This window comes from Actinia tenebrosa, unplaced genomic scaffold (genome assembly GCF_029948245.1).
Source record: "Actinia tenebrosa isolate PJP-AT-01 unplaced genomic scaffold, QUT_ActTen_1.0 PGA_scaffold1__47_contigs__length_23844297, whole genome shotgun sequence".
Lineage (NCBI taxonomy): Eukaryota > Metazoa > Cnidaria > Anthozoa > Actiniaria > Actiniidae > Actinia > Actinia tenebrosa.
In genome coordinates this window covers 1,068,552-1,138,081 of record NW_028292578.1, presented here as the reverse complement: position 1 = coordinate 1,138,081, position 69,530 = coordinate 1,068,552, and the positions used below count along the sequence as shown (strand labels likewise).

At 38.8% G+C, this 69,530-nt stretch overlaps 10 protein-coding genes, 1 long non-coding RNA gene, 1 other non-coding gene and 1 pseudogene across 19 annotated transcripts in view; 8 read left to right on the top strand and 5 right to left on the bottom strand.

The window, feature by feature from the left end:
* The window catches only part of LOC148909657 (D-aspartate oxidase-like), a 10,128-nt gene extending 5,626 nt beyond the window's left edge, over positions 1–4,502 (top strand). Inside the window, exons 6-10 of the mRNA XM_089032246.1 lie at positions 37–135; positions 956–1,041; positions 2,086–2,203; positions 2,620–2,733; positions 4,036–4,502. Coding sequence (XP_088888372.1) covers positions 37–135; positions 956–1,041; positions 2,086–2,203; positions 2,620–2,733; positions 4,036–4,152 — 534 coding nt within the window. The 3' untranslated portion in view covers positions 4,153–4,502. The remainder of the gene's footprint in view (positions 1–36; positions 136–955; positions 1,042–2,085; positions 2,204–2,619; positions 2,734–4,035) is intronic.
* Positions 4,012–7,181, bottom strand: LOC116294600 (dimethylaniline monooxygenase [N-oxide-forming] 2). Its single transcript, XM_031702232.2, has 3 exons — positions 6,355–7,181; positions 4,909–5,612; positions 4,012–4,471 (listed from the first exon to the last, which is right to left on the bottom strand). The coding sequence occupies exons 1-3, from the start codon at positions 6,908–6,910 to the stop codon at positions 4,202–4,204; spliced, it is 1,530 nt and encodes a 509-aa protein (XP_031558092.2). The 5' UTR covers positions 6,911–7,181; the 3' UTR covers positions 4,012–4,201.
* Positions 7,182–12,695: 5,514 nt separating this feature from the next.
* On the top strand, positions 12,696–13,601 carry LOC116291487 (somatostatin receptor type 5-like). Its single transcript, XM_031698661.2, has one exon. The coding sequence runs from the start codon at positions 12,696–12,698 to the stop codon at positions 13,599–13,601; it is 906 nt and encodes a 301-aa protein (XP_031554521.2).
* A 1,036-nt stretch (positions 13,602–14,637) lies between these two features.
* LOC148909655 (uncharacterized) lies at positions 14,638–21,244 on the bottom strand. Its single transcript, XM_089032245.1, has 4 exons — positions 21,057–21,244; positions 16,999–17,060; positions 15,969–16,380; positions 14,638–15,542 (listed from the first exon to the last, which is right to left on the bottom strand). The coding sequence occupies exons 1-4, from the start codon at positions 21,211–21,213 to the stop codon at positions 15,325–15,327; spliced, it is 849 nt and encodes a 282-aa protein (XP_088888371.1). The 5' UTR covers positions 21,214–21,244; the 3' UTR covers positions 14,638–15,324.
* On the top strand, positions 18,925–20,868 carry LOC148909656 (uncharacterized). The gene has a single exon (XM_089032243.1). The coding sequence runs from the start codon at positions 19,183–19,185 to the stop codon at positions 20,641–20,643; it is 1,461 nt and encodes a 486-aa protein (XP_088888369.1). The 5' UTR covers positions 18,925–19,182; the 3' UTR covers positions 20,644–20,868.
* A 1,799-nt stretch (positions 21,245–23,043) lies between the features above and the next one.
* Positions 23,044–28,410, bottom strand: LOC116291525 (large ribosomal subunit protein mL44). Its single transcript, XM_089032242.1, has 10 exons — positions 28,272–28,410; positions 27,858–27,957; positions 26,807–26,985; positions 26,617–26,692; positions 26,351–26,435; positions 25,931–26,035; positions 25,431–25,579; positions 24,617–24,699; positions 23,774–23,808; positions 23,044–23,192 (listed from the first exon to the last, which is right to left on the bottom strand). Exons 1-10 carry the CDS (start codon positions 28,381–28,383, stop codon positions 23,085–23,087), a joined length of 1,032 nt encoding a protein of 343 aa, XP_088888368.1. The 5' UTR covers positions 28,384–28,410; the 3' UTR covers positions 23,044–23,084.
* LOC116291531 (uncharacterized) lies at positions 28,401–30,067 on the top strand. Its single transcript, XM_031698717.2, has 3 exons — positions 28,401–28,567; positions 28,702–28,813; positions 29,824–30,067. Exons 1-3 carry the CDS (start codon positions 28,401–28,403, stop codon positions 29,983–29,985), a joined length of 441 nt encoding a protein of 146 aa, XP_031554577.1. The 3' UTR covers positions 29,986–30,067.
* Positions 30,068–30,740: 673 nt separating this feature from the next.
* Trnap-agg (transfer RNA proline (anticodon AGG)) lies at positions 30,741–30,812 on the top strand. The gene has a single exon. It is a non-coding gene; the product is annotated as a tRNA-Pro (tRNA).
* Positions 30,813–34,675: 3,863 nt separating this feature from the next.
* LOC116293279 (uncharacterized) lies at positions 34,676–53,528 on the bottom strand. 7 transcript variants are annotated; one of them, XR_016120317.1, is made up of 9 exons: positions 53,491–53,528; positions 46,864–46,953; positions 46,570–46,742; positions 46,332–46,421; positions 45,670–45,906; positions 38,373–38,450; positions 38,220–38,288; positions 38,072–38,140; positions 34,676–36,956 (listed from the first exon to the last, which is right to left on the bottom strand). It is a non-coding gene; the product is annotated as an uncharacterized LOC116293279 (long non-coding RNA). The 7 variants fall into 7 exon arrangements; XR_016120316.1 differs by lacking the exon at positions 53,491–53,528 and adding an exon at positions 47,090–48,606; XR_016120315.1 differs by lacking the exon at positions 53,491–53,528 and having other exon boundaries at positions 46,864–48,606.
* LOC148909654 (uncharacterized) lies at positions 39,753–44,235 on the top strand. Its single transcript, XM_089033358.1, has 2 exons — positions 39,753–43,987; positions 44,101–44,235. Exons 1-2 carry the CDS (start codon positions 39,806–39,808, stop codon positions 44,233–44,235), a joined length of 4,317 nt encoding a protein of 1,438 aa, XP_088889484.1. The 5' UTR covers positions 39,753–39,805.
* Positions 48,269–49,049, top strand: LOC148909653 (uncharacterized; annotated as a pseudogene).
* Positions 53,529–54,707: 1,179 nt separating the features above from the next.
* Positions 54,708–60,317, bottom strand: LOC148909652 (uncharacterized). Its single transcript, XM_089033416.1, has 3 exons — positions 59,882–60,317; positions 58,142–58,831; positions 54,708–54,799 (listed from the first exon to the last, which is right to left on the bottom strand). Exons 1-3 carry the CDS (start codon positions 60,315–60,317, stop codon positions 54,708–54,710), a joined length of 1,218 nt encoding a protein of 405 aa, XP_088889542.1.
* An 82-nt stretch (positions 60,318–60,399) lies between these two features.
* Positions 60,400–62,502, top strand: LOC148909651 (uncharacterized). 2 transcript variants are annotated; one of them, XM_089032963.1, is made up of 3 exons: positions 60,400–61,170; positions 61,691–61,800; positions 61,890–62,502. In XM_089032963.1, exons 2-3 carry the CDS (start codon positions 61,771–61,773, stop codon positions 62,268–62,270), a joined length of 411 nt encoding a protein of 136 aa, XP_088889089.1. In that variant the 5' UTR covers positions 60,400–61,170; positions 61,691–61,770; the 3' UTR covers positions 62,271–62,502. The 2 variants fall into 2 exon arrangements, with proteins under 2 accessions (XP_088889089.1, XP_088889090.1); XM_089032964.1 differs by lacking the exon at positions 61,890–62,502 and having other exon boundaries at positions 61,691–61,814.
* Positions 62,503–69,530: the final 7,028 nt, after the last annotated feature.

The window sequence follows — 69,530 nt, the reverse complement described above, 5'->3', positions numbered from 1 at the left end:
GCAGCCCATTGGGTGAAAACGCTCTGTTTTCTTTAGCTTTCAGATTATGATGTTGTTGTAAACTGTGCTGGTATTTCTGCTGGAGAGCTTGTTGGTGATACTTCGGTCTATCCTGTCAGAGGACAAGTATTGAGAGTAAGCCCAATGACAATTTTAATTGATGGTTTTCAACCATTCCCAAGAGAATGAAATAACAAAAGACAAGGCGCCATGTTGGAGGATATAACAAAAGAATTTCCAATGAATTCTTTTGTTAAGTTCCTCCAACATGGCTGCAGTGAAAACCATCAATTTACAGTGTGACTACATTAACCAAGACTACTCAAACAAAATTTTAAATCAATTCCCATTTGATTCTGAATACGGGAAGGTTCTTAACAATAAAAAACGTGCCTTCTCTAACAAGATGATAACAAATCCTGAAGTTTGCACTGTTTCTTGTCACTGCTTGTCATAATTATACCTTGCCTTGAGACTCCTAAACCTTTAATCCCTTTGCCTCTTGCATCTTTAACAATAAGAGACGTGCCTTCTCTAACAAGATGATAGCAAATCCTGAAGTTTGCACTGTTTCTTGTTCACTGCTTGTCATAAATATACCTTGCCTTGAGACTCCTAAACCTTTAATCCCTTTGCCTCTTGCATCTTATTTTGCCTTTTGATTTCTGTGTCTTCATAAAAATTTTCGTTAAAAAAGCCACGGATCAACTTTCTATGGAAATTTCCCTCCAAAAAGACCTCTTTAGTTTTGGCGTAATGTTTTCCCTTTTTGGGTTATGTGTCATTTCCTTGAGAATATGATTCTTTGTTTGAGTTATATCCATATTCATGTGTCTTCTCGTGCGCAACCGTTAAACAAAGAAATGATACTCTAGGAATTGACACGTGGTCTGAAATGGGAAAACATTACGCCAAAGGTAAAGAGGTCTTTAGTGTGCACTTTTCTTTGTCCTAGGTTAAAGCTCCCTCAGTAATGCATTTCTTTTTCTATGACACAACGGAAGGGGCAAAACGGGGTCAATGTAGCTATATCGTTCCACAGTAAGTATAGTGTTGAATAAGCAAGTAGGAGTGTTTTATCAGGTATAAAAGCACGGGGTGGAGCCGAGGGTGCCCTAACGTCCTTACTCTGCAAAGGCAAGAGGTGGGGGGGGGGGGGGGGGGGGGGGAGTATTCAAGAGGTGAGTAGAAATTGGTAACGAAAGTAATGTAATTAGAAATGCATGCATAACCAGATTGTCGTGAACCCAACCCCCCCCCCCCCCCCCCCCCCCCCCTCCTTCTCTGATTGTGAAATTAGTATAATAATTAGTATACACGCGGTTAAGTTTTGGGAACACGAGTTTTGCCGAGGCTGTGATTAAGCTACCGGACTGAACTGTTATAATGGAGAAACGTCGCCAAAGGGGAGATGGGTGGGGTCAAAAATCCGTCTAGCACTGACTGGTACAGCGAACCTGAACAAATGAAGCCGAAACCTTGGATTTTCTCGCATAAATAGGCAACTGCCGACCCGGGGGTATTCATAATGCTTCTCACCTAGGAATCACACCCAGAAAGTCATGAAAGAGCAGTTTTCGCTTGACCGTGAAAAGCTCACGGCACGAACACGTTCTTGCCACGGCTAGGGATACGCCAGACCAATCACATTGCTCGATAATTCACTCTCCATCCAATCAAATACCCAGAACACGGCATAAACACGGCGCGGACACGGTCATGCCAAAGTCACGGCTCTTTCAGACCAAACACATTGCGCGAGAAAAAAATCAGGCCAATTAAAATTCTACGGCACTGAGCTTTTCACAGTCATACGAAAACTGCACTAACGTTGCGCACGTACTCGTTTCATGGCTGTTTTAGGGGGGAACATTAGCTACGAGGACCATTGACTAATGTAAAACCACCTTTATTATGAACTTAAACCATTTTATTTTCGGCGATAATATTTTATTTCAGAATCAAAAGACATGTTTACACTTGATTGGTTTGCTATTTATTCCTATTTTTATTCTAATTCTTATTATTGTTCTTATTCTTATTGAATGTTCTTCTTGCCGAAATGTCTTTTTTTGTGTCTGCTAGGCTTAACTCAGTAGTGATTGGAGGAACCAAACACTATAACAGTTACAATGAAAAACCAACTCTTGAAGATACTGTTACCATTCTGTCTGAAGCCAGTAAAATCATTCCAAGCTTAAAGGTGAGGCGGATCAGTTCACCTTAAAAGGCTAAAAAAAACTCGCAACGCAGAATGGTGAAGAAGATTCGTGTAGCATCTTCATCGACGAATTTTCGATAACCTCTCTCACCCATAATACAGTTCAGTACTACTCATAGGAGCGACGCGATGTCAACTAACAACGGCGCGCGGACTGGGGAAGGTGATGTCACTTTTTGTTGTCCTCAAAATCGTCCCATGAAGAACCCATGAATAGCACCAGTTGATTTCGAACTAACATTGCAGGAAGAGTTGACTCGTGCAACATGTATTTTAATACCTTACGAATCATTCCGTGTAACATCACCTTAAATGCTGCTTTTTTGTTGACAACTAAATACTGATTTAGGATCGTTGTTATATGACATAACGCTAAATAAGAACGTTTTATTTTTCAGAAAGCACCTATTGTTGATAACTGGGCTGGTCTTCGACCAGGTAGATCTGTTGTCAGACTCGAGAAAGAATCAATGAAATTTACTGATGATCGAGGAGCAGAAAAAATTCTCAATGTAAGGATATTGATTCATTTATAAGATACTTTAGGTGATAGGACCTTCATTTACATTAGAGACCTTTAGCATCAAGTTTTCCGCTAACCACAAACCGTTAGGGATCAGGCCCAGAAACAGGCCCGTAAACACAGCCGAGAAACACTCAGCATCAATGAAATTCAATATGGCGGCTCTTCCGGCAACAACTTCGTTATGACGCCTTGCTAAATGTCGAAAGTTTGACGGAAAACACCTGACGTCGAACTACAGTTTGAGGTTTGCGGTACCTAGCAAAAAGTCGTGCTAAAGGTCTCAAATAAGCCTGAAGCGAGATGACGTTTTATCCCCGTCTCTAGACCATAATCCTTTTCACACTGCTTTTGTTCTTTAATTATGACTATTGTTCCTGTATTCTCTAAGGAATCAAAAATTTTAATATGAAAGAATTTTTAAAACTATTATGGTCTAGAGACGGGTGGTAAAACGTCATCTCGCTTCAGGCTCATATAGTAAATTCCCCGGTATGTGCAACACGAGGTCGTTACACATAAAACGGTTAAAGTGTAATGCGTGACAATTATTCCAGTACAACAGCCCTTTGGGATTGAAGTTATTTTTCAGATTGTACTTATGGGATTCCTGTGGATTTGACGGGAACTTTCCCGCCAAAACGTGAACGCTGAAACTCGCGTTGTAACTGGACAACATTCGTGAATAACAATGCGCGAGATTTGCTACTCACTTGGGGTAAAATCGGTTGCATTTTGATCCAAGCCAATCCTACAATTATTTATGACATCTAAATTGTCTGCTAGATATGTATGATTTGTTGCTTGGTCCTGATTGGCTAAAGTTGGATTGCTTTGTTTTCTCTCTCTTCATCATGATCATTGGGCAAACTTTGTAAAAGTGGTTCCAGTAAAGACCCTGACAAACGGCCCCAACATTTGCCTGAACATTTAGCCAACATTTCTTGGGATCAATGTTGAGACCCTTTGCCATGGTTGGGTCAAATGTTGAATCAAGATGCTGGGTCAAAATGATGACTGAGTCAAAATGTTGGGTAAATGAAAATTGCTAAATATTGGGTCATATGTTGGCTAAAAGTCCAGTTGGTCAAATTTTTCGTTCGAATGTTGTCTTACTATGGGTCAAAATGTAAATGGCAAAATGTTGGGCCAAAATATTGGATCAAATGTTCGCTAGATATTGGATCAAATGTTCGCTAGATATTGGGTCAAATGTGAGGTCAAATTGTGTCCGCCACATTACTAGTAACAAAAGTAGTTAAGAAAATGAAACAAAACTGTTTTATTGCAGGTTGTCCATAACTACGGTCACGGTGGTTCTGGTCTATCCGTTTGTTTCGGTTGTGCTGACGACTGCCGTGATCTTGTCATGGAAATACTCGCTGGCAAAATCAAAGCAAAACTCTGAACGCCGAGTTAACAAATAGACATCAGCCTTATTTATGTCTGTCCTCTTATTACAGTAAACTAGACACATATCTGCGTGAATTAAATCTTTCTTTACGTGCGAGAAATTCTGTTTTTGGATACAAATTTGCGTAAGAATTTTTAATGGCATGTTTGGCCCCAGACCAGGATCCTGGACCGTTCAGTCGACATTGAGAAGGAGTGCAGGGTCCAAAGATGCAAAGAAGAGCCAGGAAAGGGTCTGTTAGTAAGAGCTTCCATAAGGATGGCTTACAACCAATCATCTCAGCAATTTCATCCTTGTAAGCGATGCTAGAAACCTTTACCAGAGAAAGAAATAGACAATACAAACATTAGTACTGGATAGAGAATTAAGGGTGGCGTGGTGCTCAGGGGGGGTGATCCAGGAATCTGTAATGGGGGGCGTAATATTACCGTATACTTTGCAAAACGAAAGCAGTGGAGGTCCAGGGGCATGTTCCCAGTGTCCTAAAATGCTTTTTCTGCGTTCTGGGGATATTTTAGATAAAGAGGGTAAAAAATTGCATCCCAAACTAAACAAATGAAATGCGACTTTAAGGTGTACCCACTGGACGGAATTCTGCGATGTTTGAATACGGAATATCTCCCTATAGTTCAGTTCTGAGAAACAAACGGTTACATCCTTTCCAAAACCTTGTCGGCGCCTGCAACTGTTTGCCCTCAACGGAAGAATCAAATAAAATGCAATGGATGGCAAAAAGAAAATGAATTGTACCTGAATTGTGCATCGTTTAGATTTGATGAACGTGTTCTCCATTTTTCGCCTTTTTTCCTGGATGTCTTTGACCATGGCATCTCTACTTGGCAAATGACACTTGCCTAAAATCACCTGCGTTACCAAACGAGCTTGCAACTCTATCAAAGGAAACATTGATCCCGAGGACTGTGTTAGACCGATAAATGATAATGTGGAATGTGGATGGTCTGGAGGAAAAATATATTTGAACAGTGAGACCTGGTTATCGTGAGTCCTAAGAACATCTTCACTTAAGAAGTCAAAAACAATTTTGTATCCCGTGCAGAAGACAACAGCATCCAAGTCTTCCACTGTAGTGTCATCATCAAAGACGACATCTTTTTGTGTAAAGTGCGATACGTTTGGTTTGATTTTTAGCGTTCCATTCGCAACACGGTGTGGGAACTCATCACTTATGACAGCTGGTGCATTCAAAATGCCGTGCTTCGGGCGAATACCAAAAATTTCATGATCAAATCTTCCGTTCGCCATATTCATAAACAGCGATTCCATCAATTTTGTAGGGAATATTTGGTAGATCCTTCGTTCTTGGTATAAGTCCCATGGTAGGCCTCGGCTCGATAAACAAGATATTACCCAGCCTCCTCTACGGGTACTGAGGTATACTTGCGAGGCTTGGTGGCTTAGCTCTGTTGCGATGTCTGCGGCGGAATTTCCAAATCCTGATGAATTTAATAATAATAAATAATTATCGGACAAGGCATAGTTAGCATGATATCGGAAATGTTTTCCCATTTCATACCATGTGTCATTCCCTAGGGTTCAAAGTCCTTGGTTTAAGGTTATGCATGAAAAGACACGTATGAATATGGAAAACATCCAAGGTTAAGAGGTCTATCATCACTGATGAGATGTAAGTTCTTGGTTTTGGTCAAATTTGTTGTATGGGTTATCATGCGAATCCTTACCATCTCCCCGAGGTAAACGGTCCCTTAGAGCGCATGCAGTAAAACCATGAAATAAAAACAAAGTTGATACTGATAAATAGGACTATATAGTGAGTAACAGTTGCTATCACTCAACCAGAACATTCATCATACAACACAAGAGACCATTTGTGTCTTGTTTAATTTTGTCTACTAGAGTGATTTTCATATGATCGTGAAAGAATAGGCAAACTAATAGTTAGTAGTAGACTCTAAACCAATGATTTTCTTTTGTTCTTTATCAACTATTACAAACTAAATGGTCTATTTTCTTTCACGGTCATGTGAAAATCATTCTATTTGTCAGTATCGACTTTGTTTTTATTTCATGGTTTTACTGCATGCGCTCTAGTGGAATTCTATACTAGCAACTTCTATAAATCAGGGCATGTTAGCACCTTTTATTTTAGTATTTTTTCATAGTTGTTTCTCAACAATAAATAAAGGATTAAAGCGCGCGATTGGCGTCAGTACTTACCTACTACCAGGACCTTCTTGTTTTCAAATCCATGTGTGTCCTTAAACGAGTGACTATGAAGCTGTCTTCCTTCAAATGTTTTTAGTCCAGGGAAGCTCGGTAAGGAAGGATACCAAAGGTGCCCAGTACAAACCATGACAGCATCAAAAATCATGGTTATAACGTCTAAGCCTTGAGTGTGGTATTTCACTTGCCATTTCCCAGATAAACTGTAATCTTCGGCTTTTGTTATTGCTATAACTGTGGTATTAAAGGTGATGTACTTAAAAAGATCGAAATGGGAAGAGTAAAGATGCAAGTATTCCATCACCTCGTTGTGTGACATAAAAACTGAGAACCTTTCTGGGACTGGGAAGTCAGAGAAACACGACATTTCCTTGCTTGTGTTGATCGCAGTCGACCTGTAGACCGAGCTGTGCCTTTCATCTTTAGTAAAATTCCACAGTCCACCGATCGAGTTCTCTCTCTCGAAGCAGACTGGCTCAAGGTTTTCTTCGATGCATGACTTGATGGATGCTAGGCCACTTGGTCCCGCTCCTAATATCGCCACTCTCATGCTTGTTAGTAACTAAACAACGCCTTTTTAGCCGTTTTTACTACTACGACACTTGCTTTCAGATAATCTCCCCTGCAGCTGTATTTAGTCTAGTCACGCAACGCCCTTTTTAGACTGCCCAAATCGAGTTCTCGAGAATCATCTTTTAAGACCTTTTTTAAATTCTTGTGGAAATCGCGTCATTTCCTCTCAATTCTAATTTCCCATGGCTTAGTTTTTGTCCAAGTTTCCATTCACGACGTGAAGGCCCACTGTTGAGCATCAAATACACATGAACCTTTTATTCTATATCCTTAATGATATCTAGTCAGACGTATATCATATATCGTTGATCTGGAAGCATGCAATACAATTAATCGACGATCTATGCTCCAGTATTTTTTTCACTACTGAAAAGTTCAATAAAATTCTGATAAGTGATTTGGGGACTCCGGATTTACACCTGAAAATGTACTATGAAAATGAATCGAAGCAAGGGAGGGAAAGAACCCAAAATTCATGTTTAATGCTCAGTCGAGAGAAATACAAACTCCTCGTGATACGGCTGAATTAAACTATGGCTAGCAGTGCCATATCTCGTGCCTGAGCCAAAAGCAGTTAAGAGACTGTCAGACTGATCTATTTAGCACTATAATTAAGGAAGTTCTTTCTCCACATATTACTTTCCACACTCTATCAACACTCACTATAAAATCAAAAGGTTAGATTTAGTCACGTAAACCACAGGCAGCCCAAACAAGGTACAGTTCATTAGAGAATGTATGTCGGAGTTAGCGGATTTTGAAAAAAATGATAATAATAAAATAAAAATTAGCTAACGCAAACTTCGCTGAAACTCTGACTTTTCCAGTAAAACGTTTCATTTCAAAACTTTATCCTCTCTTACATTCCCTAATGAATCATTCACAGGAATTTGTTTTGGGCTGCCTGTGTGCAAATCTTTAACAATCTCACAGAAAGACGGAAGTGCTTTCTTTTACGAACAATTCCACCATTTGAATAAAGCAAAATCACTCAAAATGGTTGATTAATTGATTATGCTTGCTGTTAAAAGAATCTTCTTACAGCGTCTTTTACACGTTTCTGTGGGGACACGTTTTTTTTTTTTCTTGTTTTGGATTCCGTCCATCAAATTTTCAAAGCGATCTTGGCTTGAATTTTTATGATCGATTAGTGACAAAAACCAGACGTATTGAAATTAAGGGTTCGGCACTGAAACACGAAAAGTCTTGACGATATATAACACGAAAATTACTCAACTAGGGGCTACAAGTTTTTATTGACGAAGACAGTGATAATCAATGATGCGCGTTAGAAGATCATTATTCTAAGCTGGGGGTCATTCAACACCTAAACTCATTGTTGTTAATCAGTCAGCCAAAATATTCGAAATCATCTTTCCTTCTATTGTTTTTTGGTCCTCGTTTGTAGTTTTTCTGGTATATATTTTTGCTTTGTGAATCACAAAATAACGATGTCATGTCCATATATTTCCATGAGAGGGTCTAGCAGTAAAGATCGGTGTTGAAATAATTGACCAATTTAAAGGACGAATATTCAGGATTATTTACAATACAATGTTTGTCAGTTGAGCCCATCTAGAGATATTGTTTTCCTGTGAAATCATTCGATATTGAGGGCTTCATATACAGACAATTGGAGGAAGGGAGAGGGGGGGCTCAATTGATTGGGAAATATAACAGACGACTAAAAGTTAGTCTCCCTCGCATCCGTTTTTAGTGTTGGAATTCTTTTGTTATATCCTCCAACATGACCGCCGTGTCTTTTATAATTTAATTCTCTTGGGAATGATTGAAAACCATCAATAACACGTGTTCTTTACAATAGGAATAACACTAGCCATTCCAGCTGTTAGATTTGCATTGATTGACACCTATAATTGTATATGACGATTGCATAACAAAACACAAATACACCACACCAGCTATTCTTGGATCTTGAAATGACCTATCTCCTATCACTTATAGCTTATCGCTGTTCGCCCCTTCAACCTTTTTTAAAATAGTAATCTATTTACAGTGGTCTTACCCATACTCCTATAAGTGGTGGAGGTCTAGCGGCCACAGAGAACTGAGATCGGCAATAACCTCAAGTAGAACCGAGGCAAAACCTAGGCCCTCAAACTCAAAACACCCCCACACCCAAACCTCAAAACAACCGACACCATCACTCAAAAGAGAAACCCCAAAGTTTTCCCTTTGAACACTGAAGTGCATTTGAGCATTTTACCAATCAATTTTACCAATCACTTCATAGCTCGATTATTCTTGTGAACTAAGAGAACTAACGCACTCGTGTACTAGTAATCCATGGCTTCCTAACGTTGTTCTCCAAACTTTGAAGCCTTCTTCTTTTGTTAGGATCTCGCACAACTTGAACACATCATCGTCAGTTGTTCCTTAAACAGTCAAAATACGATATATGTTTACTGAGCAGGAGTTATATTTGAGTCAAGCATCAGTGACAAATTCCACGGTTTCTAGTTGAGCTGGCTTAATTTTTCGCGACTTGAAGGCCCCTTGATGTATAGTGCCAGTGTAGCTTTCACTGTATTGAAGTTCATAGTCAGTCTCAAACACATTTAGCATTGGTGGTAGTTCTGACTGCATTAAAAAGGACTGTCTGGCTAATTGAGATAAACTTGAATACAACTGATTTCCAATATCCATAATTAACATGAGGTCATTGGTAGAATTAGCTCCTTGCTTGTTATTGTAAATCAAAGAGCACAAACTCATTGCAACACACTGTTGTCTACCCTGGGGCTCAGAGGTTATTGCATTCTCGCTCCGGCATTTACTGTGTTGACGAATAGCCTCGTTCAGTGTTCCGGGAAAAGCGAATAGAACCTCTGGAGCCCAGGGTAACTGTTGTCCAGAATTTTGTCCAAATACCAGTTCATTACCTTGGCTATATGGTACTATTATTGTTTTGCTAGGGTCAATGTACATTGAAGCAGGACCAGGTTTCTTCTCTATGTCTGTACTCAGTTTAAATTTACAATAATTTGACATATGGGTCTTAGTCTTGTAGAGACACATCAAACTATTACAAGTAAACAATGATAAATACCGACTAGCTCTATGATATTTCGACTTCATTATCCCTTTATAAACCCTGCTAGAGCAATTAAACAAAAGCTTCTTTTCATGTTGTGTGACTTTATTCAAGCTTATTCTCTTAGTATTCAGCTTACATTCATTTTGTAAGTTTTCTAGCCTTCACATAACAATAATGAAGCTTGGAGGACTTTGGTATACTCGGGACGAATACGTTTGAAGATAAACTCTTTCAGCTTTCTGCTTTTGTTTCTCAGACTTTTCAGAGTTCGTACTGGTATTCTGCTGGGTTCACGATCATGTCTACGTAGGTTTACATGAGATAACTGATTTGGTATAGCATGATTTTATAGTCAGCGACGAAACCTTGGGCTCTATCTCAGTATATCCCTGTCCTGAATCTAACTATGTACGTCTGTATATATACACCTATATACATGTTCCATATACGTATTCATCCCTCTTAATATATACCTGTCATTGATATGTACGTATGTATACACTTATTTCAATAAAGTTAGTCACCCGAAAAGCTATAAAGCTGAGGCCTACAAGGATTATGGGTAGATTCATTTTACACGTTCAACTGCTTGATAACTGTTCATGGACTTGCGAATCTTTTACCGGTTACAGTCTCACCTCTTCTGAGCATCATCGAGCTGAAGTTTGTATTAAAAAAGCTTTGTATATATATGCTTATTTGATATGAAAAGTTTCCCATGATGCTCAGTGATCTCAGCTTTCTAGGTTTTTGGTGACTAACTTTATTGAAATAAGTGTAGATACACATAAACACCATATATTATACACATACACACCATATACCCATATACACAGACACTTTTGTATATGTACTCATAGACACTCGTACATATACACTATAGTCAACAGTGAGTCCCGGACTGACCTTCCATATACACATATACACCCTATACACATAGCCACTTTTGTATATGTACACAGACACTTGTACGTACATATACAATATAGTCTGCAGTGAGTCTCAGGCTGACCTTCCATATACACCATATACAAATAGACACTTTTATTGTATATGTACACATAGACACGTGTACAAATTATACACTATAGTCTACAGTGAGTCTCAGGCTGACCTTCCATATACACATACACCATATACACATAGACACTTGTACGTATAGGTATCATTATTGCCTGGGATAGGGTTACGATTTGGTCGTTTAGTCTTGGATAGGGTTCAAGATTTGGTCGTTTTTATCTGGCGAATAGGCTACGCTTTCTGACGACACAAAAACAATAAGCACGTTAGTAAATATTGATTGCAATCTATTGACTAACCGGGTTTAGTCTGGTATAGGGTGTACAATTCTTAGTCTTAGTCTGGAGTAGGGTATGTAAAATCAAAATTTTAGATCTGGGATAGGGTCATGGTTTTGAGGTCCTGGCGGCACACCCCTAACCAAGTTGGGGTGGTTGGCAAGCCTTGAAACCCTAGCCAACTGGAAAATTCCTTCCATTGTCATTAGACTTAGGACCGACGGACATTGAAACAAGATTGCATTTGGCATAGGAATACAATATTTTACTATTGATTTCTACAGTTTTGTGCCTTAAAATTAATAGAAGACAAAGATAAGAAAGAGCGGCCCACTATCCAGTGATGCCATGGCCATAGTATTTTCTAATAACCTAGAGTGGTTTGATCTATTTTAGCTGCTGGATAGCAATTATGGCCGGTATTTAGAAACTTTCTAGTGATTTCGAGCTCGCCTGGCTACAAAAGGCGCTATGCTTGATGGCACGCAATTAATTGGGAGGTCGGAAATTATATATATAGTGAATACACAAAAGAACATCTAGAACACTGATTTTGCAATTTGCTTATCTCGGCTTGAAGTTGAAATATTGATTACCAGAAATTGCGCACTGATACGACATTGCAGGGAATCCAGGCTACGGTAACTCGTTATATACAGCAGATGTTGAGATCAAACAATTAGTATGCGATGGAAATCAGTTATTTTGCTATTCGCCCTTTCTCTTTGAAAAGGCGAAGACATTGTCATACGGCATAGCACTCTGGCAGCTGGTAGACCAACCACCCGTGGAGGGGGGGGGGGGTACTACCACCCCAACTTGGGTAGGGGTGTGCCGCCAGGACCTCAAAACCCTGACCATATCCCAGACCTAAAACTTTGATTTTACATATCCTACCCCAGACTGAAACTAAGAATTGTACACCCTATCCCAGACTATAAGACGGAAAAGACGGTTTTTCAATAGATTGCAATCAATATTTACTAACGTTTTTATTGTTTTTGTGCCGGCAGAAAGCGTAGCCTATTCGCCAGACAAAAATGATCAAATCGTTAACCCTATCCCAGACTAAAATGATACCCTATCCCAGACAAAATGTCAAAAAATGATACCCTACCCCAGACCCAAAAGCCGAAAAACCATACCCTATAGGGCTGCACATACCCGTATAGCAAATATAGGGGAGTACCCCCCCCCCCCTCCCCTCATACTCCAGCTTGTAGATGTCGTGTTGCTTCAACCAATCATCGGTGTAGCTGCCAAACCTAATTAATACTGATCAGCGAAAAGGGATAACTTGAAGTTATATGAGCGGAAAAGGCTTGCCACTTAAAACATTCGCTCCAACTTGACTGTTAATATTCACTTCCAACTTATAAGAAACATATCTGTTCTAGCATCAGAAAATGGCGGTGGAAGAAGAAAAGAGTTCGTATTTATTACGACCCAAGATGATTGCTCTTATTTCTATTGGTGCCACTTTTGTCATCATCGCAGCTGTTGGCAATTCTCTCGTCGTCATCGCGGTAAGAAAAAAACGATCTTTACGAACAACTACGAACATTCTTCTTGCCAATGTTGCGGTAGCTGACTTGATAACTTCTGTTTTTATTCCTTTGCTGAGTCTACAGCGAATTATATTATTGCCAAAAGGTATCTGGGCCGATCTGTTGTGTAAGTTTGTCATGGACTACCATGTCCCTGTGACCTCAAGTTCAGCATCTATTTTCACACTCGCAGTAGTAGCTATAGAAAGATACCATGCGATCGTGAAGCCAATGAGGTCAGGAGTGAGGCTTCGTGAAGATACAGTAAAATACGCCATCATCGCTGTCTGGGTGTTTGCTCTCTTAATAACTTCACCACTCTATATATTTGGTTATTACAACGTGATTTGCAAGCATGGATACCCTGGGAATGTAGACTTTTACGGAAGCTCTGTCATCCCTTTTGCAGTACTGGTAATACTTTTACCTCTTGCAGTTACTTTTTTCTGTTATTTCCAAGTAGTGAGAGAACTTTATTTCAAGAAGACGGTAGCACCACAAAATAACGCCCTCGCTGAGGCAGACAAGCAGTCCAAACGAAAACTCATAAAAGTCGCTCTTACAGTCACTGCAGCAAACACAGTGTTTCTTCTTCCTTTGGGCATTCTTGGAATTTTTAAGTCTCTTGAAAAAGTATCTCATGAGGTTTTTACCGCGAGTGTGGCCGTTTTTTTCTTAGAGAATGCTATCAACCCATTTTTGTATTCTTTTCAAAGCACGAATTTCCGCCAAGCTTTTAAAGAAATATTAAAGTGGAAAACTTAAAACACGAGACAATTTACGACTGTACATATGCTGAGATTGTGATGCATTTTTTCCCTTCTTTTCTTATCGCAGTTGAAAGTTTTTTTCACTTGCAATTTACTTCGAAATTTTTCTTCTAAAAGCTTAAAGTTTAAATCGCTATTTAATATAATTGATAAGTCATTTGTCAAGAATCGTTTTCATCAGCGCGAAATCTTTAGGATTTTTTTGTACGATATTAACTCAAACCGGCGGCATCACCACAATTTGTGACTTTAGTACATAGTAGAAGAATAAACCACTTCTTGATGCATTGGGTCCCAAAACAGCTGCTATGATGTCAATTGTAAGGCATTCATGTCATCAATCGTGCGGAAACTCAGAATATTACTTTCGTGTTATTGAAAATGTCAGTCTTTTTGAAGGTTTTTGAAAGTACTCTGAGTCACGGAAGATGTAAAAGCCGGAATCGAATGAGGACATTATAATGGACTGAAGTATCACTTTGTGTAGACTGACTGACAGTAATTGAATCAAATAATCAAACGCTTTTGCTTCTATCGAATGAAATGAATATGTGATTTTTTGTTCTTTCTTTTTAAATTATTTGTGAAGAAAAAGTGCACTAAAATACATATATGCTATCATTATTATTATTATTGTTATTATTATTATTATTTATTATCATTATTATTATTATCATCATCATTATTATTGTTGTTGTTGTTATTGTTATTGTTATTATAATATAGTGGTTTCGAATGCAATTTGGAATAAATTTTAGGAGTGGGTTTTCAAAGAGTCCAAAATGGCACCAAATTGGAAGAGGTAAATAGGCCGAGTCCAATTTGGCAAAATGGACACATGTTGTCCTATTGCATATTAATCATATCATCCCAAACTATACTAGACTGATTCCATGAGTCATAGCTTTCCCTCGAAAGAATGCGAATGGAAACGATCCAAATTAATCTTTAATTTGGACTGAGGAAAGAGAATTTGAAAATAATCCAGTAGTTGCTTATATGGGATTATAGAGTGATGATACGATTAGAAATTTAATTTTAGTTATCGTTGTTTTATTGTATCCATTGAGAACTACTTTCTAATGGACTCCCTGTTGGTTCATTTTGCTTCGCCATAGTATGGCGCGAAGCCAGGTATTTCTACAGAATACAACGCAAACAACCTAGATAGGTTAAATTTCTTCTGACCAAAACATTCGTTGAACCATTCATAGTACGCGAAATCACTGGATAATGAACCTATCAGGATGTTTGAAGCAACACCGTAACGGTCACGGTACCAATTTCATTTTTAACCAATTACTGACAGCAAACGAAATGACTGTTTATCCAATCGGGATACTTGGCTCGACACCGTGTCGGTCACGGCATTTCCAGCCTTCAGCGGCTTTCTAATAGTCATACGCAATCTATTTTCTCTATCACATATTTTACACTCAATCAAGATGGCGGCTACTTTTAAGAATAGCCTACCTCCGAGATATACTTCACTCGTCACGCACAAAGGTTTCAGTATGAGGCTAGGTTCTAAATTAAATTTATTCTAACCACCTGTCACAAATGACTGAGCATTTAGCACGTAGCCTCATCCTGAAACCTTTGTGCGTGACAAGTAAAGCATATCTCGGAAGTGGGCTATTATGAGAACTGTGTACAGATGGTTTATATATCTACATGATTTACACGTATCTATGACTATTCATATTGGCAGAGATTAATCACTTGCAGCAAGTCGCAATATTGATGGTGGCATAGTGTCCATATTGACCACAATGTTGCCCATAGCAACCAATATAACTGCTACCCATGCGCATGCTCTTGATATAGTCCCCGCTGCTACTATACATATATATTGTTTTCAGGAATCCACGTTGTCTATAAAACCCGGCCGGACATGCTCCATTGGCTAATATGCAGTATCGACCCCGAGGCCAACCTGAAAGCATAGAAGTAATAAATTAGCGAGAGAGATTTTTTTTTGTATTCTTGGAGGAGGTAAATGTCGATTATAAAACTCCTACCCTGGGGTGCTTACCATTTATCAAGAAAAGCCGGAAATTCCGGTTAGGAAACAAATGGTATGTATCATTCCGATTACCCTGTTTTCCAGAGGGATTCTACTCCGGTTCTTTCGGTAGACGCGTGTACCATTTTTCGAAAGTCAAAGTTTCCCGCACTTTTCTTACCATTTGCAAATGAATTTCCAACTGGATCAGTGGATTGGTTTAAATGGTTAGCACTCCTGAGTTCCAGAGGCCTTCTTGCTCTAGTGCTTCTTAGAAACCTACGACCGAGGAGCACTGGAGCAAGAGAGCCTCCTCGAACCTTCCAAAATAGATTACGTCAATATTATGTGACTCACGTGATCTCTTGGAAGCAGCCAATCGTCGTGCGTTATCAGTATCAATTTGCAATCTTCCCAACTTTTTCTCTAAAGATTTAAGTCTCTCTTCCCACATCTTGTTGTTTCTATCAGCTACAGCTTTCTCCTCGGCTATCTTATTTTCCAGTTTGTCGACAATTTTGACCAATTTTTTTTCCGATTTACTCCACATTAAAACCATGACATTTGCCAGGTTGGTCGCGTTGCGTACCTTCTCGTTGACTTCCATCAATTCCTCTCTAGTTAACTGGATATCGCTTGTTATTTTTCCATTTTGTGCGTTTAATGAATGATGTAGTTTTTGGAGCTGATTGCCCAGATTTTCGATCAGTTGTGACTGAGAGTGCACAAGATTAGTGGTTGATAGGATATTGTTTGATAAGGTCGAAATCTGAAATTTAGAAGTAAAATGAAGACATGATTTATCAAAAGCGGTGAATATTAACTGATATAACTTTTTAGAATTAGTGATCACAAGTCGAGGTATGATATTCTCTCTTGGGATCCCTGTGTTAGATTTTATTGCAGAGAAGAACTAGCAACGAGATAGGAGGAGTCTTTTTTGTCCTCGCCACAGGAAGTCCAAGGAGCAAAAATCAGCAAAGCAGATGCCTGTGGAGGAGGCTAAGTGTAAAGGTGGTGCGATTGGCTTCACATATAGGGGAGTTCAATTTCATTCTTCTGAGTGTAAAGATCATGATGGGCTTCACAAAAGGGTTTAACATGGAACTCAAGAAACCACCCCTGGATGCGCAACTAACTGAAGGAAATTCACGTAAAGGTTATAGACCTAACGAGGCGAAGCCACTCTTGGTATACGGAATGCATAATTAATGCTTAAATAGTTTGTTACCCCAACTAAGTAAGGCCTGGGGCAAACGTCGAAATTTACATGCACCGAACTTAATTACATCAAAGAATGCCGCCTCATTATCACCTGATATCCATTGTTTTCAATGAGTTCGGTGCATGGAAAGTTCGACGTTTGCCCTAGGCCTAAGATACTCACAGTTTCTTTGTCTATATCTTCCTCATCCCCACTCTCTTCACCGTGCCCAATGACAATAACGTCTATGACATGGAAAAGCATCATCAAAATATGATTGCTATATTTTTCTTATATTTTTTAAATACTATAAAGCATACTAGTTCAGTTCAAGTTTTTTCGTACCAGGCCAGGGGACATGTTGGCTGTCCAGTTCGTCTCGCCTTCTTTAATGCTCTAAAATACACTCAACAAAATTACTCGATTCTGATTGGACAAGAGGAGTACAATTAAATCCCAAATTGTACTCTTGTAGAGTCCCTATCAAGTCAGTCACTCAATTTTGTTGAGTGTATTATAAAGAAAAATACGCACAATCTTCTCGTACAATTCGGAATTTATAGATGCTTCTGATTTTTTGAAAGTTCTCAAATTGGACTCGCCTAACGGCTCTTCCAGTTTTGAAAACTCTCAAGAAACCACTCGTACCTATGAATTCCGAATTGTACTCGAGCAGATCGTGCGATTTTCTTTATCGACTTTTGCAATATTTTCAGATTTTATAACATAATTTTCAAACGGCTCATTTCACATTAAACACTATGTTTTCGCAATTCCTTTATTTCGCTTTTTACAGTCAACTATCGGCTTCTGGATACCCCGATATTACGAACACCTGGCTATTACGGACGGCAGCAGAGTCCCTGGCAAAAAATATCATTAAAGAAGGGACACCAAGTGAACAGTCCCGGGGGTGTCTGATGTAACGAGAGTCGACTGTATTTGGACGAAGAAGACGGGCCGCCTCGCCAACTTTTGCTAAGTAGAACTCGTTATTATCTAAGGTAACAGTAATGATGAAAAGGTAAATTATACACCGTGAAAAGATGAAAAAACTTACTGACGTTTCGGACGCTAGTCCTTCGTCGGAGTAAAAGAGAAAGAAGTGGTAGAAAGGAGTGTATATATGATAGAATAAGACAAAAGAAACCAATGAGAGCAAGGTAGGCAAGGAAACAAAAACAAACAATCAAAAGACAAAAGAAAAGGTTAGTTGAAAATAAAGCGTTCATTAATCCCGTTGGGACTAAGAGTGCCCAATAGGTGAATAAGCCGCATTTCTTTGGTCTTGCGACAATCATTGTTGCCGTTAAGCAAAGAAAGACCGAAAACAATGAAGTCAGAAAGAGAATGGTTAGCTAGATTAAAATGGCGGGAAACTGGTTTGGTGGGATCGTTATTGCGAATATCATAAAGATGATTGCAAATGCGATCACCAAGACGGCGGCCAGTCTCGCCCACATACAAAAGATTACAGCGGGTACATTTAATACAATATACAACATTAGAAGTGGTACAAACAAAATGGTCAGTGATTTTAACAGTTGATTTAGGACCGACAACAGAAGTGTGAGAGACTATGTGAGGACAAGTATAACAACGTTTACGAGAACAGCGAAAAGTACCAGGTTCTTTGTTAGAGGGAAGAACTCCCTTGACCAAGAAAGAACGGAGATTACGATCACGTTTATAGGAAAAGAGAGGGCGGTTGTTGAAAATAGCAGAAGTGCGAGTATCAGAGTCAAGCAGAGAAAAGTTGCGGTTAACAATGGGTTTAATGGAAATGTTAATAGGATGATACGTAAGAGTGAAAGGAATGCGGTCATTAGAGGGACGAGTGTGAGGAGTGAGAGCGGTGGTACGATCAATAGTAGAAACTTTACGAATGGCGCGATCAATAACATGAGCAGGATAATTACGCTTAAGGAAGAAGGAACGCATCTCAGAACATTTAACAGAAAAATCAAGATCATCACTACACAAACGACGAAGACGAAGAAATTGCGAGAACGGAATAGCGTTAAGAGTGTGCTTAGGATGAGAAGACGAGTAGAGTAAATAAGAATGAGAGTCAGTAGGTCAGTAGGTAGTAGTAGGTCAGTACGTCAACTCTCTGATACTAATTTTTATTGTGAAGTGGATAAGGATCTTACCCCTGACAATCAAAAATTAGTTAAAGACACTGTTAACTCTTTCATTTCTGATGGCTCTTTACCCTCCACTGCTAAAAACCTTTTTGTTATTACTCCTCGTACTTCTCACGTCTATTTTCTTCCTAAGATTCACAAAGCTAACAACCCTGGCCGTCCTATTGTTTCTGCTTGTAGTTGTCCTACCGAACTCATCTCTAGCTATCTAGATTCTCTCATGCTGCCTATTGTTCAGTCTTTACCTACTTATATTAAGGATACTAATCACGCTCTTAGTATTTTTAACGATTTTCGCTTTCCTGATAACTCTTCTAAGCTTTTGTTTACTATGGATGTCAAATCTTTGTATACTGTTATTCCTAATGATGAGGGCCTTCGTGCTCTTCAGCATTTTTTCGATCTTCGTCCTGTCCTCGAGCCCAGCACTCCCACTTTGTTACGCTTAGCTGAACTTGTTCTTACTCTTAATTGTTTTTCTTTCGGTGATCGGTATTATCGGCAGATAAACGGTGTTGCTATGGGTACTAAGATGGGCCCTAGTTATGCCAATTTGTTTGTTGGTTATATCGAAAACCTTGTTTTTCAACAATATACTGGACCTAAACCTGAGTTTTTTGGACGGTATATTGATGATTGTATTGGTGCTACTTCTTGTTCGCGTAATGACTTAGATTCTTTCATCTCTTTTGTTAACTCTTTTCACCCTGCCTTAGACTTTACGTGGGAGGTTAGTGAAACATCAGTCACTTTCCTTGACATCTTGCTTAGTGTTAATGACGACCGTCTTAGCACTAGTGTCCATTACAAACCTACTGACTCTCATTCTTATTTACTCTACTCGTCTTCTCATCCTAAGCACACTCTTAACGCTATTCCGTTCTCGCAATTTCTTCGTCTTCGTCGTTTGTGTAGTGATGATCTTGATTTTTCTGTTAAATGTTCTGAGATGCGTTCCTTCTTCCTTAAGCGTAATTATCCTGCTCATGTTATTGATCGCGCCATTCGTAAAGTTTCTACTATTGATCGTACCACCGCTCTCACTCCTCACACTCGTCCCTCTAATGACCGCATTCCTTTCACTCTTACGTATCATCCTATTAACATTTCCATTAAACCCATTGTTAACCGCAACTTTTCTCTGCTTGACTCTGATACTCGCACTTCTGCTATTTTCAACAACCGCCCTCTCTTTTCCTATAAACGTGATCGTAATCTCCGTTCTTTCTTGGTCAAGGGAGTTCTTCCCTCTAACAAAGAACCTGGTACTTTTCGCTGTTCTCGTAAACGTTGTTATACTTGTCCTCACATAGTCTCTCACACTTCTGTTGTCGGTCCTAAATCAACTGTTAAAATCACTGACCATTTTGTTTGTACCACTTCTAATGTTGTATATTGTATTAAATGTACCCGCTGTAATCTTTTGTATGTGGGCGAGACTGGCCGCCGTCTTGGTGATCGCATTTGCAATCATCTTTATGATATTCGCAATAACGATCCCACCAAACCAGTTTCCCGCCATTTTAATCTAGCTAACCATTCTCTTTCTGACTTCATTGTTTTCGGTCTTTCTTTGCTTAACGGCAACAATGATTGTCGCAAGACCAAAGAAATGCGGCTTATTCACCTATTGGGCACTCTTAGTCCCAACGGGATTAATGAACGCTTTATTTTCAACTAACCTTTTCTTTTGTCTTTTGATTGTTTGTTTTTGTTTCCTTGCCTACCTTGCTCTCATTGGTTTCTTTTGTCTTATTCTATCATATATACACTCCTTTCTACCACTTCTTTCTCTTTTACTCCGACGAAGGACTAGCGTCCGAAACGTCAGTAAGTTTTTTCATCTTTTCACGGTGTATAATTTACCTTTTCATCATTACTGTTTCATTAGAAACACCGACGCAGCTCACACTAGTTTTTAGCTAGTTATATCTTTTTATTATCTAAGGTGTTATTTTGTATTTGTATCGCCTAACCCTCCTCTATCATGAATAAAAAAATTACTACCAAAACCCGGCTGCTTCGATCAGCCCTGCCAGAAGTTGATTGATTCAGTAGAAAACAAATCAAAGGTGTAAAGATTTGCATACGTACCTGAACCAGGATGTGAAATTTTCGAAGATTTATGTGAAGGATTAACCACTACTACATGTCTCCTCTTGCTATCCCCAACGTCATTACCACTCTCACTCATCACTATACATGACACAAATGCCATCAAAACCACCCAAGGAGTAACCTTAGATATCATGATAAAAAAACTTTTTTGGAACAAGCTTGAAAGGTATCGATCAAAGAAACTGTTGCTTGTTAGATGATATCATATAACGACTGGCAAAACGGTGTCATTAACTACATGCTCTGAATTATAGATGACTAATAAATGAACCTTTAAAGATGATATCAAAGCACCTGTTAAGATAGCTGACCCCAAGTTTGTGGTCCATTGTTTAGTTAAGGATAAATTTTTCCATTTACGTCTTGCTCTGTGCATGCGACCAAGACTTTCTCCCCGTTCAAAAGAGTGTACGATAATTTATGAATATAGTCTCCAACTCCTGCTTTAAGATTTAATCCAAATAACGAGTTTATCCTCTTTACAATTCCGATTCTCTCTCACAACATCCTTTTCTCCAAACACATCTCTCGTGCTCTCACGGCTCTTCTCTCACATGTCACTCAAACTCCCTCCACAGGGAGCTCCGTCCTTATCATTCTCTCACAAAGAGAGACAAAGTCGAGACAAACTTCTTCATCAAACTTGCATGTCGTGCAAACGCGTTATTTACTGTTGTTGTGAAAATGCGACATGTACCAAAGTTTTAGCGCGTTTCATGGCGAGGCTTCTCGGCTCATAATAAATGATTATATTATCTTTTCTTTGATTTGCATTCTCGTCTAAACCATAACAAATTAGCCGACTTTTGTGTTCTCTTTCAATAGGTTGCTATCAATAGACGTCACTTCCGGTAATAGCTCTTTTTTGATGGCTTGTAGAATCCTGGAGGTTGTTTTGATCTCTTGTTTTCTGGTTTGATGTCGTGAAAATAGTCAAATACAATAGTTTGAGGACTTATTTTGATATGTTTTGACTTAGCATCCGCTAGTTGCCCCCCAATCAACCGCTTGTTTGCCCCCCCAGTCAACTCCAAAAAGTCACGTGATTGATAGTAAGCAATTATGACGGTCACGTTCATTTCTATTTCGGACACACGGGATTAAAACACTAAAGACAGAAAATAACGAAACCACGATTCATGCGAAATTCAACTGGAACACGAAAAAAATGAAACATGATTATCGTTTAGGCTCTCATCTAAATTTTTTCGGATAACACAATGTTTGGTAACATTAAATATTCGAGGTAAGTCTCGTTTAGTTTCCTCTTATGTTCTAGTTTATTTTTGACCCCTACCTGAAAATATCAAGAACTGTCAAAAGAAATGTCCCCACTTAACACCAAGAATACTCGACACTCGTGTACTCTGGAGGCATGGACGTAATATATACTAGTTCAGAAACATTAACTGAATTTAGTATAGATTCTTATACACTTATGGCTGTTTGATTGAAGCCTAGATATCCAAGACAATACTAAAATACAGATTTTATAACGACAAATATTACAGTTGCATCGCGTTTTTTTTCTTCCCACGAACTAGAGAGAGAATAGCGAACTGCAGACATTAACAGGTTTTCATTGTTTCCCTGTATTTCACTTGACCTTTTGCAAAGCCTTCTCACCAAACACAAAATTAAATATTCTTTTGTTTATCTTCTACTTGGAGATCTTTGCCATTCCATGTCACTAATTTTAAAGACGTTTTCAATGGTCAACTGACGTTTCATGTTTGTCGTAAAAGGAGAAATAACGGATCAGATACTAAATGGTTGCCAACGTTATTTGAGTCCTTTATCAGGGCTAATCACTGAAACTCATTCTGGGCTACTATGATCCAAAGGATCCAGATAGTCGCTTTTTTTTTCTTTCTTTCTTTCTACATAAATGACGCGTTAGCCGTCGTAACTGAAAATAATGCTCAACTTTAATTTAATAAATTTGACTACTGGCTCAACTCAATAAAGAATTTGAATATCGTTTTATTTTAACACCACTTTGTTTCATGACCGTTCATGAACCTGAAACTTTATTTCTTCTTTTTCTGAAGGCAAGGATGGGTCGAGCTTCATGTCCCGTTCAAACAGCTTCATCAACGAAGCTAAGGTCGCCTAAAAGTAAAGCATAAAAATATAATAATTTAGTAGAGGGTTTCCTTCTATGGGTACTTTGGAATCTAGATTTTTTACCTCCGTAAAACCTGACACTAACTAAGCTAAACTTCTTATTCGATCTGTAAGTTGTCCGTTAGGTCAGCAGGTTGTTTCAGGGTTCAATCTGTGAGTTATTCTTGCCCTGACTTTGATCAGCCCAGAGGTAGTTTCAAAATTCAATCTGTGAGTTGGCTGCCCCAGAGGTTGTTTCAGGGTTTTCCATAAAACTTGAAGGTCGGCAAAACAGGTTTTACATGATTGGAGAAAATTAAACGAACGCGGTTTGCCGTGACCGTGACGGCTCATAGTCAAGGCATTCTAGCAAGTGTTATGACTGGTTCAATGGATGTCGTTAATCGGGGTCAAGTGATATCGATTTGATTAGATCATCAAATTTTGGTCCAGGGGAGAGCCAATATTCCCAGAACTAAAAAGGTTTTCCGAATTTTCTTCACCGCAATTTCAATGCATTTGGAATAACTACGAATGCGCCCTTTTTGCAGTAACTCTTAACAGTAATGTGCTGGTACAATACTTACTTGATTCTTTGCTTTGGTGATGTTATAACTTGCAGCTAAAAAAGCAATGAAAACAAGACAATTCGTGTATATAACTTAAGACAATAACAGATTTTGTATGTGTCATTAGAAAAATGAAAAAACGAAACAAAGATAAAAAGCAAAAACAAAACCAACCAAAAAATCTAAGAGAAAAACAAAATCAACCAACCAACTAATCCACAACGACAAGATAGCTCAAGATTAAAAACAAAGAAATAGAGGATATTACATGGGCGCGCGGAGATACGAAATTTATCTTCGAGTGTTGAAAAGATCTCTCACAAGTGAGCGCAGCGAACGAGTGAGAGATTTTCAACACGAGAAGATAAATTTCGTATCTCCAAGCGCCCATGTAATATTCTGTTTATTATATAATTATCAATGAAAGTATGTTTTGGCTTTTTCAGGCAATTCTTTCCGTGTATTTTTGAATAGCCATCACAATGGTGTTATTTTCACACGTGAAAATAACATGTTATTTTCACGTGTGAAGATATCAATTTTTCGAAATAGAGAAAAATAGATATTTCATTGGTAATTATATAATAAACAAAAATATTTCTCTATTCAGAATCAAACAAATTGATTTTGATGGAGATTCGTGCATAATTGTAGATTCGAAGGAATTCATTACGATGTAACAAGCCACTGTGTCAAATGACTCCATTTAAAAAAAGTTTAATGTTATGAATTCTTTAAAGTAACGGCAGCTAAGGTCAGATATAATATGAAGCAAGAAAGCCAGTACAAGATGATGTTTGAAATACCAGTAAAACAGGGTTGGTTATATCGTCTTCATGGTTTTAAAAAAAGGGTTCATACCTTCACCAAGCATTGTGTCTCCTGAGAAAATACCAACCACAAAGACAGGAAGATGAGTCCTCTTGCCACTCTCTCGGATTACTCTGCAATAATATATCAGTAAGCAACAGTGAAAACAATAGACTATTACTTATTAAACATGAGAGCAGTGAAAAGAAAGAAAAGAAAACAACAAGAAGTTAGGGAAGAAAGGAGAGAACAAAACTGAAAAGAAAAGAAAAGAGAAGAGAAGAGAAGAGAAGAGAAGAGAAGAGAAGAGAAGAGAAGAGAAGAGAACAGAAATGAACAGAATAGAAGAACAGAAACAGAAGAAACAGAACAGAACAGAAGAGAAGAGAAAAGAAGAGAATAGAACAGAAGAAAGAGAAAAAGAAAGAAGAACAGTAAAGAACAAAACATACATGAACAGATACATAACATAACAACAGACAATAAGAAAGACAATAACAGAAAAAATAAAAGATAAAGAACAACATAACAGAATATATAACAAATAAGAGACAGAAGAGAACAGAAGAGAAGAGAAGAGAACAGAAGAGAAGAGAAGAGAAGAGAAGAGAAGAGAAGAGCAAAGCAGAGCAGAGCAGAGCAGAGCAGAGCTGAGCAGAGCAGAGCAGAAGCTTTAGTTTAAAGATTTTTAATAGGAATGTTCAAAGCAAATATTTCTTTAAAGAAAAAAAGATCAAACATTGACCAGTTTTCATGCTAATTAGGATTACTGTCAAACCATCATCACTGTAGTTAATTAATAGCAGACATATTATAGTAAGTTACAGTTGTTTATATTTTTCAGCCAAATCTTTAAAATGCATACCGTGCTTCTGGTTTCGGCTTTCCCTCAGCTAGTAAGATGTCCTTTAAAAGATTCTCTGGGTCTTTGAATGTGAGTAGGTTTGACAACTCTTGTCCCTGAAGCTGAGTGATAATAAAGTCCTGAATGAACTTATTAGCTTCATGGGAACCCTGCAACAGAAAACAGTAGAGATTGATTTGTTGTGTGGTTGTTTATTCCTACAATACATTTTTATTCAGTCCATATATTTTATTACTAACTAGTTATTACCATCGTCACCTGGCTCAAATGTTTGACATAATGACTCTTGAAGAAGTCTAGATATAGGGGAAAAGATCTAGGCATTTTGTCAATTTTATATTTAACTGTTTCAAAACTAAACCTAATAAGCACCTATTTATTATTATTATTATTATTATTATTATTATTATTACTAATAATTAATTGTAGTAAATAAATGAAAATATAATTATGCTAAGCAATGTGATTACATTCACTTATCAAAGTACAGAATCAAGAACCTTATCACTGTAGATGGCACCAATCAGAGCATAGAATGCATCACAAATGACATCTTCTTTCACGTAGTTGAGGTGCTTTTCTTGGTGCAGCATGTCAAGGTCAAACTAAATGTAGTTTTGAAAAGAGGCATGTTTAAAAATAGAACACAGGTTTACATATATAAGACTATATTGTTACAGGGACCTTAAGAATCTATCAAGGAAGATGATGTAGGGCAACAACCAGGGCTTAAAATAACAGCCCATCAGTCAACAATCATGATCACATGCCAAATTAGTTTTAGCTCGGCCATACAGTACCCCATTTCTGGCTCAACATTACTGGCCAAAATGATAAGTAAGGCAAAGATTTGTCTGGAAAAGTTTCAATTCATTGAGCATGTTTTCAAATCTTAAGATTCCTAATATATGTTTTATTACCTCTGTTTTAATAAGTTCAGGCAAGGCAGTCAACTGAGCTATTTTAACAATGGATTCTCTGCTTGTCAGGAAGTCAATAAGACATCTTAAAAAATCAAACAAAGTTAGAGTATTAATGAAAATATTTGAAAAATATTTTTTGAAAGTAAACTACATGTATAAGTGCAGAGGCAAATGCAGAAATTTAAGCTATCAACCTCAAGAAATCATTCCTCTCTCTCCACATTTTTATATAAACTTCAAAGTCCTAAATTATTAGCATTCACCTGATTCCTTCCACATTTAGTGATGGATACTTGAAACAAAGAAATTCTGTGATATGATGGGCAGTTAGATTATAACCTAAATAAAGAGAAACCATCATATGACTATTTACTTTCAACAGTATAGTGCAAATTTTGAGCCATGCTGTGATCATACTGTGTCCAAGGATCATACATGTAATTCATGGCTTACCTAATATTGATAACTTGGAGTTATTTTGATCAGCAAGTTGAGGATCTTCTTGATAGGATTCATGTGTAAGTGCTTGCTTGAGTACACTATCATCAATAGACTGAAGAGATAATCTACTTTTGAATGCAAACAACTCTTTGTCATAGTTGATATTTATAAATTCTCTTTTGTCAAAAACCCTACGAGAATAAGATTGAAGGAATGCATAAGAAATGAGTTGGAACCAAGTTTTTAATGTTCCGACTTGTTTTAAAAACCATGAGTTCTTAAAAACTCTTGTCATAAATTCATTCAGATCAAATGCAGTAAGAGGGGGTAACTTTTGCTTACAATAATAGGGGATCTGAAAACACAATTTAAAGCAGATGAAGCAAGCCTGTAAAGGTGCTGACACACATTGCAACATTGCATGCAGCATTGCAAGCAACAAATTTGAATCAGGGTGACACACATTGCAACAAAATCCTGCAACATCGCTTGTGTCAGGCTGCTATGTTAAGATATTTGGTCAGCAGTTATGAATTTGGTGCAAGCTGATTGGCTGGAAATTTCAAAATGTTGCAGCCATGTTCACATAATGAAATTTGTTGCGCAATGTTGCAAGAGTAGAGAGGGATTCAACTTTAGATTTATTGCATGCAACATTGTGTGCAACAAGTTTGAGGTAGACACACACTGCAACAGTCCTGTTGCGTGCAATGTTACATGCAATGTTGCACCGTGTGTCAGCACCTTAATTTTTTTCAGAGAATAACAGGGGGAAGTTGGGAGACCAAAATCTTAATAGTACTTTACTTTACTTTACTACTACTTTACTTTTATCATCCCTCCCCCTCTGGTATACACAATGAATGTATGGAGTCCTAGGGTGAGGCTGTCAAGTGTCATGCTCTCCAAATAATCTTACTTTTATATTTTTGTAATATGTAATGCAGTGTTATGATAAAATGATGGGAAAGGGGCAAGTGGGGTGGGTGGAAAATGCTCAGGTAATACTTAATATTTTTATATTAACACCAGAGTTCAACGTTCTTCTATATTAGCTTATTACTTTGGCTTAATTCCTTCTCTTTTGCGTTGTCTTGCTCTTTCATTTCTTTCTCTCCTTCTGGTGTCTCTGTTACTACCACGATAGAACCTACAGGTAGCACCTATAATGATATCACAAATATCAAAGCTTGCCTACGTTGTTATACTCAAGATAGATACAAGACTAAAGTTAAAGTCTACACTGAAATATCAAGATAAACTTTCTGAAGGTTAACCGTGTCATGAAACTATTATTTATTCAATCATTATTAGCACAATTATTATTACCTTATTCGCACATATTTATTTATTTTATTTATCTTGCACTTGCAGTGGAATTTGTTAGATGTCCTTTTGGATTTTGCAAATAAATTGTGTAGATGTAGAAACCAAACTACTTCACTAATACTTTATGAAGACAAGAACAAATGTTTACCTGACAGTATTATTGCTCTATTTCCAATGAAATCTGGCGATCTGCTACCCCATATCGTACAAGATCGCTGTAACAACCTCAAACACGACAAGACTTGCGAATGAGCCGCCATCTTGAATTCCTGATGTCATGGGCAAACCCGCTAATGACTATAGACGCAGGCGCGGTATCTACCCAGGACCACTCGGTCTTGAGCGCCATCTTGAAAATTTCATTATTTGGAAGTCGATAAAAAAAATGTGGCTTACAAGGATTTTACTTGGGCGAAGATCTGCACCTGGAAGAATATTTGCAGGGTACGTTAGGGTATCTGGGTTCGTTATTACTATGAGAAAAAAAAAGTAGTTTGTTTTTGTGTATAAATTTATAAACTTCCATGTACATGTGTAGTTTTGCTGTTTGATTGAAGTAAAAAATTCTGTATTATTAGGAAGAATCGAATTATAAAAAAAATAACCTCAATGCAAAGAAGAAACACAAGGGATAAAGAAGAAATCATAGGTAGAGTCGAGTCCTTACTGAGCACTCCATATCTGACCATGGTAAGTACCCCACATGTCGCCAAGTTCTAGGTAAAAAAAAGTTTTAAATGTTCTCTTTTGGAAGATAAACCCTCTTGTTTTGCAAGAATATTGTGTTGTTCTTGCCCTATAACATGGCTGCCATGAACCCTTCTATTGCTTAGTATCAATCAGATAAACGAATCCCATGAATCTCATTATACCAGCTTTGAGTGAAGGACTAACACTGTCCATCACGTGATGTCAACCAGAGTGTATTTTGTTGCTTGGTATCAATCAGCTGAATGAATTTCATGAATCTCATTACCAGCCTTCAGTGAAGGACAGATGCGGCCTTCTGTCATGTGCTATCAACCAGACAGTATTCTATTACTGTACTTAATATCAATTAGCTGAAGACCTTTATGAATCTTATTACTTGCCTACGATAACAGGCAAACACTGCCCATCAGGTGCCATCGACCAGAGAGTAATCTATTGCTAGGTATCAATTACTGTGGCCCAGAAGGGTCAACACAAAAAAAAAACACAATGCAAACAAAAAAAAAGACAATGCGAACATAAAAAAATCACAACACAAAGAAAAATTAGATAAATAAATAAATCATAATAAATCTTATTACCAGCCTTAAGTGACAGGCAAACACTGTCCATTGTGTGCTATTAACTAGAAAGTACTTTACCGGGCATCCATGGCAAGTCTTGCTTTCAAGTGGTCCTGGCAAGAGTGTCTACTTAGTAGTAACATACCAGGGGCGGTGGAACCAGGGGGGAGGGGGAGAAGGCGGGGGAGCAGATGCCCCCCCCCCCCCCCCACAAATTTTTTTGGGGGCCTGGCCCCCCCACAAAATATTGGTTCTCGGTCATAGTTTTACGGGGCATGCATCTGCAATCAAACAAAACAACAGTCATCACATGGCGTTAAATATAATATACAGGCACGGAAAACTAGCATGCAAGAAACAAGGACTGAAAATGCATGATGTAAATGTACCTCACTTATTGATGATGATGTTTATTTCTTCATACAGGAAGAAGAATATGGCCATACATCAGCAAGAAAAAAAGAAGACAGGCAAGAATTTCTACTCAACAGAAAAAGAACCTTGGGGCCTAATATCTATGCTGTACCATCCAAAAGCTTAACAGATAAATCAAAGGCAATTCTGAGTCACCTCAACGTAACGAGATGATGAAATTAATATCATTAGACAAATGAATGTTGTTGTACTTGTATATATGGAAAATAATTAAACTTAGAATATAATTGTTGGATATAGGTGTGTATCATTTTCTTTTTCTAAGGGTAATTTCTGGACAGAGGGCAGAGCTTTTCGATCTTGTATCTATGGACTGGACTACAAGGGTTCTTATTAATAGTCTTCTATTAGGGTTATTATTAATTTAACAGATCAAAAACAGTTTTCCGTGTTTGATACTCTGATCAAAACACGCGGGATGTTGGGAGATCACGAGAGGAGCGTAGAAAACCACGACGCGTAGCGGAGTGGTTTCCAGCTTCTCGAGTATTCTCCCAACATCCCAAGTGTTTTGATCAGAGTATCAAACACAGAAAACTGTTTTTGATTTGTTTTATAAAATAACAAACTCGCGAAAAGATCGAAAAAAAGCAAATTTATGTAAATTCTCCCTACATGTCGTCTTATTCAAACTGACTAATGAGCGCGCGCGATAGACTAAAAATGACGATAGCGTGTTTTGATACTCTCATCAAACATGGCTTTCGACCAATCATAGCGCGCGTAGTATCCCAATTATTTTATAAATGATGCTCAACCAGGAATATTGTCTATAAGAATATAAAGAGGAAAAGAAAGGGAAAAAAACGTGGAAAAGGCAAGACGGAAGGAAAAAAAGGAAATTAAGACTATTAAAGATGGAAAAACGAGAATTTAAAATATGAAAGAAAGTCATAGTCTCCAAGAGAGGCCCGTTGGTCTAGTGGTATGATTCTCGCTTAGGGTGCGAGAGGTCCCGGGTTCAATTCCCGGACGGGCCCTGTCCTCGACCCCGAACTGAACTTTTGGTTCGAGTCACTAATAACTTGCTAAAGAAACTCCTATCCTTCAATAAGGTGACCGTAGTTATTTATTCATGGTAAACCGGAAAGTTTGAATAAGATTTAAATTGTAGCACAAGTTTTGCTCATTTAGCGTAAATTCGTACTTTAATTTAAGCGATACGTAATATATGCTCGAATTTTCACAACTTTCATGCAACAAAACCAAATGAAAGCATGCACGAGATTTGCAAGCCGGCAGTATTTTCTCACCAATCAAACTAAAGAATTCCACGTGTACCATAAGTGATTCCTTGATGGTGCCATATGATTGGATAATTTGGGATGAATGACAGCAAAAAATCATGTGATCAAGAGTAATTGAGTTTGCTTTGCATCCATTCATCGAGTAAGATGGAGCACTGAGTTCTTCGTTGAAAAATGGTAAGTGTGCAAGTAAAAACTTTTCATTTCAGAACCTTGATTAGCTTGTGAAAATTAAGCTCCAGAAATAAAGTTTTAGAATATATTAGTATGATTTTCCTCTAGTAAATATTCAAAAATTCAACTGTTATCCTATTTAATTTCAATGCAAAGCCGTTCACCTCTCTTGTAGTTGGATGTATGTCAAAGCTTTTTTCTTCATCGAAAAGAAATTGCCATAGTTTATTATAGTGGCCGAAAATTCGTTCTTAATGAAAGACAGAAAGAAGTGAAAGTTAGATAGCTAGTTTATTCATAGTTATTAAATAGAGGGGAATGCAGGGTGGCCCAGAGGTGCAATACAAGAATACAAATTCAAATACACGCATACAAATTCAATCAAGTTCAGTCTCGACTTCAAACCATTGTTTCGTGGTCAGTCAAGCGAATTCGGGATAGGGTCTATTCTTCATCTGAAACGAATTTTTTCGAATACGGTTTCCAGAGTGGAACAATAGCGCAGCGCACTGATTCTAAAAATAGCCTAAAGATTCGGACAAACATTGCATTCTGTTTAACCGCTACGAGGATTATACGAACCGATTTTATTATTTTTCTTTAAAGTTACAATAATAACCCATGTAAACTAAGATCAACTGCGATCGGCTGTGAAAATTATCTGCTGAAAGGAAACTTGTAAGTTTGTTTGTCCGAATTTCGTCTTTGTCTTCGTTTTTATGACGTCACGGTTGCGCTGCGCTATTTGAAAACGCCGGCTAGCCGTATTATTGTGGACGGAGAACATTTCATATCCGAATTTTTTCGAATACGATGACTTCATGATTGTCATGGGAACATGGCGGGAAGGCTAAAAATTCACCGCGGGCTCAATTTCAGTTTCGACGCACATGCTTAGATGTGCAATGAAGCGTTTTTGCCGCCTCTTATCGGACTAGTGTGGACGCGAAACATTTTATCCGTTTCCTTATGTGTGAACGGAAAACTTTTTTTTCGGTTTCGGTATGAAAGTTGATGATTCAAATTTATCCGGCATAGTGTGCACGGGGCCTCATTGATACGCTATATAAAAAGTTTCAGCTCTCGGCTATGCATTAATTTCCGGAATTCATTCGAGGTGCCCGAAAATAGTTGGGGCTGAACTGCAGACGCATAAGTGTGTGTTGATAAGTGAGGAGGAAGCAAAGTTGTTTGCTGTTGTTAGTGCGCATGATCCGTCTACTCGTCACAAGCGATCGGCTGCCAAAACGAATCAGATACCAAAAGAATTCATGATCCTTCCCGGAACGAACTCCATTCTCGTGCGACAGGTTTTAAGCTATGAGGCTCGCGCTGTGTTTGCTCTGTTTCTTAAATGTACAGACAGCGGTCTACCTCCGCTATCAATTGTTTCTTCGTTGCGCGTCCAAATCCTTGATGTTCCTGAACCCCCAACAGATTTACATCTAACCCCGTCATCTCTTGGAGAAAACTCAACTGACGGGACTCTACTTGGGAATATTTCTGTTACAGACGCGGATGTGCCGAGCACTGGGTATGTGTACGAGATAACATCCCATGGGGTACCCTTCAGGGTGGTCAGGGACCAAGTAATTGTCTCACGTGCACCATTAGACCACGACACAACACCAATCATTACTGTTCAAATAACTGTACGTGAAGTAGTCTCTTCGCTCTCCTTTACCAAGAACGTCCATGTGAATATCACGGACATTAACAAAGCACCCACGAGAATCACTGTCAACGGCAGCAAAACAGAAGCATCTCTCGAAGAGGACTCACCCGTTGGTCAACTGATTGGGTACATAATCGTAGATGACCCTGACAGATATGATTCTCATCTATTATCAATAGGTGGCCCTAACAGCAGTCATTTTCGTATCCATGACAGCAAGCTTTATGTTGGGTTTCAGCTGAATGCCTGGCTTATCAACCGCTACTCCCTATATATCCGCGCAATTGATCGTGGGGAACTAAGTACGACTCGCGTCATTATTGTATTGTATTGTATTGTATTGTGTATTGGTTCAAGAAGTAGATATGTGTTCCAATGATAGGAATAACTGCAACGCGTTTGCCACGTGTCTACGGGCTGGACCAGGACAAGCGAAATGTTCTTGTAAACTCGGTTTTAAGGGCGACGGTTATTCTTGCGTCGATATCGATTACTGTGAGTCTGACCCATGTCATCTGGATAACACCATCGGGCCTTGCGAAGATGGATTCGGAGGATACAAGAATTACAGCTGCCCCTGTAAGACAGGGTGGTCGCTCCCGAATTGTGACGTCATGGTGAACCATTGTCGAACTAAGCCATGTTCTGTGAACGGTACTTTGAGATGTGAATCTCATGTTAATGGTTACAATTGTCTCTGTAAAGAGGGATTTACTGGCTCACGTTGTGAGACTAATGTTAGTCATTGTTCAGAGCAAAGCTGTCTTCATGGCGGAGCATGCGTAGAAAAGAGGGATGGATTCATTTGTCTGTGCAAGGAACCTTTCACTGGAGTCAACTGTGACACAAATCATTCAATTTTTCGGGACAACCCGCACATCTGCCCGCGAAACGGGACATGTATCCCGTACTCCGAGAACAGCACAACCAAGTATTGGTGTAGATGTAATCCCCCTTGGAGCGGGGACTGTGCGGGATGTGCACCGGGGTGCGGAGGAGATTATTGTGAACCCTGTCGATATCCATGGACAGGCGAAAACTGTGAACAAGATTGGAGAAACTGTAAAGAGGACACATGTCAAAATGGTGGAACATGTATTCCACTGAAGGGAAAAGATTTCCTTTGTGTTTGTAGTTCCTAACTTCACTGGGAAAAACTGCGAGGCTAAACTCACGACGGAGAACTCATCGGGGGGTTCTAATAATGGCCATACAAAAGATACGACGATATATGCCTTGATTTCGATTTGTGTTCTGCTTTTGTTGGTTTTAGTGATACCTCGATCTTGTAGCTTGTTTGTGGAGGAAGCATAGCAAGACCAGGTCGAATTACGGGAGAATTGTATTAATTCCAAAAAAAACGAAAGATGTTAGCCCGCCATTTGAAGACATGATGGATAGCAACAAATACCAGTTTAGTAACCCAACCTTCATACCTGACCCTCCATCACAGCAGAACACTTTACGTGAAATATCTCAAGAAGTTCACGAAAACTTCAAGGTAATGAAGAAAATACGAGTTTGTCATACAGTACTATCGACTTCAAGACTTCAAGTCCAGTGGCCAAGATTTTTGACAATCCTCTGTACGAATCTGCCGACCAAGTGATCAGAAAAGAACTCGAAAACAATTCATTGAATCCTCTGTATGAATCGGTGGACCGAGCAGAGAGTAATTATGATAAACTAGTATTAAATCCGATATATGTGTCAGGAGAACAAGCGATTGAAGTAACAAATAAGCGACTATGGAGAGAAGACAGATTTTCAAAATGTTAGAGGGTATTTCCACAGACCTTGATTAAATAGTTAGTATACTATAGAGATTAGTAGATCTTGGGTGCTTACCATTTACCAGGAAAAACCGGAAATTCTGCTTGGAAAATAAATGGTATGCATCATTCCGATGGGAAAGTTCCCGAAAACTCGGTCTTCCGATTGAAGTCATCCACTTTTCCCGCTCTTTTCCGTTCTTAAGGTATACGCGTGTAACATTTTTCGAAAGTCAAACTTTCCCGCTCTTTTCTTACTATTAGCAAATGAATTTCCAACCGGATGTATTGGTTTAAATGGTAAGTACCCCTTATTTCCATTGTTTCCTATTTGACTATTTTTTATACACTTATTTCAATAAAGTTAGTCACCTGAAAGGCTACAGAGCTGAGACCGACAAGGATTATGGATAGATACATTTTACATGTTTCAACCGCTTGATAACTGTGGATGGACTTAAGATCTTCTTCCAGATATAAGTTAACCTCCTCTGAGCATCCTCAACTGCTGCAGTTTGTGTCAAAAGCTTTACTTGTTGGATATAAAACATTTCCCCATGATTCTCAGCGATCTCAGCTTTCCAGGTTTTTGGTGACTAACTTTATTGAAATAAGTATAAAATCACTCTAAATAGACCATAAGATCATAAGGATTTTCCTCAGATCCTGAAACAGTTACTCTACTAATAGAGGCTAGTAGATCTTGTTTCCATTGTCTTCTATTGTTTTCTTTTGAGTCTATTTGACTATTATACACTATAACTACTAGAAACTGTTTCACTCTGAGGAAATTTGCTCTAAATAGACGTACTGTAGAAGGATTTTGCGCAGACCGTGAAATACTTAGTAGATTAATAGAGGATGGTAGATCTTATTTTCATTGTTTTCTTTTGTGTCTATTGGACTATCACTCCAAATCAAACCAAAAACCTTTCATGTTATTCTCTTGCCTTCTGGACTGAAGCTTCCATAGTCACTATAGAATCACATGAAAGTAACTATTTAGAACTGAAGGCTAGCACGTGGTATGAGGGAGGGAATAACTGGACACTAATCCATCAGAGGTTATTCCCTTGCCTTTTGGACTGAAGCTCCATAGTCACTATTGAATCACATGAAACTATTCAGAACTGAAGGCTAGCACATGGCATGAGGGAGGGAATAACTGGACCCTAATCCATCAGAGGTTATTCTCTTGCCTTCTTGACTGAAGCTTCCATAGTCACTAGAATCTTATATGAAACTATTCAGAACTGAAGGCTAGCACGTGGCATGAGGGAGGGAATAACTGGACCCTAATCCATCACAGGTTATTCCCTTGCCTTCTGGACTGAAGCTTCCAATATAGTCACTACAATCACATATGAAACTATTCAGAACTGAAGGCTAGCACGTGGCATGAGGGAGGGAATAACTGGACCCTAATCCATCAGAGGTTATTCTCTTGCCTTCTGGACTGAAGCTTCCATAGTCACTAGAATCACATATGAAACTATTCAGAACTGAAGGCTAGCACGTGGCATGAGGGAGGGAATAACTGGACCCTAATCCATCACAGGTTATTCCCTTGCCTTCTGGACTGAAGCTTCCAATATAGTCACTACAATCACATATGAAACTATTCAGAACTGAAGGCTAGCACGTGCAATGAGGGAGGGAATAACTGGACCCTAATCCATCAGATGTTATTCTCTTGCCTTCTGGACTGAAGCTTCCATAGTCACTACAATCACATATGAAAGTATTCAGAACTGAAGGCTAGCACGTGGCATGAGAGAGGGAATAACTGGACACTAATCCATCTGAGGTTATTCCCTTGCCTTCTTGACTGAAGCTTCCATAGTCACTATTGAATCACATGAAACTATTCAGAACTGAAGGCTAGCACGTGGCATGAGGGAGGGAATAACTTGACCCTAATCCATCAGAGGTTATTCTCTTACCTTCTTGACTGAAGCTTCCACAGTCAGAAATCCAGTCATTTTGATGAGTGACAAATATACTTTGCAACAATCGTAATAGAATAGTGTAAAATGATATCAATATTTTTGTGATTTATATTGCGTGATTTATTTCTTACTAATTCTGGATCTAATAAAATTTATATAAATATTGTTAAAACAAAGAAGAGACACTCCTTATTCTTAATCTCAAAGCTAATTAAGTATTGGGACACGTCATTAAGAATTGGAATGCCGGTCATAGCTCTTCTGGAATAACGACCTCAAGGTTTTCAACGAAGCGTTCTATCTCCACCTTGAAAACAAAAAAACAAAGTAATTACTCAATAATGACAGTTTGATAATTCGATTATAAATTAACCTTAAAGAAATTGGTGATTGCTGTCAAAAAAAAGATGATGGTGTTGTAATAATAGTGATCTCATTGCAGACAATATTAATTAACAGGCATGGACTACACTGTAGAGAAAATGCGACGGCATTTGATGATAAAGATGATCCAGGGTGATTACAGTTATGATGTTAGCGATAAAAATTGTAGCCGGTTTTATAACAGAGTGATAAGACGAGTGTGACGTGCCACATACACACATTAAATGTTATCATTCTTCTCTCCTGATGATAATTGTAATGATAGCAAGCATGGATGGTAATAATTGAGAATAGTTATAATATACAAGGATGAGGTTGAGCTTGATATCGTAAATTATCAATACCTAGACCGTGTTGTTTCAATAACCGTTTTATTATACATTTAGTTTTGTTAAGTAAGAATAAAATATTTAATTATGTTTTCAAAGAAAAAGCAAACCTATTACTAAAAATACTGTTTATTGTGATGAGGACAATGGTGATGGTGATAGCATAGAGGGAAAATTAATAATAGTTATATAAATTATTACACATTGGAAAGGCTGACAATACTGAACATACAATACAATACAATACAATAACTTTATTTATACTTGAATTACAAGATAGCAAGTACATGCTAATATCTCCAAGTTATCTCCAAGTTATCTCCAAGTTATCTCCAAGTTATCTCCAACATATATACTGCTGGCTATATCTACTTTTGATGATAATACTGAATTACAGATGGTGATGGTGATGGTGATGGTGACTTGGAACTTTATTAAAACAGTGAAATACAAACAAACAAACGAAAGGATGGATGGATGCATTCAAGTCCAGGGTGGGTATTTTCATTTCTATCTAAGATGGAATCGATCATCAACAACTACAATTTAAACCACTCGTATTGTGTAAGATAGCAAAACTGAAGACCTTATCTTTGTAGACCTGTAACTTGTGATGATTTAGGGATTACTATATCGAAATTAATAACGATATCTTTTCATTTTACAATACTAATCAGTTGGAATTAACTTATGGTGTTCCATCACTTACCCTGGTATTACTTTCTTGCATCACTGGTATACCACTCGATGAGAGCTGCAATCCTTCTACTTTATTCCACTGCACACACGAAAAGATACATCACGTTTTAATGAAAGCGTGGCCAAACAAATATCACGATAAAGAGTTCTTCGCCTACCTTGGTACCACTTTCTTGCATCACTGGCATACCACTCGATGAGAGCTGCAATCCTTCTACTTTATTCCACTGCACACACGAAAAGATACATCACGTATTAATGAAAGCATGACTTCACAAATATCACGATAAAGACTGAGTTCCATCACTTACTCTTTTACCACTCTCCCGATCTCGCGTCACTTGATTGCTACTTGATGAGTAGAGCTGCGATACCTCTACTTCGTTTTCCTGCAGAAAGGAAAAGAGATATATCATATTTACTATCTCCTTACACTTCTTTCGTGCTTACGTTCTGCGTGCTTTGTTACTGAACGGAGCACGTAAAAATCTGTTTTATTTGTTAAATAAAGACATTGCTACAAAAATACTACCATACAATAACAACAGAATAGAGCCATTTTGCTATACAACCCGCATAAGGAAAGAAAACAAAGTAACAGAAGTAATAGTCCAACTGCACTTTCTATTTAAGAAGCCTGATCGTAACAGCCTCCTTGCCTAAAACTCTGGTCAAAAGAACACAGCATTTAATGAAAACAAAAACTGCATGTAAACTGCCTTTAAGGATTTTAGATTAATTTTTGATACCATCTAAGAAAAGTTTGCAACCATAGTACAATATTAGTCCAGTTGCTTAGGCCCAAAAAATGCTAAAATCGTGACCGAGGTGACTAAAGCACCAAACTTGGCAAAGAACTTCGTTTTGATGTAACAAACGATTTCAGAAGGGGTGCCCAGTGAAACGAGGTCGGGGGGGCTGATTTCACTCCAAAAGGGGGCGGGGTGGGGTATTTCTCTTAAACTCGCTATATAAAGTAGTAAATATATAAATAAAAGCCATACGGTAATGATAAAGTTGATGAATAGTCTTCCTCATTAAAATAAACAATTTAAAAGGGATATCCAGTGGTTTGGGGATGGGAGGGAAGGGGTAATGGCTTTTTGGGGGAAGGGGTGGGAGAGTTTCTTCAGGAAGGGTTTCGTATAAGTACTGCTAAAGAATATTTATTTTTACAGTAATTTCTCTTAGAATACATCAAGCTATTAAATGTTTTCTTGGAAAAAAAGTTTTAAAAATTATACTGCAAATTAAAGTTATGAGTATTTTTCATCAAATAATGTGAAGCTGCAGTAAACTGGTCAGCAGAGTTTCTCTACAAATCACAAACTAAGGCGGCCATTTTGTCTTTTTAACTGATCGTGATCGTCACTACACAGACTGTAAAGTTTCAAAATTAACCTTGAAAAATTGCTCGTGTTAGAGCATTATTTTCATTAAACAATCTCTTATTTACTTCTAAGGTAAGATACATAATTTTTGGTTGACTCGTTTAAGAATTTGACATTATTTTTTTGGTCAGACTACTTTTAGCAGACGAACTTGAAAATATTTTTTTGCACCTGATTGCATTTGCCTAGTTAAATAAGGTAGAGTGATTGCACTTAACCTCTTAAATAATAATTGATTATTAGTGTGTAATAGCTTAGTGTAATCACTCTAAATGAATAGTTTCAAGTTAATGCTGACAAACCAGCAGAATTATTATAATTTATTGATATTTTATCCAGCAATTCATGCCTGTATGGACTGGTCATTGTGTTGCATATGTCAAGAAAAACGGCCTTCAGAGCCACTACGATGCCCTCTTAATAGCTTTCATGATGGCACTGCTTTGAATGCATATGAAACATTTCTGCATACCGTATCTCAGTTTAGAGAAGCCAATTCCTTACCTATAAAATTGGCATTCAAAGACGATGATGAGAATGCCCAATGCCTTATTAACAACAAAGCCAGTTGGCACAAATCATGTCATTTAAAGTTTTCAAAAACAAAGCTGGATAAAGCTTTGTCAGCACAGAAAAGAAAAAGTGACGATGGTGGCGCCGAAACTGACAGAAGAGCGTCAAAACGTCATGCTTGTGACAAGGATGTCTGTATCTTCTGTGGAGATGGAAATGAAGACCTCCATCAAGTGACGACTTTTACAGTAGATGAGACAGTGAAAATGATGGCCACAGAGCTTGAGGACGTCGAGCTGTTATCCAAATTGGCTGGCACAGATATGATTGCAAGCGAAGCGAAATATCACCGAAATTGCATGAGGTCTTTCAAGAACCGATACAGGTCGCTGCTGCAAAAGGGTACTGCTGAAAATTCCTCTGGTGAAAGCGAATTAATTGCTGAAGCACGAGCCTTCTCGGAACTGATATCATATATGGAATATTCAGCAGAAAATGGCGTTCGTATCTTTAAGCTTTCTGACCTCCATCAGCTCTATGTTAAGCGTCTGCAGGCATTCGACATCGTCAAGACTGTAAACAAGACCCGTCTGAAGAATCAAATTCTTGGACACTTTTGTGAAGATCTCAAGGAGCAGTCAGATGGTAGAAATGTTATCTTAATTTTCAGTGACGCTCTAAAATCACTTTTGAAAAGGGAGCTAGAATCACGAGACTTTCAGTCAGAGGCCCTGGATTTCACGAGTGTGGCAAAACTAATCAGAAGAGAAATGTTTGAAAATGATGGTTTTCAGTTCTCAGGGACCTTCACGCAAGGATGTCAATTTGACAGCGTACCACCCAACTTGTTATATTTTGTATCCCTGCTCTTAAATGGGCCTAACATCCAAGATCAACCCTCAGATGTTTCACAAGCATGTCTAACAATTGCGCAGATGATAATTTTTAATTCCAAGAAAGGCGCCTCTCAAGCAAGTAAAAAGAAACGCCATTCCAGATCACGAGAACCGCCACTCCCTATATATGTGGGTTTGAATATTCATACTCTTACCAGAAGTAGAATGCTGGTTGATAGCCTGTACCAATTAGGCCTAAGTGTTTCCTACGACAGGGTTACAGAGATTATAAATGGATTAGCATCATCAGTTTGTAGACAGTTTAGAGCTGAAAACATTGTTTGCCCCTCAAATCTACGTCATGGACTTTACACAGTTGGGGCACTTGACAATATCGATCACAACCCTTCTTCGACCACATCGCAAGGTTCTTTTCATGGCACTGCTTTAAGCGTGTTTCAATTTCCAACTGAGGGTAAACCAGGGATATCGAGACCTGCAGTATCTCTGTCAGAAGAAGATCTTGAAAAAGATTTTACACTTCCTGACAACTATGCGACGGTGCCAGCAGTTAATATCAATACTTCCAAAATTACTCTTAACACCAGAAATAACAATCCACATGAAACCAATGGAAACCTCATTGGTGAAGTTCAACAAGAAAAGTGCTGGATTGAACAAAGTATTTCTCTCTTAGAAAGCAATCTTGTCAAGGGTAGCTTTGTATCATGGTCAGGCTATCACGCTGCGCTAATAGAGTCAAGCAAAGAACACCCTGCTATATCTAGTCTTCTACCAATGTTCAATGAAAAAGCCGCATCGGTATCAATGATAAAGCATGGTATGGATCTCTTGCGTAACACAACATCGTTTCTTAATCCAGACCAGGTTCCTGTACTGACAATTGATCAACCACTTTACGCCATTTCAAAGTATATTCAGTGGCAATGGCCGGACAGATATGGCGAAAATATGTATGTAACAATGCTAGGCGGCCTTCACATTGAAATGGCTCTGTGGGCCCTATGCGGCGATCTACTCGATGGGTCTGGTTGGACCAGTGCGCTAACAGAAGCCGGAGTTGCGTCGTCTGGAACGTCAGAATCCTTCTTAAAAGTGTCTCACCTAGCACGAACGAGACATGCTCATCAGGTCACAGTGGTTGCTCTTTTCAAGCTGCAGAGAGATGCATTTCGATCAGCAGAAGATTTTGATGATGAAGATTCATTTGCGTCATGGAGGTCCAATATGATGAAGAAGAGTCCTACCTTTCAGTTCTGGGATATTATAATGCAACTGGAAATCAAGATCCTGGTGTTTATAAAAGCTCACCGCGAAAGGAAGTTTGATCTTTTTGTAGAAGTACTGGAGGCATTAACCCCGTGGTTTTTTGCGTTAGACCATGTGAACTATTCCCGATGGGTGCCCGTCTTCATTCAAGATATGAAGTTATTGCCAGATGAAATCAAGCAGCAGCTGTCACAGTTTTGGGTTATCCAGAAAACTGCGAAGAAGTTCTCTTCCATTCCAGTTGACCAAGCACACGAGCAAAATAATGCTCTTGTTAAGGGTTCTGGGGGAGCCGTTGGGTTGACAGAAAACCCTGGAGCCTTTGCCAGATGGATGGTTTCAGGTCCTGAGCTGGCTAGACTTCTCAAGGAGTTTGAAGTAGACCTGCCTTATTACGATGATAATGAAGAAGAAAGTAGCTACGCCCATCATGATCAAGGCCTCTCCTCGCAGAAACTTTTTCAAAAGCAAGTGAAAAACCTCTCTGCCACTATCTCTGAAATGGGTAATCCCTTCATCGATGATTCTCCTGAACTTATCGCTTTAGACTCTCGCGACTGTGCAAACGAATCTGTTGCGATAACTGTGCGCACAATCGAAGATATCGGATCCGCGAAATACAAGGATTATGTCCACAATGTGATCGTAGAGAAGAAGGTGTCTATAAACGACCCGATCAAGAAGAATTCCTTACCTTTGTTCAAGCGCCAGAAACCAAAAACCTCCTCCAAAACATCGAAGGAATTGTCTGTACTTAAAAGCGATTGTAGCTTGTTCAGTCGACTATATATTGCCAGTCAGAACCGGGATGGAGACCTTGAAGATTTCTTCAAACACGAGAACCAGCCATATCCACCATCATTGTCTCAGTTTGGTAAAATGCGCTTCGGCAAGAAGTCAGATCTTCTAAAATGCCTTGAAGTACCATCACAGCAAGACCCGCCAGCCAGTTATGATACAAAAATCTTTGATGGTGCTGCTCTTGTCCATGCATTGCTACCTGGGCCGGCGTCTACGTTTTCACAGTATGTCGAAAGAGTATTTTTACCTTTCTTAACTCGGGAGCTTCATTCGTCAAAGCGAGTTGATGTCGTTTGGGATGAGTACCGTTCTGATAGTTTAAAAGAGGCCACACGAGAGAAACGAGGTCAAGGCAGAAGAAAGAAAGTTGGAGGGAATACCAAACTTCCTCGAGACTGGAAAAACTTTCTTCTTGATTCGACAAATAAGGAAGAACTCTTTGCACTTTTGTCAGAGCGAGTTGGAAGCTTTGTTTGCCCATATGAAGGCAAGAAGATCTATATCACCTCAGGAGTGAATGTCACGTCAGGTGGGGAGAGTGTCATGCAGGTGTGTGACCAGGAAGAAGCTGACACGAGGATAGTTGTACACATCCTGGACGCCCTAAGAAACGGCGAGAAATCCATTTTTGTTCGCACAGTCGATACTGATGTTATCGTAATCATTGCTGGACATTTTTATCAGTTGATGAGAAGTTATGGCCCTCTTGATATTTGGGTTGGCTTTGGCATGGGAAAGTACTATCGGTGCTACCATATTAATGCTATCTGCGAGAAGCTTGGTGAGAGAAAGGCTAATGCCCTACCACTCTTCCATGCCTTTACAGGCTGTGATACGACTTCATCGTTTTCTGGTAGGGGGAAGCAGACTGCTTGGGGGGCTTGGAAATCATATGAAGAAGCAACCGATGCATTCATTCATATTAAGGAGAATCCATTTGATGCCATCGACATAATGTCACCCCATTTCAAGACTCTTGAACGTCTCACTGTGGTCATGTATGACAAATCAAGCTCAACCAGTTGTGTCAATGAATCACGGCGTCACCTGTTCACCAAGCAAAACCGAAACTTGGAACATATTCCACCAACACAGGTAAGAAGACAAGTACAAGAGGTTTTGCTGCTCGTAACTGACTAGCTGCATTAGTTTTTGAGAAATACATCACTTGGTCTTAAATAATTAATTTGACTTTTAATCATATTAAGGAAGCGTTGTTACAGCACACACGAAGAGCTATTTACCAGGGAGGGATTTGGACAACTTGTATGGAGGCCCAGCAGAACATTCCCCCGCCAGAAGGCTGGGGGTGGACCATGAAGAAGACTTGGGATCCTGTTTGAAGTGCACTGCCCGATGCGTCAAAAGCCTGCGCCGAGCTGCTGAAATGTGGATGCAAAAAAGGCTGCAGTAACCGATGCAAATGTGTGAAGTCGAATCTCTCGTGCACAGAGCTTTGTTATTGCTCCGCTGGGTGCACCAATACTAGCTAACCTGTAATATGATGAGGTAAGCTTTCCTTCTCGATCTAACAGGTCCAGATCATATCCCTCCAGCCATGCAGCATGTCCCGAATGCTTCACAGCAAATAACATTGAGTGATATGTAAGACCCAAAACTATCTTGCGTTGAAAAGATATCTTAATTAGTAGATTGAAAAGGTATATTTCAAGAAGAAAATGTCTCATACCCTCCCCTCTAAAAAACATTCCCCTCCACTCCCATCCCAAAACCAATGGATATCCCTTTTAAATTGTTTATTTTAATGAGGAGCTATTCATCAACTTTATCATTACCGTATGGCTTTTATTTATATTTTTACTACTCTATATAGACAGTTTTAGGAAATACCCTCAAACTTTTGGAGTGAAATCAGCCCCCCCCCCCCCCCCCCCCGACCTCATATAACTAATCAGTCCTTTGTAAATCGTTTCTTAGATCAAAACGAAGATCTGTACACGAGTTGAGTGCTTAAATTACTATTTCAAAGAATTTAATATATTCAATTTACTTTATATAGCGAGTTTAAAAGAAATACCCCACCCCTCCCCCCTTTTGGAGTGAAATCAGACCCCCCCGACCTCATATAACTAATCAGTCCTTTGTAAATCGTTTCTTAGATCAAAACGAAGCTCTGTACATGGAGTTGAGTGCTTAAATTACTATTTCAAAGAATTTAATATATTCAATTTACTTTATATAGCAAGTTTAAGAGAAATACCCCACCCCGCCCCCGTTTGGAGTGAAATCAGACCCCCCGACCTCGTTTCACTGGGCACCCCTTCTGAAATCGTTTGTTACATCAAAACGAAGTTCTGTGCCAAATTTGGTGCTTTAGTCACCTCGGTCACGATTTAAGCATTAAGCTACTGGACTATATAGCCAAGCAGAAGGAAACAAACTTGCGAAAGAAAAAGATAAGCTAAGATTTACAGTTCATAAGTTGGATGATGAACGTCTTGGCATTACATTAGATCTTGTTTATTGCAATGGATAGTCACTTTGCTAGTTGAAAGAAATAAATGAAAACAAATTTAGAATATTTGTGAGATGTCTTAATATTAAGAGAATGAAATACTAAACAATAAAATCGAGCATGTACAGTGATATTCTATTCGACATGGCAGACATAGATTACCTGGTTAAGAGACGTATTTATCTGCGAAATATTTTCTTAAATTCGACCAACATACTTGTTAAGAAAACCAGCAATTATTATTAACATTATTCATGATAGATTTTGTGCAAAATGTTTTCAAAATTTAGTGTAAACCTACCATAGTAAATTACAAACGAGAACTTCCACTTGATAAAGTTGTACTTTTGACAACGCCTGCCTGGTTCCCAGGCTTTTTCTACCGTGGCGAAGCTTCTCCAATATGGCGGCCAATTTCTGTTTCCTCGTTTTGCCTACCATTGTCGCATTTACGGCTTGCATTCTCAACTCTCGCAACTTTTTGTTACAACCCAGCATGTTGTTGTGCATGTCTTCTTCAAAATGAACTTGCTGAGCCCTGTTAAGAAAATTTAAATAATTCGATATTGTTGAAAGCTTTATTTCTTTTCATCAGCAGCTCGATTTGAGGAATGAAAGATTTGAAACTAAGTTTGACGTGTTCAGTGATCCACACTAAAGTTGGAAGCGACGCATCAAAACGCAATTAAAGTCGAAAAACGTGCGATATTTTGCCATTTGAACATCTCAGGACGATATCCTAAAATATGTCTTCGCGCATTTCTAAAATTATTTAGTTTTGCATAATAAATATGGTGTAAAATCATTACTCGGTGAACATTCATCGAACCTTCGCAATCTCGGTTATTTGTTTCGAAATCTGCACCATTGACGCCATTATGATTTTATTTATTATTATCCACTTTGTTTTCGCTTTCCAAACTCTATTCTGCGCATTTTTAAAACTTTTTTTGTTAAACTTACCAGAGTCTAAGACCGCAATCGCTTTTTCGATCGCATGGCGATCCTTCTCCTTCTTCCCGAGCCTACGCAAGTGGTCCCGATCTACTATTCCTGTAAAACAAAACAAACAGCTATTTCTCTGCCATACTAAAATTAAGCAACTTCCAATTTTTTTAAGACATTCAAAAATTCTAGCAAACGAAAAAGTAAAAAAATGTTTATAACTCCAGTTTTCGACATCATGGCTTTAGCCGAATACCTGTTTGTGAGCCTTCTACCCACACTCCAAAGTTAGAACAATTTCTTGGGTTCATCCTTGATCGACTTTGTAAATGTCGCTTTCATCTTGCTATGCTATTCCAATAATTCAAAACAAGAAATAACAACTATACAGTACCAACGACAAAGATCCAAGCAATTCAGATTTGGCGACTAAAATATATAAATAAAATGTTATTAATGGACGAAAAAGTTTTCAAATCATTGTAGCTTGCTTTGATATGATGATATGACATTGCAGAACTTTTTCTGAAGGCAGTCAATTTTCTCTTACCAGATACCGCTTTTTCTTTTCATCTGCAGTTTTTGGTTTCTATTTTGTCCCACACTGTTTGTAGCGACAGTTCTTGGAAACCGGACTTGCCTGGTTGTTCATTGGAGCACAAATCGACAAATTGAAATTAAAAATAATGAGAAACCTTTCAAATATTAAACTTTACAAATAATTTGTGTTTACAATACGAAATTTCAGATATCAAATATTCCATAGTTACTTTTACCGTAATTACAGTGAATCAATATATTTCTTGGGCCATCCGGTCCTGATCCACAAATTACCGACGTAAAGTTTACTTGATAACAAAGTTAACATAAGACATTCGGTTATTTGGGATGAAATGACTGGTCGATCTGCAATCTTAAATTGGCCGGAATTTTTTGACAGTCAAAGTAACGTTCCCTTATTTCACTCAACCACATTTATATAAAAAGCAAAAAGAAAAAACCATAAAAACCATAATTATACGATTCAGAGGCCAGATGCAAATATTTGACTACTCCGTACTGAATTTTTGTTTAGTTTTCGATAGCTTCTCTCAGCACGGTATTAATCATCTGAAGTCTTGAAGATTTTCAATGGTCAGTTTCAATGCAAGCTATGGGGCTGTTGAATTGACAGAAGGTTTATTTTAGTAACTTTTTGGGGAATGCTGTTTTCATTAGAATATTTCATTGGAGTCTCCAAACCGAATTGTTCACAATTAACAATATATTTTAATAATTTATATTACGCAAAACTAATAAAAGAGTAATGCGAACAGTGACGTAACCACAGGTAGCCCAAGCCTGGTTTCTTTGGTGTCAGTGTTATAAGGAAATGTATGGGGATTCTTCAAAAATTTCAATAAAATCATTGAAACGTGAAATAAAGCCTCGAAATTTCACCCGATCATTGAGAAATAGCACTTCTTTCGCTCTGTGTGGTTATTTTTTTGAATTTAGCCCGTTTTAAGGATTTTGTCCCCCACCAGTAAGAAATAAGAGAAGTTTGGAGACTCGGGATCCCAACAGCGAACCATCACGAGTCTTTGAAACCCGTACGTCTTCGGATTTTTTTTCCAGCGCCAAAGTTTTGTCATAATCCCTCTCTCACATCCCTATAGAACCGAGAAAGTCACATTAGTCTTCATGTCTTTAAGCCATGAAATTTGCATCTTCGCGAGTCATCAAGGGGGACGGGTCAGATTTTATTCAACTCTGGCTTTTGATTTAGGCCCCGTCCACACGTATCCGGAAATTTTTGTATCCGCAAATTATTTTTTTGCGGATAAGAAAATGTTTGCGTCCACACGCATCGTAATCGAATCGTTTTCAACGTCCACACGTATCTGTTTTCGTAAAATTTGAGGATACGGACACAAAAATTTGGGGGGGCCTTATACTGGTTCTATAACTTTAAAATGTCAACTGACTTCCTTACTAAAGAGAATTTTATGAAGCTTTGGGAAAGCGAACCGCTTCCTAAGGTCAAAGCAGTTATACGAAATGAAGTGTTGGTTGTTAACAGCAAAATTACGAAACTCACGAACACTCTCACTGAAGTTGAAAAGTCGCAATCTTTCTTATCAGCTAAACATGACAGCGTGTTAACAGCTTTCCAAAACGCAAGAAAAGACGTCAGTAAAATGAGTACTGATCTAAATGAAATAGATAAAGATATCGACACAATCAAGCAAGAAATCTATAATCTCAACGTTGACATCGACGATGCACAACAGTACCTTCGCAGGGATTGCCTAGAGATAACAGGCATTCCGTTTAAGTCGGATGAAAACACTAACAAAATTGTGGAAGAAGTTGCCAAAGTAATAGGAGTAAATATGAATCAAAATGACATATCTACTTCTCATAGATTGCCTGATACGAAAAAAAACAAAACACCGAATCATTGTTAAATTTGCATCAAGAGACAAGAGGGAAGAATTCTATAAGAAAAAAAGTAATTTGTATAACAAAACCACAAGCTCAATTACTGGAATGCAAGGTCGCAATCGGATTCACATCAATGAATCCCTCATGGCATATAGGAAACGCCTATTTGCTAGGATAAATGATTTCAAGTTTATCTGGACTAATGGGGGTAAACTCTACTTGAGAGAGAACGAACAAGCAAGAAGTTATGTATTCCTTACTCATGAGAAGTTTGATGAGTTTAAGGACACATACATTTCAGATAAGTAGTTTAAATAATTTATTATAAATATTTCTAATCAATTGTTCATTATAATGTTATAAGTTTTCAAAATGGATCCTACAAATGATACTGATAACTCATTATTATCTAACTTAAAATATCTGTGTGATGTCTTACCTAATCCAGACCGGTTTGATGATATGGATTCGGATCATATGCTCATTAGTCCTAGTTCTAATTATTGTTCAATAGATGATATAAATGAAATACTTGATTAACAATCTAGGCTGGAACATCTTTCACTTATTCATATGAATGTCAAAAGTTTGCCTAAAATCTTTTCTCGGCTAAGTGATATATTTAGTTCAATTTCTAAGCAAATTGATATCGTTGCCATTACTGAAACAAGACTTAACTCGAATTCAGTTGACAACGTAAATCTTGATAATTATAATTTCTTCCATCACGATTCTATGACAAATGCGGGTGGGGCTGCACTATATATCAATTCTAAATTTAGAACTATCTCAAGACCAGATATAAGTTTTAATTTTGATCTAATTGAATCATGCTGGGTAGAAATCGAAACTATAAAAAACAAACCCAACGTAATAATCGGTTGCATCTATAAACACCCGAGGGCTAACATCAGCGAATTCTCAAAAGAATTTGAAAATATTATAGAGAAAAACAAAAGTCTTCACATATATGTTTTGGGTGATATGAATATAAATCTTTTAAACTTTAACGATGATTCTGCTACTGAGGAATATCTTAACATGTTGTATAGTAACAGCATCTTGCCACTTATAACAAAACCGACTAGAATAACGTATCACACAGCAACTCTGATTTATCATATATGCACTCCCATTAATCTTATTACTAAAATAATCACCACTGATATATCAGACCACTTACCGATCTTCTGTGTGGCACAAGCACAAGTAAATAGAAATAAAAATAAGATTTATTACCGAGATTATAAAAACTTTAATGAAGAATCTTATCTCAACGATAATAGTAAAACAGACTGGGACCAAATTATTACATCTGAACTAACATTAGATGAGCAGGCAGCTAATACAGTTCATTGCCTTCAATCTATTATAAATAAGCATGCTCCTCTTAAAACTGCTTCTAGATCTAAAGCCAGACAGTTAGATATCTAAATATCTACTTAAGTCTTCCGACCTACTGGTGCCGCCCAGACTCTGACCAAAGGCCAAGGTCCGACCGGTAGGTCCGATCAGTTATTATGGCATCTCCTTGGCTATTTTTGCTAGTTCTCTGCCATATAATTTAACACAGGGATCCCAAAAGAGAATATATGTCCTTCGCAGACATTCTTATTCTCGTCACGTCGTCACGTAACGTTTTTCTCCTCAAGTTGCGTGACGACCCTAAGAACGTCTGCTGGAGGCTGAGTGAATGGTAAACGAATAGTTTATCTTATCATCTGTAACGTAATAAGTTCTCAGTTCTGTTAACAGATTACCAATATAATATAATATATCTATCTATTCTTAAAACAGCTCTATTATTTTAGTTCATTCTTGCACTGGCTCCCATTTCTTTACACTTGTTCGAACATTTTCTTTGGTGATGGCGGGGTCAAACATTATGACAATATAGGTTCACACAATGATATAAGGTCCTCACAGTGACATTTAATCCTAAAAATGACTGACCCTTTAATATGTCCAGGCCAACAATGACATTAGGTCCCCACTATGACATTAGATCCCCACGACGACATTAGGTCCCCACTATGACATTAGATCCCCACGACGACATTAGGTCCCTACTATGACATTAGGTCCCCACTATGACATTAGGTCCCCACTACGACATTAGGTCCCCACGACGACATTAGATCCCCACGATGACATTAGGTCCCCACTATGACATTAGATCCCCACTATGACATTAGATCCCCACGATGACATTAGGTCCCCACTACGACATTAGATCCCCACGATGACATTAGGTCCCCACTATGACATTAGGTCCCCACTACGACATTAGATCCCCACAATGACATTAGATCCCCACTATGACATTAGGTCCCCACGATGACATTAGGTCCCCACTACGACATTAGGTCCCCACGACGACATTAGATCCCCACGATGACATTAGGTCCCCACTATGACATTAGATCCCCACTATGACATTAGATCCCCACGATGACATTAGGTCCCCACTACGACATTAGATCCCCACGATGACATTAGGTCCCCACTATGACATTAGGTCCCCACGATGACATTAGGTCCCCACTAAGACATTAGGTCCCCACGAAGACATTAGATCCCCACGATGACATTAGGTCCCCACTATGACATTAGATCCCCACTATGACATTAGATCCCCACGATGACATTAGGTCCCCACTACGACATTAGATCCCCACGATGACATTAGGTCCCCACTATGACATTAGGTCCCCACTACGACATTAGATCCCCACGATGACATTAGATCCCCACTATGACATTAGGTCCCCACGATGACATTAGGTCCCCACTGTGACATTAGATCCCCACTATGACATTAGGTCCCCACGATGACATTAGGTCCCCACTATGACATTAGGTCCCCACTATGACATTAGATCCCCACGATGACATTAGGTCCTCACTATGACATTACGTCCCCACTATGACATTACGTTAAATGACATCAGGTCCTCTCTACAATATTAAGTCCCCAAACTGACATGAGGTCCATACAACGATACTAGGTCCCCACGATGAAATTAGGTCTTTATACATGACATTGGCTTCTCACAAGGACAAAAAGGCCCTCACATGCAATTATACTAGGCCTTGAAATAAAAAAGGCATTAGTTTTCGAGGAAAGGTGAAACATACAGTGTGGCAAATTGCTTATTATTGTGAAAGATGCCTGCAGGTAATGACTGTAATTTATTATGATGCAAATGTCTGAAATACAGATTTAATTCATCAGTATTATTAGCTATTATTAAAAGATCCATTGTATAATTATGCAATATGTAGCTCGATCATAACCGACGTAAAATAGAACAACACAATACTTTTGATTTTGGAAGAAGGGGTCGGAATGAATTGCTGGAGTGGGTGGTGGGGGAATGGATAAATACTAAACCAAACAAATTAATGCTATCTAGTCATTTTAAAAAATCAGGTATACGAAATATTTACGATCAGGTAGGTAGGTACGTACGTACGTTTCGTTAATGTTTTGTTATTCTCCGTCCGGCTGATCAGTATTAATTCGTGCCTGTGATATGTCACGATGTTGACGTTTCTTTTGTACTCGCCGCGGGACATCATCCACTCAATTTTAGTTTTTTTATCCACGGAATCGTAGAACACTAAATTTAGCGTTTTACGTTTCAGGGGTTTCGCGATTTTTTTGGATCAAAATTCAAATTTGGGATTTTTGGCCGAATTGACAAATGGGAAACGCGTTTATAATTAATCATAATTGGCGCCAACAAAATAACTGCTCTTATTGCCGCGGCCTATTGTTCTTTTGTTCTATTGTTCTTAGACGGACCATTACCATTCTCGTACCTAGACCTTTCTCACGGAAAAATCGATTTTTTGTTAGAAAGCTGTTAGAAAGCTGAGAAGGCTTTGGATACTTAACTTGGGCAACAATTCGGCTGCCGTAGGAGACTAAATACATATGAAATTGAATTACTTTGGAGGCCCAAAGACGTTTTACTTACAATATTAGAAGTTTAATGTTGTGATCAAATATGCCCCTAGGTAACGTCTTCAATTTGTTATTATTTAAAGCACTGAAGAAAATAGGGAATAATTCAACATCTGAGATGTATGTTGTAAACATAGTATGTAGTGGTAGTGCGTGTGGAGGGAGCCTCACGGAAGAGCCCAGTAGTATAGGGGATACCAGTCCTGCTTCACCTGACCAAACCCCAGGTTTCCCTGAGTAAGTCAGATTCGCGCAGTAATTAGTATCCAAAAACCTAGTAAACTATGAAATTTCCCCCCCAGGATTCCCTGAGTCTCAAAGTACGCGTATTTGTTGGGTGACGATATTATGTGATAATATGTTAGTCTATATATGGAGTGCGAAGGTTGTAAAGAATTCGTCTATAACTTTTGTATAGTTTGCCTAAAACCTAAAGTTAACATACCCAAGCCTAAGGGTTTCTGGTGTTGTGGTAAGAAAATGCAAATAGAAGATGACACGTCAGCACAGTGTTACGAGTGTGGTAAGAATATTCGTAATGCCGTACCAAATGCTACCAAAGAGCAATATTACGCCAATGGAGGTCGTAAGAAAACACCTTATAAGAGAATAAAATACTTTAGGGACTGGATGAGTCATATCCAAGGTTATCGACCAGTATATTTAGACAACGAAGTAAAGGAGAAAATCATAGACCACTTAGAAGAGCCAACCACGCAAAGTCTAAGGAAGACATTGAAAAAATTAAAGCTAGGGAAATATTACAAAGCTATTCCCTACCTTTTGTCCGAAATTACTGGCAAGTCTATTCCCGAGGTCTCCGACATGGCAAGAGCCGAGTGGATGTTTTGTCGGCTGGATAAGGATATTCCTTATTACCCTAACGTAATCTATGAAATATTTTACAAAATTGACCCCAACCACCCCCTGTGCGATGCATTCCCCAGTGGGGTTTCTGGCAAAATAAACGCCAGTTTTGCATTTTTATTTTCTCGGAATCCATCCTCCTCCTCTCTCTCTCGCCCCCAAGCCCCACACGGCCTCTGGCACCCAGGGTATCCTAACAGAACACCAAGCTATCCCCAGTGGGGTTTTTTGCATATATCTTTCTTACGACCCACCAGAGGGTGAACTCCGGACAGCGTCCCGAGACACCCCCTGACTTTTCCAACTTTTCCTCGCGAAACCCCCCATCGCGGGGTTGAATCGCACTTTCTATCTTTTCCACCCCTCCCCCCACGGTTGCTGTGAGTGGCGGAGGCTTTTTTTTTTCACTCGCAGCAAACGGTCCAAATGCGTCTACAGCGAGGCTTGAACTCGGGACTTTAGGCCTCCCCAGCTCCAAAGTCCACGATCACAAGCGAACGCCAGACACATCTGGACGCTTATGTATGTGAAAATTATTATATTTAATCTGCATAATTTCTAGACTGACGTTCGATATGTAAATAGAATCCCGTCACGCTCTTTTCGAAGCAGATGTTCAATGAGCGAGTTTTCTTTGAAGCTCTTCTTTCGCTTCTTGGTAGATCTTTTTGCGAGATTCCTCGGAAAGATCTTTTACGACTGTTTTTTTTGTTCCTTACTCTCTTGGAACGACTGGTTACATCTTCTGGCAAACTGGTAATTTCTGGAGATTTTAACTTTCACATCAATGACACTAAAGATAATAATGCTAATCGCTTTATGGATTTACTCGATTGTTTTAATCTGACTGTCCTTGATCCTGTTTCACCTACACATAAAAGTAATCACGTTTTGGATCTAATCATTACAAGATCTGATGAAAAATCTGTGACCAACCTTACTGTACACGATCCTGTTTTATCTGATCATTATGCTGTTCATTGTATGTTATCTGTAAACAAGCCTCTACTTCAATCAAAAAGCATTTCTTATCGCAAGCTTCGTGCAATAGATGCTGATTGTCTCCAACAAGATATTATGAACTCTGCACTATATCAATGTCCTGCTACTCAACTATCTGATTTGTGTACTCAATATGACTCTGTTTTATCGTCTATTTTAAATAAACATGCTCCTTTACGTTCTCGATCCATCTCCCTTCGCCCAAGAGCTCCATGGTATACTGACGAAATTCAAATTAATAAAACAAAGCGTCGTAATCTAGAAAGACGTTGGCGACGTTCCAAATTAGAGGTTGACCGTGAATTATATGTTGATCAATGTAATGTTGTTAAAAAACTGATTTTTGATGCAAAAATGAATTTTTATTCTAATTTGATTACTGATGCTGGTTCTAACAGTAATGATCTATTCCGTTCTATTGATCGATTGCTACACCGTATACCTGAGAAAAAACTACCAACCTCAACTTCATCCACAGATCTAGCTAACAATTTTGTTTACTTCTTTAAAAACAAAATCGTTAACATCAGAAATGGCTTCGTTCCTACGTCACATCTTTCAAATGATTTCTCTTATCTGGATTCACCTAAACTGGATTGTAAAATTGATTCATTTTCGCCTATCACTCGACGAAATAATGGATTTGGTCATCATATGTCCGCTTGGCAAATGTTGGGCAAATATGGTGCTCTATATTTGCCCATACATTTGCCTATGCAGGCAAAGGTCGGGGTAAATTTCTAATAAATTTGCCATTGCTTTGCCATATATCTGAACACATGGGTAAATATGTTATATATTTGCCCTTAGTTTAGACGCATTTACCCAGTGGGGATATATGATAACCGTTTTTGCCCTATATTTGCCATATTGTCAAATGAAGGGCACATATGAAATCAACTTTGCACTAGGCTTTGCCCCATATTTACCAGGGGAGCAAATACAATACCCCAAACTGAGTATATCCGATGTGAGGTTTCCGTTTCAATTTATTGCAATCAAAACTTTTCAAAACAAATCAATAATTTTTCAACTGAATTATGATGGATGTTGGCTTGTTTTTACGATTTACGAGGGGGGAGTGCATGCAGGTCCATCTCAGTCATATGTGTCAATTTTTTCTCCTAACGCATGACATCAATGTTGCGACCACATTAATTCAATCATTGTTTTGCTTTGATGTCATGAAAGTGAGGTTATATGCGTTGATACACACAGGAAAAAACGCGGACGATGTATTTTTAATATGCGTAAGTCGTACATGCGTTTTTTCCAGTGACAATAAGAAAACTCATTAACCCATTAACCTCAGCTGCATTTCAAACCGCTAACATCTGTAATATTATTTGAAGCATCAATTTTGTTTAGTCTAAACATATGAATTCATCTTTTTTATTGGCAATATATGCAATTTCATTCATAATTATTTTAATTCATCTAATTTTAAACTCATCAAAGAATTCATTCAATTTTCATTTTGACTATCTAGTTACTGATGCACAGTTCAAACAGTTTATTTTTGATAGCTTTGAATATTTTTCCTGGATGATACTTTACTGTCATCTCCATCATCCGTACAATTTACGTTGTAAAGGACAAACAATTAATACTCTTTCTTTGTCAATAACATCGTAAGCAGCAACAAACTGGCTGTGTATCCTTTGTATGGGAATGAATGTAGAGGGCCCTTCCATTTCAAACAAGTTTCTGCACCAAATTTCATGTGGTCTGCCAATCCTGTGTCTTTCTGGATGTCGCTGATACCATCGAACCTTTGCCATACACAATGATTCCTGCTTGCCATCAATTATAATGGTTTGTTTAAGAAAGAAATCGACAACACCGGGGCGCAAGTCAAATGAATCGGTCTCAATACTGCCACTATATTGGCCACACCAACAACTTGCAAGAATGAAGGAAGAACGTTCCAGTCTAGAGTCAGAGGACCCTAGCTTTGTCCCCGAATATCCAATGGTACTAATTCTCTCAAACGTATCGGTAACACATTCAATGACCGAGTGTTGAGGTAAAATTGTTTCATAAGCTTTAAAGAGATATTCTGTATAGTCATCATCAAGAACATCAATGGATCGAGGTGAAAAACATGAGTATGCATTCATATTGCTCCACTCTAAGCAACGTAGTACTTGACCAACTGAAAGATTAAGTGTTGATGGTATTGATGGGATGCTTTCGCCAAGTGTTCCTACTTGTTGTGCCTCCTGAAGAAGTTGAAATACTGGTTGGAAAGTTTCTCGAAATCTCTCTGGTAAAGGGATATCTCTTAGTTCATGCTTTTGGAGAAATTTTCTCGTGATTTGTATTTCAACAGATCTATTGTTAGTTCGAAACGCTCCTAAAATCCCATTGAAACGTTCGAAGCTGAAAAGCCAAAATGAATATACAGGCCCGTAATCTAAAATACATTGTTTGAGATGCAGGTGTAGATGCATGTTTGGCGTAACACGTTCCTTTCCATATCTTTTTTCAAACGATTTACAAAATTCCACTAGGTAATCATGTCCTTCTTGTAGCTCTTCAGTTGTAATAAGTGGAGAGCAAAGGTGAAAGCAGGACAATACGAATAACCTCCACAGCTCCAAATCATCTGTTGGAACGATATTCCAAATGCAGAATACAGAATACAAGAGAGTCCATGTTTTCCACTGATCAGCAGTAAATCCTCCAAACGATGTTGATATCTTTTTCGGGAGACGCCCAATAAATGATGGTGCTTTGACGTCATCTACCTTTTCCTGGATTTTATTCAAATTTTCTTTAGAAATAATTGGCGTTTCAGCATTTAGCCATACATTTTTCATTAAATGTTTTGCTGTCCCTAAAAACAAATTGTGCATAGGATCAACAACATGGTAACGAGTACAATCGAAGTAAGGCAACTGTAAGAGTTCAGAATATCTTGTTCCAGTGGAAGTTTCAATTTGGTTTCGTTCATCAGCGGTTGTTGCATTGAGTATTTTCTGAGCCTCTCTTCGGTGCTCTTCATTTGTCCTTGGTGTATCGTCATCTTCGAAACCTGAAAAATCCATGCTACTAAAATCTCCGAGAAAAAATCTTGTGCACTTTGAGCACCCTCGGTGAGCAGTACATCCTAAGAAACCGCAAACTTTTCTTAGTGCAGGAATGTCACAAGCAATACAAAGGAGGGCAGCTCGAAAACATCTTGCTGTTCTACTCCCATGAGGCCGAACTTGGATGCCTTCGTGCCACAATAAGTTCAATTCGGCTACAAGTGGTTGTAAGTACGTATTGATATTCAATTTGGGCTCGTGTGGACCAGGTATTACCCCAACTATTATTACGTTTTCCTCTTTGTACCTTTCTTTTCTCGGAAGATTTAGGAGGACCATATATATGACTCCAACGCTATAGACACTGTGCTTAAAAGGCTGAAACCAGTCAACATTCAGCATAAAAGCATAATTATTAGGCTGGGCAAGGAAAGGAGTGCCGTTAAAATATTGCCAATCTTTCCACACTTGGCCATCGTAAATATCAACTAAAATATCGTCCGGTACATTCCGATTTCTCCAAATCTCACATTTTTGTACAAAGTCTGGTCGCTTAATAAAGTGAGTTAGAGTGTCTCTGATGCTTTTATGACAATAAACTTTATGTGGGTACAATTTCGTCTGTCCATTTTTCAAACGAATTTCCTTAAGCAATTCCGCTCCACAAGGTGTGCGGCGAAACAATTGACGGTGATTCGGAAAAGCAATGTGAGAACATGGTTTAGCAATGACACGCCCGAATCTTGTTGTTATGCAGTCTTGAAAACGGTATAGGGTGTCGCATTTCGGACAAACAACATACTTTGAATGCTTATCTTTAAAAGAAAGATAATTTTTCAAGAGTTTGAAGGAGCTCGGGAAAACCAATACTGCGGTTGGGAAAATGATTGGCGAAAGCTCACACAAAACCTGAAAAATCGCTTTAAAAAAGGCGAGGAGAATATCAATGCCTCGGTCTGGTACAGAAAAGTATGCAGACCAAAAGCACACAAACAAGGCAATCCAGTTAATAAGGGTCACTCGGGAACTTGCTTCGACGGCAACGCTTATTTCTGCACTAGATTGTTCAAAATCTCTTTCTACGTCTTCGATATCAATATCCCAAGTTTCAACCAATCTCCTTCTTTCATTTCCTCTTATCTCTTCATGGTCAGATTCACTGTCCAACTTGTCATCCCAAAACACTTGATCTTTTTCCTCAAAGTCATTTATTCCGTCTCCTTTAAACATAAGCAAATACGATGTATTTTATTCATTCGGCATTGTATAACTGCAACATAGTATAAGATAAAGTCTGAAACCATTATAATACTAGAAAAAAAATGTCAGTAAAAAAAAACCTCATGGGCTAAGGGACCGGTCATTATTTAAGTTGGGGGGGGGGGGGGGGGGAGAAAAAATTGGGGGGGGGGGGGGGCCTGAAATTTTTGCTAGTGAAAGTCTTGAAATTTAAAAATGACTTTTAGGGAAAACTTTTAAATTTTTTACTACAATCCATGGGGGGTTTTCGATAAACTTGGATGCCTTCAAAGGGGGGGCCTTGAAATTTTTTTGCGTCACTGACAATTTCTCCTCCACCCCACCCCCCCCCCCCCCTTACCTCCAACTTAAATAATGACCGGTCCCTAAATGTATAATTTTGACCCAAATTTTGCTCTGAAAATAAATGATTTCCATTGAAAATAAAATATAAATTTCTAAGTCAGCAAAACAACAATTTATAATTCGTGAAAGAAAAATGATAAATCGAAAATAAAAAACCCAAGAGACATATTAAATAAATTACTTATAATTGTATTTCTCTAACTTGACAAACATGTTTTGCCGGATACCATGCTATCTCAGGATGACCACAGTCATGAATTGATTTGGAGACAAAAATGTACAGCAATATCCATTTGAACATAGTAAATTCTTTTTAGCGTTTTAAATGAGTTATCTCTAGCTATGATTTTATAAACTCTTTGAATGAACCTTTCTGAATGAACACTGAGGTTTTAATGGCTACCATAAGCCGATTACTTAATGATGCACCCTTCTTAAAAGTAACGGTGAAAACGAGGCTAAGATAGAAATAGAAAAGAATCATTTGTACCTCTAACTTAATCTCGCTTCAATAACACTAATGCTTGGTAGTAAATCCAATAGGGGAGCTAGATCATGTGCAAATCAGCCGCTTGTTAAAGATTCAGTCTTTTATCTATGCAGTTTGACTTTAACATTTAAAGATTATATAATCTAATCATCAAATAAACGTATAACATCAATACCTTTTTGTGAAGTAGCTGGTAAGAATTCGTCACTTGATGGTTGGTTTGTATTTGGCACATCAGAGGAGTCTTGATCAGTTTGGTCCAAAACGTTTATCTCGCTGTAGTCATTAGAAGAAGTGTCGTTCTGGCCGTCAATCTCGTGAGTGAAAATACTATCATTTGAGTCTTCGTCGTCATTCCGCTGTAATTGCCATTGATTTGTTAAAGGATCATAAAATTCTTCTTTGTGACGGCAAAATACTCTGTAATGTAAATCTTCGTTACAATGAAAGCAATGATAACGCTTTGACATCGCAGAAGACATTTTGTTTTCCAGAACTATATAATTAAAAAGACGGTGTGTATCATTGGGACAATTACTCAAAATCCAAGCATTTTGAATGGCTAACAGCCATATTCCAGCGTAATAAAGTTCCACGTCCATCAACCACATGCCACTGGACAAAAGCACGCCGGATCTTTATTACCGCGCCCTTTTCCTTAGAGCTGTCACTGTTGGCGGCAGATAATGGTACGATGGTTTTAGAGCTAGAAGCTAATCAAGTTTATTGCAATGATATTTCGTGAATCTAGGCTTTAGAAAAAATTTCATAACTTTATAAAATGGAGCAAATAGCTTTAAGATAATAGATATATTACTTAACATGAATCCTGGATACAACTTCAGCATTTTTATAAGACAGTTATTCCTTTTTTTATTATTAGACTTCATTATATGAACGTACATGTCATCACAAGTCACGTGATACGCCGTGATAGATAGGGGGTAGATCTGTTCGGTGGATGTGCTTATTCGTTCATTCGCCTTTTGGTCACAAACAGGTAACAAACTCTGTCGGTCATCTAGTTTCCCGCACATTCTATATCTTTGCTTATAAATTGCGTTCATTCGTCGCGATCAAAAAATGGGAAGAACATCTACACCTTTACCAGGACGCCCAATGCCAATCCATTCTGTTACTGCAACTACCAGTACAAGCAGTACGAGTAGACATACTGAAAATGGCGCCAATTCTCAAAGGCTTAATATACTTATTCCCTCTGTCCCTGGTGGTAACGAGGATGTGCTAAGAGAACACAGAAATCGCCTATTGCAAGCAACAAGCGAGAATGAGAACGTTGACCCCGACAGCGAAAAAGAAGAAATTTCTTCAAATTTCGAAACGATTGTAAAACAGTTTAAAGAACTGCAAGAACAAAACCGCCAAATACTAGCGGCCTTAAAAGAAAGCCAGCAGGACAAAGACAACAGCAAGACCAAGATTACTGTCTCAAAGGCTGTTGCAGTAAGTAAAGTGGCAATATTTAAAAAAGCAAGCTATTTTTATTGATAATTTTACTGGGAATTCTTGGCGCGAAGAGTAGTTGGTATAATTATGCAGCGGTATAATTTATGCAATGCTAAAATTGGCGGGAAACCCGCCATGGTAGTGGTTAATGCTACCAAACTTTACTATTGATTTCCAATAACAAGACACTGAATGATAATGATAATTTCCTTTTTTGTAAAGGAATTGATTTGATTTCGATTTTTTCCCCAATATTATACAATCACAGCCATAAAAATAATGAAAACATTATTACTATGTCTAAGAATAACTTAAGGTACATCTTATGATTTTAATGAATTATATTATGTTTGAAATAAAATAACATGGAAAAAAAAAAAAAAAAAAAAAAAAAAAAAACGAAACAAAACAAAGCAAAAACAAATGGATGCTAAAGGAGTAATTGTCGGCCAAATGCCAAAATTTCTAACAAATTTTGTCTCAAGTTTTAATATATGGGTACTTGATATAATTTCAGCTGCCCTTAAAAGTCACTTTCTGACGAGAAGAAAGAGAAACAAAAGAGAGCGTTCAGGGGCCCTTGGAAGGCATCAAAAGATGCAGCGGAAAACACAAAGAAAACAAAATGTGAGTAAACTGAATTTGCAACGATTATGACTTTGTTTAATAAGAAACTTTGACTGACGGTGTTTTTTTTTTTTTCTTTTTTCTTTTAGCTCCTAAAATCCAGATCCAAGGCAGCGGACTTGTCAACCTCGCTATCACCAGGGGACAAAGAGAAAGTCAAGGCAATTATGAAACTGGAGTATATGTCATCAGAGGAGTCGATGTCAGAGGCGGATGACCAGGCTGATGACGATACAGCGGACAGTGGCTCTGATAACGAAGGGGGCCCTACTAAGCAGAGTAAAGTTTTAATAAAACACCCTCTGCCATGGAGAAGCCCCCTAGCTAATCAGTTCATGGAAAGCATGGACCGAAAGGCAAAAAGGAGGCTGTCAGAGCGCAGTCTCACCATGCTTTTGAAGCGGAAAATCGGGGAGCCGTCAAGACGCCCAAGGCCATCTGGAGGTCCCGAATGGGCATTGAGAGCCTAAAGGTTTTTATCAAATCAAGGGCACTGGGACACCGAACGTGGTTGGGGTTTCTACGAGTTTTATGAATTAAATCTTGTGTCACTGTTCCTCCGTTCCTTTGGCCTGATTTCTAGGGTTTTCGTTCTTCTTTCGATTACTTGAACGTTATACTCGTTTACTTGAAGAAATCCAAAGGTCAAACGGTATAGCAGCGGCTATCTAAGCCTATTGACCTTTGGATTTCTTAAAGTAAACAAGTATAATGTTCAAATAATCGAAAGAAGAAGGAAAACCCTAGAAATCAGGCCAAAGGAACGGAGGAACAGTGACACAAGATTTAATTCATAAAACTCGTAGAAACCCAACCACGTTCGGTGTCCTTAATTAAGTTTTTGCAGTTATAAATGAAGTGTACTACTACAGAATATCTAAAAAGAATCGTACATAAGCCACAGATCGATTGACAACTAAATATATTATGATCTCCTTTCACAAATTCTGTCACAAGATGAAACAAACACCTATAATTAATTTACAGAACTAGCATTTTCAATTAGTTGTAGTTAACAAATTGTTCATAGTTAATCAGTCGTCAAGAAAAGGAAATTCACAATAAAAATGTTTCAGTATGATTTATGTCTTTTTTCCTGCTTCTTAGTATAGGTTAGCTATGTTTAAAGTATGAGGTGGTTGTCACGACATATATCGTTTCTATTTTTTTTGGCCTGCCATAAGTGACAATAGCTGAAGACTGATAATATAGTTAAATTTAGCAAATATGATGAGCATAATTCAACTGAGCAAATATGGCTAAGACGCGCTGGTACATCTAAGGCATTAAGGGGGCATTAATCACATATACGGTCAGAGCATATCGCATGGTATATGTAAGGCATAAATCACATATACGGCCTGGAAAAATACAGGGTATATGTAAGGCATTAATCACATATACGACCTGGGCAAAGACAGGGTATACGTAAGGCATTAATCACATATACGGCCTGGGCAAACACAGGTTATATGTAAGGCATAAATCACATATACGACCTTGGAAAATACAGGGTATATGTAAGGCATAAATCACATATACGGCCTGGGCAAACACAGGGTATATGTAAGGCATAAATCACATATACGGCCTGGGAAAATACAGGGTATATGTAAGGCATAAATCACATATACGGCCTGGGGAAACACAGGGTATATGTAAGGCATAAATCACATATACGGCCTGGGCAAAGACAGGGTATATGTAAGGCATAAATCACATATACGGCCTGGGCAAAGACAGGGTATATGTAAGGCATAAATCACATATACGGCCTGGGAAAATACAGGGTATATGTAAGGCATTAATCACATATACGGTCTGGGCAAAGACAGGGTAAATGTAAGGCATTAATCACATATACGGCCTGGGAAAATACAGGGTATATGTAAGGCATGAATCACATATACGGCCTGGGGAAACACAGGGTATACGTAAGACATAAAACACATATACGGGCTGGGCAAATACGTGCACATATCAAATGAGCATTCACATTTACTACCGGGTAAATGTATGGATGATATGATATCTGCTATATATTTGCCGTTTGGGATTTTACTGGGCCATACGGACTTTGCCATCTGTGCCCATGGGATAAATGTGTAGGTACATATCATATACAGTCATTGGGCAAATATTGTTTACTATTAGTCAAATATGATATTTGCCCATATATTTGTCTATATGTTTGCCTACATGACAAATCCATTTTTTCGTCGAGTGTATCTCTATTGATGAATTATCAGCCATTGCGAAAAAGATGTCATCTAAATCCTGTAGTCTTGATCCTTTTCCTGCAAGTCTCCTACTTGGACATTTTGGTGCATTACTGCCTACTATATGTGAAATCGTTAACCTGTCACTTCAAACTGGTGTTGTTCCATCTTCTCTTAAAGTTGCTGTTTTAAAACCGTTACTGAAAAAACCATCTCTTGATCATGAAATTTTTGGAAATTATCGCCCTATCTCTAATTTAAAGAATATCTCCAAGATTATTGGAAAAGTCGTTTCCCTTCAGCTAAATGATTATCTGTCTCTGAACAATCTCCATGAACCATTGCAGTCTGCATACAAAACATTTCATAGCTGTGAAACTGCTCTTCTTCGAGTACAAAATGATATCCTTCACTCCATTGACAATCGTTCTTGTGTTGCCATGCTACTCTTGGACCTATCTGCTGCATTTGACACAGTTGATCATCAAATTCTTCTAGATCGTCTCCATACAAAATTTGGCATTTCTGGCATAGCTCTTCAATGGTTTAAGTCCTACCTCACTGATCGCTTTCAATTTGTTTCCATTGATGATTTTTCTTCTGAAGCCCTTCAACTTGATTGTGGCGTACCTCAAGGTTCTGTACTTGGTCCTTTGTTGTATCTCCTTTATACTTCTCCAGTAGCTGATATCCTCCGAATACACAGAATGTCTTTCCACCTTTATGCTGATGACACTCAATTATATATTCCTTTCTCCTGTAATGATGATTTGTCCCTTAATGATTCCATGAATCTGATTGAAAACTGTCTATCTGATATTGATGCTTGGATGACTACAAATAAATTGAAACTAAATAAAGGCAAAACTGAATTCCTGTTATTTTCTTCAAAGCACAGCCCACAGTTAACTCTTCCTTCTCTTCAATTTGGTTCTGATGTGATAATGCCCTCAATGCATGCTCGGAACATTGGTGTCATATTTGATACGCATCTTACTTTGGTTCGTCATGTGAATAATATTTGCAAGTCTTCTTTTTATCATCTCAGAAACATTGCTAAAATAAGAAAATACATCTCTTTGAAAACAACTGAAACTCTCGTCCACGCGTTCATATCCTCCAAACTCGACAACTGTAACTCTCTGCTCTTTGGCTTACCAAACAAACTCTTAGATAAACTACAATCTGTACAGAATGCTGCTGCCAGAATAATCACTCTTTCCCATAAACATGACCACATTACACCTATCCTCGTTAATCTGCATTGGCTACCAATTGAATCTAGAATCAAATATAAAATCCTATTACTTACTTTTAAAGCTCTTCATGGCCAATCTCCTATCTATATCCGGGAACTCATTTCAGTGTATAAACCGAACCGTAATCTTCGTTCTGCATCACAAGTTCTTCTATCAGCACATTCTTATAATCTTAAATCTTATGGTCATCGCTCCTTCTCTGTGGCTGCTCCTGAACTCTGGAACTCACTTCCAATATCTCTCCGAAATGCATCAAGTCTTGCCTCATTCAAAACTGAACTTAAAACTTATCTCTTCAAATTAGCATATTCTTCGTAAATTATTTTATTTTGTCGTTGTCTTTGTCGTTTGTTTACTAGCGCTTAGAACAGATTTGTATTTGCGCTTTATAAATAAATATTATTATTATTATTATTATTAAGCGAGAATTCTACGTCGTCTATCTTTCTGTCACGCAAAGCCTTTGAGACAAGGTCAGTGATCGTATTTACTTTAGCCCTTGACAGAGCTATTGTCGTGTCATGCTTGGATATTTTGCTTGACAACTGCTTCATAATGCCCGTAGCAACAGCCGAAATAATACCACAGGCTGCCCCAACGCCGGCCAAAGGAACTCCAACAATTATTCCCGGTCCAGTAAGCGAAGTAGCAACGCCGGAGCCCGTTAACACAACAGATATGGACCCTGAAGTTATCGCAATCTTATGTAGCGTAGTCCGGGCTCTAACGTATTTCTTCCTAACTTTTTCGTAGTGTTGTGTTTGCCCTTCCAAGTAAGCCAGGATTAAGTTTGCTTTATTCAGACGAAAGTTTTCTGCGTTTAGTTCGTTAGGACCCTCCTTAGGAAGTTCAGGATAAAGTGGAGGTGCTGATGGTATAACATCCATTATATATACTAATGTACGACGCTTTTGGGAATGATATTGAGGAGCAGCCACATCACGACAACCGGGATTACTGGAACTGGAGGGCCTTTAGGAAGATGTTTCCGCATGCAGACCCTAGTAAGTTCGAAAGAAGACCCGACGGTATTTATTACCAAGGCTCCAGAATGTACAGCAATGAGGATTTGAAACCAAAGGAGGTACCACATTATGTGACAAAGAAGGCACCCGAGCATAAAGAAAGGCTACCTAATTTTCCAAAGAATCTATTAATAACCAACCAGGATTATCCATTTTATGATGCCGAAGGTGGCATAAACGACTTCGATAAGATAGTAACGCATTTGAAGATCCCAGTGGGTAAGCAAACCTTTAACGTAGTAATAAGGGATATCTTTAAGGATTTTAACCTTAAGCACACTTCAGGAAAAGAAGCCCACGAATGGTTAAGGGGACCTAACTTTAAGTACTGGCCGCAGCAGTTAAACTTTGCCGTCTGGGCGGCTACGAAGGGCTGCGGGGTTGCCGCGGATATGTTCAACATTGCCTTTCTAAGGTTCCACGTTGCCTTTACTATGCGGCGCATATTGAAGGAGCTGAGAGTGCCCCTGCCAGGGGAGAAGCCATTCGATCGAATGGATAACCCCTACGATTCTGCCGCCCTAGAAAGGCTAATGAATGAGTTTAAGCCGCAGCAAAGAGATTTTCGTTATCGGGAGGGCGCCACGCATGGCTTGGGTATTATCTATGCTTGGCATGTTGACGGCGTGCGTCCGGCAGACATGTATCATCAAAAATACCCCGGGGCCCTAAAGTTTTACGACTTGGGTGGTCGCAAGAATGACGTTACGCTGATCGATAGGATTGAGACGACTTACCCCAGTCCTTGGGATCCATTCGTATTATTAAAAGGAAAAGGCCTAAGAAACCTAGCCAGGATCAACCGCAGCATTGAAGCATTCGTCTACTGCACCCTGGGAGCGCAGGTAAATACCCGCAGCCCCATTGTTGGTTCCCAAGGTGCTTCGCGGGAAACGCAACAAGAATTCCTAACCCTGTTTGAGTCCGCAATAATAGAAAATGACATATCCAAGTCAGTTCAAAGATATCAATTAGCGGTGCAGCAATCTAAAGTGCGGCTGGATTACGCCTTGAGTCCTGGTTGTTGGTTAATGCCAAGTAATTTGGTCATCAACACTAATTCCGTCGTAGGTTATAACAACAAACTTCAACGAGCAACCAAAGATATGAAGTTTGGAGCGAATGACGTGAACTCTGATACTACCAAGGGCATTCCTCACTTCGTAGAGAAGCCAAAAAAGTCACACGAAACGAAGCTACCCGTAGTTAAGGTATCAAAGAAGGCCCTGCCTACGATACCCGAGGAATATGACCATAACTTACTAAAAGCCGGCTTAGCAGCTGCAAGCATTGGTCTGAGCTATTATATATGGCGATGAACAACCCCTACGTAGCTGGAGTAGATTGTGTCTATACGACTTACACAGGCGAGAAAAAATACACCCAGGCATCTTGGGTTGATGTCACGGGGATGTCCGTGGATTTGAACTACTCCGGAAAGAAGTTGATATTATGCAGCATTTCTTTGGGTACAGATAGTAATGCAAACGTAGGATTTCGTTTCTGCGACGACAATGGAGTATTACAACCCATGCGCGCGAAGACGAACAACAGAGAGCCTGCGCATTTCTCAGTAGAGCCGCCAACGACTAGCTCTGAGAATCTTTCCGTTTGGACTTTTCACCTAGTTGCCGACTGTCACGGGAAAGTGAAGCTGCAAATGCGCATAGATGATACGGGAAGCGTAATGGTTAATAGTATACATAACCAAAGGGATACTGTTTATAACCACATGACCATCAGCACTTTAACGGTAATGAGTCTCTAGAAGCAAATTTATCGAAGGGGACTTGTTCCCTGTAATATATGAATCCATACGTGAGGGAAACGCGCTATACCCACCGCTTAGATGAAGAAGGATATGACAACGGTGCTTGGCATGACGTTGGAATGTGGGTTGAGGTTGGGGGCACTGCATTGGTCATTTGCACTATTAGCATTAATGCAAATACGCATGCAAATGTGGGGTTTAGGCTTATCGATGAAAATAATAAGCCCCTGCTTCCTTATCGAACTTCAACGAACACCAGGAAAGTTACCCATTTTTCGATGGAGCCCTACACTGGGTCCACTGAAGACCTAACGCCAGTGACTTTTCATGTGCTAGCCAATTGTAAATATGCTAAGTTGCAAGTCACTTCTGATGACGGTAAGTTTGGGATAAATCGCATAGGTCGCAGGCCCGCTAATGCAGTCTGGAGTCATAAGCCCATTTCTACCATGAGTGTGTTACCGTTGGTTCCAAATTACCAGGGCGGCGCTAATACTTTCTTCATTTATCCTAAGAGCAGGACACCTCCCGATGAGAAGGATAGGATTAAGCCTTCACCTTCTTAAGGAGTACCACCCCAATAGCGACGACTAGTATCCAAATGTTATTCCCCACAAACTTTAGCAGTTCTCCGCCGGCCCTAAGTGCCGGGCCAAGAACGCTACCAAGCAGCCCAGGAAGACCGGCTGCCATCTTTTTTCCCAAGTCCGTCAGCCCATTGCCTAATTTCTTTACGCCTGCGCCCGTAGCCTTAAGCGCGTTAAGGATTACTCCTACTACGGTGCTAATAGCAACCGCAAATGCCAGCGGAATACCATACTTCATGAGAGCTCTTTTTACCTTTTCCTTGGTGGTAAGCCCCAACTCTTTTTCCAGGTTTTCCTTTTGTGCCTGTAATTCCGCAAGGCGTACCTCGAGGGTTTCTACTTCCTTTTGGGCTGCCTCCCTTTCCTCCTCGGGACGAGTCAGGTCCGCAACTACTTCCCGCTGCCTTTGTATTTGACCCTCCAAGTCTTCGATGGCCTGATCTCTTTGCCGGATTTGCTCTTCTTTGGTGTTGATTTCGGTAACCAACTGCCGCCGTTCCTCCAAAGAGCCGGCTATGGTGATATGCAAATACTTAGCTTCTTCCTTGCTCATATCCAGGTCTTGCAGGGCAAGCCCGAAGGCGTGTCGGGCTCGGTCTCTTTCGCGCAGGGCATTGTCTCTTTGTTCTCTTATTTCTATCATTCGCTGATTCTTGTCGTCAAGTTCTCTCTTTTGAGCATCAAGAAGCAGTTGGTTCTGTCTCATGTAATCTGCTTCCCTTTCCTCCTACGTTTCTTGCAGCTCCTCGACGCGTTTTCCTAACGCAGCCCTTTCGTTTAACGCCTCCAGCCGGTCTAATAGGCTCCTGGTGGCCTCTTGGAAGCCCCTTAACCTTGACACTGCGACCCTAACGTCGCCATTCTCATCA

Excerpts from the sequence above, each read along its gene's own strand:
- LOC116294600 (XM_031702232.2), bottom strand. The coding sequence starts at position 6,910 with ATGAGAGTGGCGATATTAGGAGCGGGACCAAGTGGCCTAGCATCCATC. Across the intron at positions 5,613-6,354 it reads CAAGAAGGTCCTGGTAGTAG|GATTTGGAAATTCCGCCGCA; the intron begins GTAAGTACTGAC and ends TAAATTCATCAG. Across the intron at positions 4,472-4,908 it reads CTAAACGATGCACAATTCAG|GTTTCTAGCATCGCTTACAA; the intron begins GTACAATTCATT and ends TCTCTGGTAAAG.
- LOC116291487 (XM_031698661.2), top strand. The coding sequence starts at position 12,696 with ATGGCGGTGGAAGAAGAAAAGAGTTCGTATTTATTACGACCCAAGATG.
- LOC148909656 (XM_089032243.1), top strand. The coding sequence starts at position 19,183 with ATGCTGCCTATTGTTCAGTCTTTACCTACTTATATTAAGGATACTAAT.
- LOC148909655 (XM_089032245.1), bottom strand. The coding sequence starts at position 21,213 with ATGATATCTAAGGTTACTCCTTGGGTGGTTTTGATGGCATTTGTGTCA. Across the intron at positions 16,381-16,998 it reads AAGATATAGACAAAGAAACT|ATTTCGACCTTATCAAACAA; the intron begins GTGAGTATCTTA and ends TCTAAATTTCAG. Across the intron at positions 15,543-15,968 it reads GGCTGCTTCCAAGAGATCAC|GTTGGCCTCGGGGTCGATAC; the intron begins GTGAGTCACATA and ends CTATGCTTTCAG.
- LOC116291525 (XM_089032242.1), bottom strand. The coding sequence starts at position 28,383 with ATGGCGGCTCATTCGCAAGTCTTGTCGTGTTTGAGGTTGTTACAGCGA. Across the intron at positions 26,436-26,616 it reads CTAAATGTGGAAGGAATCAG|ATGTCTTATTGACTTCCTGA; the intron begins GTGAATGCTAAT and ends TGATTTTTTAAG. Across the intron at positions 24,700-25,430 it reads AAGCCGAAACCAGAAGCACG|AGTAATCCGAGAGAGTGGCA; the intron begins GTATGCATTTTA and ends ATATTATTGCAG.
- LOC116291531 (XM_031698717.2), top strand. The coding sequence starts at position 28,401 with ATGGGCAAACCCGCTAATGACTATAGACGCAGGCGCGGTATCTACCCA. Across the intron at positions 28,568-28,701 it reads CCTGGAAGAATATTTGCAGG|GAAGAATCGAATTATAAAAA; the intron begins GTACGTTAGGGT and ends CTGTATTATTAG. Across the intron at positions 28,814-29,823 it reads GCACTCCATATCTGACCATG|GAAGAAGAATATGGCCATAC; the intron begins GTAAGTACCCCA and ends TTCTTCATACAG.
- LOC148909654 (XM_089033358.1), top strand. The coding sequence starts at position 39,806 with ATGGACTGGTCATTGTGTTGCATATGTCAAGAAAAACGGCCTTCAGAG. Across the intron at positions 43,988-44,100 it reads AACATATTCCACCAACACAG|GAAGCGTTGTTACAGCACAC; the intron begins GTAAGAAGACAA and ends AATCATATTAAG.
- LOC148909652 (XM_089033416.1), bottom strand. The coding sequence starts at position 60,317 with ATGTGGTTGATGGACGTGGAACTTTATTACGCTGGAATATGGCTGTTA. Across the intron at positions 58,832-59,881 it reads ACCAGCTACTTCACAAAAAG|GAGACGGAATAAATGACTTT; the intron begins GTATTGATGTTA and ends TTATGTTTAAAG. Across the intron at positions 54,800-58,141 it reads ACCAGACTTTGTACAAAAAT|TATACCATGGAGCTCTTGGG; the intron begins GTGAGATTTGGA and ends GAATTTCGTCAG.
- LOC148909651 (XM_089032963.1), top strand. The coding sequence starts at position 61,771 with ATGCAGCGGAAAACACAAAGAAAACAAAAT. Across the intron at positions 61,801-61,889 it reads AAACACAAAGAAAACAAAAT|CTCCTAAAATCCAGATCCAA; the intron begins GTGAGTAAACTG and ends TTTTTCTTTTAG.